We start from the raw sequence: 72,089 nt of genomic DNA, 5'->3' as shown, positions 1-72,089 counted from the left end.
ATGTTCACTTCAAGTGCATTCGGACCGAGGAAAGGAGCCAATGTGGAGAGGTGTGGCTCACTGGTTAGAGGCAGCAGATCCGTAAGCAGAGAATCGGCCAGGGACCAGGGTTCAATTCCCGACGCGGCAGGGTCGTGGACCAGGGTCAAAACGGACTCGATAATTCTCACCTCGGTACCTACTCTAACCAGGAACACACTCGGCAACTCTGGGCATTAGCTTGCCTCATCTCCACAACGGCCCCCCACATTCGCCGGGGATGCCTGGTTTCACCTTGGAGATACCCTGGAGGGACCATCTCACAGGGATAGCCAGGACGGGTTCCCCAGCGGTCTACAGCGCCAGGATGCCTCAGGGCAGCAGTGTGCTTTACAAGACACATACATTTACATTTACAATGCACATTCTCCCTAAATGGAAACATTATTTTCCAAATACTTTATATACTTGATATAATATGGTCCAGCACTCCTAACATATATTGCATTATTTTCTATATTCAATTATAATGAAGGAGGAACATATCGCATGGTGCATCAAGGTATAATCTTCAAAGAATGTCCCAACAGTCCGTAATTTTCATAATAAGTTGCCCTTTATTAATGAGTGAATTTCAAACATGATTTCTAATTTGTAGCCCAGCATCATTTCTCATTTGTAGCCAACATGTTTTGTTCTCTATGCACTTCAGAGCTACACTAAAATATATTTATACATTAGCTTTATATATAAAATGTAAAAAAAAACTAGAAAACCTTTAATACAATCAAGTGAAGTATGTATAAAACCCTCTCCCTGCTACCATTGCAATCTATTTACACTTCATCGAGCACACTGACCCTTTCTCAAAGTAACAATTCCCACTTATCACATAGTGCATTTTGTTAAAGTGTAGCTATTGTTCTCCATTCTCTTTAAACATTATATAATAGTAAAAAAAATTATAAAGTCTTATTGCGGGGCAATCCCTGCATAGTATACATGAAATCAGTAAATGTTGGGTGTGTAGCTGAATTTTCACAAAGGTAAAATCCTGTAGTAAGCCATATCCACATCATATTTCATCTAACAATACAGTTACCAAAAAATAGATTGCAATGATAGCAGTGGGGTGGTTATATGTATCCCCCACTTGATTGTTTTCAAAGTTTTCCAGTTTTTTGCTCTTTATATATAAAGCTAATATATAAATATATTTTATTGTAGCCCTGATTGTCATAGAGAAGGAAACACGTTGGCTACAAATGAAAAATCATGTTTGAAATTCACTCATTAATAATGGATAACTTATTATGAATCTTACTGACTGTTGGGACATTCTTTGAAGAATACACATTGGGTACACCATGTGATATGTTCACTCATTCATTAAAATTGAATATAGAAAAAAAAATCGAAATATGTTAAGAGTACTGGACCATATGTAAGGCATGTTTAATCTTCTGTGGGTGTGGTACGTATTGTCCAGATCCATAAAGGCGGGCTAAAGCTGAACGGGGTGACAAAAAGCAATTTCATGTGCTAAATTGGACTATGGGAATGCGCTTTATGTTGGCATGGCCGACTATTTATTCTCTCGTGTGCACGTAATTCAGAATGCAGCAGCCAGACTGGTTTGTAACAAGCACAGCTCGGCTTCTGACTGTTTGAAGGTGCTTCACTGGCTGCCTATGAGACAAAGGGCCAAGTTCAAACTATTGTGCTATGCGCGTAGAGCTTTATACAAACTTAGACCCAGAATCTTACAGGACAAATTGAATTCTATGTCCCCTCACAAGATCTGCGATCATGTAACTGTGCTCTGGCTAAAACTAGACGCATAGAAAAGGTCAGAGCAGGAGGTCGTTCCTTCTCTTATCTGGCAGCCACACACTGGAATAAACTCCCTTTAGAGCTTCGCCTCACAGACGATCATAGGAGGTTCAGGAAGACGCTGAAAACGTGGCTATTCTTAGGACTCAATTGCTGACGCCTAGGGGCTGGCTGTCTAAATCCCAATTGTTGATGTCTCATACAACCAAACACCTTTCAAACATGTTCTTGGTTTCTTAGCTCCGTGATGTCCCTTGGGATGAATGTGCGCTCTACAAGTACAATAAAATAAAATAAAAAATAAATAACTTTGGTGCTCTATCATGAAACTGCATGACAATTGGCAGGCTCTTAACTCAGTGCAGAAATCACTGGTTTAATACCCATCCGAGAAGTAGGGGGGCAAAGTTAAATGGGAAGGTCATCCAAAAAAATCATTGATTTGCTTATAAATTGGGTCCACCTTTACAAATGTGCACAGCTTTTGGCAGGCCTTTAGCATATTTAGCTTCCTTGTGAAATGTTGATTTTCATGAAACCCCTTCGAGGGCAGTTCACTTGAAGGGTGGTCAACATACCAGCAGTTCCCATTTTCACTTCCATAGGAATCTTTGCTCTCTGCTTCCCAGCTCCCTAACAGCAGTCACCTGAACGTCCTAGGCCTGGCAAAGCTCCTTACAGGTCATTGAACAGTCACTCCTGCACAGTAAGTGCAAGGAACCCACCTAAGGAGGCTTGCTTAACCTCTCCACCACCATCGGAGGGATTCTCCAACCTCACAAATGACAGGCACCTGCCTTTAATCACAAGTTCTTCCCTTCTAGATGTTGCTCTATCCCCACAGTAATCTTCCAAATGTAATCTTGGTGGAAATTGACCCGAGAAGCAGGTCTGCTTACTGCTAAGTTTGTATGCAGGTGAAACTCATATTTTACATGTGTCCCCAAAAATGTGAAGGATCCCCTCAGAATGCGAGTCAGTTGACAAGTTTTATCCAAGTCCCCCCACACATTTTAGAGAGAAAACAACCATTTCCCTTAGACTGAGGATAACAGAGCCTGAGATGGCAATTATATGTCCTTGTGCCATGCCTTTGCATCTGCTTACATTTCCTAACAGAGCAAGGCACCACATGCATTTCTACTGTGGCATAAGGATGTTCATAAAAGCAGTATCCTATTTATTTGTGAGAATAATCCCTGAAGCTGTTATCTTTGAATCACTCAACTGCTCACTATTACCTTTTCATTACTTAGAGAAGTCTAAATGTGAGGTAGTTTTGTTCTTTAATATTGAAAAATGCCAGGAAAAGACTAAGAGGCATAAACAGCAATATTTACTCAGTAAATTAAGTTTAAATTGGGAAGTTCCATGTGTTTGTTTAAAAATGTTGACACAGCCATGTGATTCATACAAAGTAATCAAAAATATATTGTTCACATCTCTCTGTCACTACAGTATACTGATATTTTTGTAAACAGAGTACTGATAAAATATGCACATGATCACAATGCTAAGCATAATGTTAGATTATTAATGTCGCATAAACAGTGGAAACTTTCTTCAGGAGTCCCATAGCAGACAAGGGTGGCTGTGCTCAGATTGGAACAGTCAGAGCCTTTCTCTGGTTAGGCTACACCGATGGCATAAAAACCTAAATGTCACCTGAAGACTGCAGCACTTATTGTGCCATCCATTCGTGTGGCAAGGAAACCTACCAGTGAATCCTGACTGAAGCAGTTTACAACCGGAGCCTCACCATTCAAAATAACACTTCTGACAGAGGGAAAACATTTCCCTTCAAATATTGAAAAGGTATCTCTGTGTAGGTCTAGTAGTCTACAAGGCTGCATTGTATTTAAAAGTGGGACATGTAGAGATGTAATGTTATCATGTTACTGCAGTGACAAAACCCTAAAAGGTATTTTTACTATGGAAGGCTCTGGCTGGCCTATAAGGAAGCTAAATATAGATTATAATATTAATTCTGCTATTATGAGTTTGAGAATAGCTAGAAAAATAATTCAACCACTCTTTCTAATAATTATTACAAACACATTCAATGATGAAGTTTGATAAACATTTCGGAAAAATAACTTATAGAAATCTGAGTTTTCTCTGCCGGAAGTTCCTGAAGGATAATTTACATCAGCTCTCCAGCTGCTGTCAATCAGGTACTTCACTTTAATGAGGTGTACATTTCCTCTCATGAACCACACAATATTCTACTTTTATTGATATGTCGACCTGTATGAGTGAGGTTGATGACTCTGAGCTCAGCAGTATGCCAACTTGTTGGCACAACAGTTCCAAATCCTGCTTGATAGGTCTATCTGATGCACATGTAAAACTTATGCTCCCATGAAAAGGATCAAACAGGCCCAGAGAGCAAGTCTTGTGTATTCCCTGCCTGGTTGCTGATGGGCTCTGCTTTTCTCCGACCAGGCTTCTGTCTCCTATCTTGTTGTGGGTCTAGGGCCTGCTTCAAACTGGAGTTCAGTGTTGGATGTGGGAGGACACTTGTGATTTCCAAAGTACAGTTCCACACACTCACCCAATTCTCAGAGTCTAAATTTAGTGTGGCTGAAGCATTCAGCAATCCTGGCATGGCATGTGACTTGGCATTTTGGGTGTTTTTATAATAGGCAAACTGGAACTACTGAAAAATTATGTAGGGTTACCCCTGGGAACTTTTACCGCATTGGTTAGGGAAGTCACCCCACTTAGCTGGTGCCAGACATAAATGTGGCACCCCAGGGCACCCTTATTAGAACACTCTCTGGTCCGGAGGGCTGGACTTGCTCCCAATTGTATCCAGGAGAAAGAAGGGGACTCTAAGAGTCAGTTGGCAGATCTCTGTGTGGCTACAGGGACACACATGATGTAAGAGACATTTTACCTGAAGTGCACAGCTGACCAGTAGCAACTGGACCCTGCTGTTGGCCTTTGCCTGACAACCTGAGAGTAGCTAGGTGTCCCTCCTAGGGTACTAGGGGACTTAGAAGTACACTTGTATGGTTGTTTGGGCACAAGAAGAAAGCTTGGAAACTTTTGAAACCTTTTGTTTCAGCTTCAGCATGACTTTCCAGAAAAAGTATCGGACTGGCAGTTCCACAGCATCGGATTGAATTTCAGCTTAGTCCAATTCAAAGATATATGCACTTCTGAGAAAAAGCCCAAGTTCCTTTCTTGAAAGCTTTAGAGATTCATCTGGAGCAACCTGCTTCAGGTATCCGGCCTTTGGTTCGACTTCTGTAGCTACAATTACAGAGGCTATGCGGATGTTTTTCTTCTCAGAAAGTGACAAAGTTCCATTCTGAAGTGAGTCTTAGATTTGTTTTCCAATTTTTTGACATGCAGTCTTTTACCAGGACTAATTCACTTGGTGAATCCGACCCGTATTCCATTGCAGTCAGGTTGAACTTGAAACCTGGTCCTGGTCTACCATGTTCATCGATTCACATTGGAAACGTCATTTTCTTGGCCCCTTGTCCACTGAGATATTTAAAAATACATATCCTGTGTTCCCTTTTTGTATTTCTAGTTATTGCTTTTTTTTTCTATTGTGCCAGTTACATTTTTCTCTATTTTTATAAATTGGAGATCAATTGTTATTATACTGTGTCTGACTTTTAAACAGTTTTAGTACTTCAAAATGCCTCACACCTAATCCTGTCTGCCGTGTGTCATAATATAGCAGGGGGTTTGATCAGGTATAAATTACTGAATTCTTTGACTGGACCTAACAGTTTAGTTTCTTTATATCTTATGGTAGACTGCCATCCAACCCAATTAATAATTCAATTTATTTTACCAGTCATTACCAGCTCCTTGAGACAGGAAGAACAATTCTGGAAGACTACTTTGATTTAGTTTGTCACAACCCCACTTAACAGCCATAAAAAAATGAAATCCCAGCATACTCCTGACATGCCAAGCTTATATGTCAAAGAGTAGTGCATTTGGGAGGAAGGGCAGGGAGTAATTACTGGTATAAGTGGGAGTGAGATTAATGAGGATTACTGGTAAGAAATTGAGTCATTACCTCTACTTCCCTTCTCTTCATAGTAGTCATTACTCACGATGAATAACCAAGGAATTGCTTGGACTTCGACTAACAAAAGAAAATCAAAAGGCTGCTTTATATTTTGGCTGGGGGAGTCCTCGGTGAAAACTGCAAAAAGCCTCCCTCGCTATGGAAGATCATTCCCATGGCGTAGGGGTATTTTTTTTATTAACATCAAAACTAAAACCCCACTTGGGGGTTTTGTTTTTGAAAATATATATTTTTTAACTTTGGCGATGGCTCTGTCATGTTCGATGAAGCCGTGTGGATAAGTTACAATATGTTGGCTGGAACCACCATCAAGGGTAAAATGTCTGCCAGCCCGGCGTAGATTTAAAAATTCGGTCATTGGGACCTCACCAGGGCGACGGAAGAATTTACCCAACCCTTAAATCATAAATTGGGCCATACATCACTTAATGCAACGGTCCATTGATTTATTAAAGCAAATTAAGTGATTTCATACAGTTAGATCTCAAAACCCACCTCACCAAAAATCTTTTTTTTGTGCCATATTTCTTAAGTCTATTCAAATGAACGTGTTCACAGAGGGCCATCGTTCTGCACAACAACACTCTGTTATAGACTCTTCTTGGACCTCAGCCCATGAAGCCTATCCAGAGCTTCCCTGGATACTTTCTGTGAAAAAAAGAACCTGATGGAGAGTAAGCCAACATAATTGCTGATATTATCCACCTACTAAAGGTAAAATGTGATTCTTTCTGTCCCTTTATTCTGAATTAAGTTACCAAAAAATTATCTGTTGAACAAAAATGTTAGCTCTCTATGGGACACATGCATTCCAACTGTGTTGCCAAGGATGTATGTCCCTGTTGATTTAAATACGTGACGGCTATCATATTGTCTGACCTAAGCAAGATATGATGACCTCTTATTTGTAGGAGAAAGAAGATTAAGGCATTGAAAAGCACCTCTTATTCCTTCCATTTGGAGGATTTCTGACTGGCTTACACGGATCACTCTGCTTGCTTAGGCAAGATGCCTAAACAAGTTCCTCATCAAATTGCACTAGCATTCATAGTTATGACTTTCAGGACCATTGCTGGAAGAAAAACCTATCTACAACATTTCTGTAGGTGATTCATCACTGGCTACGAGTAGAGATGAGCCCATGGTACAGTGAAAAGGCCTGTCGTCACATGCCTCTGTATTTTTAATAACCAAAACCATGCTCTGTTATCTCCCTTTCCACTAAGCTCCAGTAACAGAGATCTCAGTGTTATTTTTCTTTCCTGAGGAATAAATACTCTGTGAATGTCTGCTATGAACCAAGACACAAGAACAGTTTAGTCTTGAGAGGGTATCGGTTGCTATTTCTTGATTTTCAGAAGAAACGAGCGCCTCTGTTTCAGGGATTGAGTGGATGGCCTTTGTCAGTACTTGTCTCTTCTGCTGACACTTTGATAATTTAGTTGGCCTGATTCCAGACTCTGGGTGGCAATTATTGAATCCTATCAATAGCGTATTCACAATCTACAGGACTGCAGTATCTAAAGTAGATTTTTCTCATGTGGTCACAAAGTGGCAAATTTGACCTCCTATCCATGTTTTTGTTTCTTTTGTGAAATAATTGCCATCTTTGCTTTCCTGGTGCTTCTGGAATCCTTTATCAGGATAGGACCTACATGTTTATCTTTTGGGATTTTGAATCAGCCTGCTGTCTTCTCAAGGGCTATATGACTTCATTCCTAACAGGAGTGTAGTTGCTGACTGTTAGGCGAAAGGTGCTTCTTTTCCTTATGTATCTTATGCACCTTCTCTTCAAGCACCAAAAAGTCTGTTACTTAGAAAAGGCACCCACACAGATGTAGATTGTTTAGCAAAATCTGTATGCCACTCCTTTAGCAACAGATTTCTGTTGCTCTTGTAGCACCACTGGCTGATGGTGATGCCCTCACAGCATCAAAATATAAGTCAGAAACTTGCTCCTCCTTTATGTCTAGTAAAGATGAACATTCAGCTGCACTTTCTAAAGCTTGAAACAGTTCTTTATAGTCTTAAGCCAATGATTGTGCTGCACATACACCTTAAAACAGCTCTCTGCCAAACTTCATGCTCCCATATGCCCCCTGTAATGAGAAATCAATTTTCTTTTCCGATGGATCTTTTAAAATGGATTCTTCTGCATCAAGTACAGGTAAGTTGGGTGGGTATTTTTGAAATTTTAAGGCATCTAAACTTAGTGATGTTCCAGGCCGCTTTTGTTTCAGATAAGTTTGCTACAGAACAGCCATTCGTAGTGATGACAAGGCATTATGTGATTGGCTAATGACTGCCTTTACAATAGTTAGTCACCCATGTGTGTTTTTCAAGTACACTTTGGCTGTGTTCTGGTGTAGGTCCTTAGATATAAGTAAATATTAGGTTTTATATTTTTTCCCTACCTCTTACTACTTTATTAATGTGGTTCCAGCTAGGGAAAGCTGTGAGAAAGCGGGTGAAGTTCAAGATCGGCTGTATTGTTTATAAAGCCCTTAATGGTCAGGGACCTTAATATTTGTCCAACAAACTCATCAAGTACACTCCCCCACGAACCCTTAGATCAGGGTCCAAGCTACTTCTATGCACTCCCAGAATTAAAAAGGCTCGCAAGGGTGGCAAAGCCTTTTCTCATTTTGTCCCTACTTTCTGGAACAAACTGCCCCTCCAGCTTCGCGATTGTCAGAACCTCCCTCTGTTCAGGAAGCTTCTAAAAACCTTTTCTCTTCTGATTCCCCTGGTCTGCCTGTAGTACACCGTTCTAAGCGCAGAGATACCCCTCTGGGGGGGATTCAGCGCTATAAAAATAAATAAATATAAAGGTTTCTATATATTTTCTTAAGTACCTGGTACTTCCTATGAAGTACTGTGGTACTTAAAAAACATAAAACAATGAATAATTATGGTAAAAAATATAAAATACACTGTACTACATTATATTTCACAAATATTGTGTACTAAAGTGTATTTAAAATGTTTTACATATTTACTCTCCGTAAAAAATAAATTAACACAGTACTACCTAGAAAGTACGGTGCTACTTAGAAATATAAAAAAAAATGACTTTGTAAAGAAAAAAAACAAGCATTGGCATAGCCAATAGGTCTCGCTTTTGGGACCTTATAAGTGTTTAACTATGCAACAGTTGCATAACTAAATACTTATAAGGTCCCAAAAGCGAGACCTATTGGCTATGCCAATGCTTGTTTTTTGGTAGGCACGAAGAGCCACCCTCCCCCGTGTAATGCCAGCTGCTGCAACAGGGGGAGGGGCGGACTCTGAGGAGAGAGAGCAGAGGAGGAAAGAGCAACAGAGAACCAGTCTGCCAAGTAGGTGCGAACGTTAAAGTGAAAGTAATCATTTCGCGGGCGCTTTGATGTTCGCAGTGCGCGGCTCACTGAGAACATCAAAGCGCCCGCGAAATGTACAACAGGCTGCCAAATGGTTCGCGCGCCCGGCGCACATGCACTGTAGTTGGGGGCCTGAAAAGCACTCGTTTGCACTTCCAAATCCCCGTTTTCTATAGCTCTCGCCAGAGCAGCGCTAAAGCGCTGGCTCAGGCGAGACCTAAAAGGACAATGGGGAAAGTTGTAATAACGAAGAGCAGGCTCGCGACAAGGCAGAGGTAAAACCTGAGGACAAATTGACCCGGTTGGGTCCCGCTCTACAGGGATGGCAGACATGGCCTCGAAGGCTGCCTTTGTGCTCCCTCCAGCCGTGTGGCAAATTACCAAATGTGTCTTCCAGGTGTTCGTTGCTACGGAACGAGCATATGAAATTAATGGTCTAGGGTGGCGCCCACTACAGTCTGCATCTGCCCCCGGAAACTGCATATGCCTGTGGTCCGAGGGCCTTTAATATTTGCGAGTTGCCCAAGATCACAGTGGAGAGGATTTGGCCGAAGTGATGCATCCTGTGCCCGGGCACATCACTTAATTCCCCCGTGCCCAATTTTTTTTTTTTTATAAATGGATGTGTCCTCGTGTAACACAACTGGTGCCCGGCGAAGCTCTCTGATACCTTCGCGTCAGACACGGTATATGAATGAAAACTCTGAAGCAAGCTTGGTGATGCTAACTTGAGGGGAGAGGGCGTAGCCTCAGGGCCAGAGCTGCCAATGTTGGAGCTAGGGAGCCAAGCTGAAGCCTCACGTGGGCTCAGCACCTGGTGTTTCCAGGCAAAGCACTGAATCCTCCTGTGCCTACCAAAAAATGAATGTGTCGTCCTTATGTTACGTCACCGGCAATCGGCTAAAGCGCTCCAATACCTTTAGGGGAGTTTGCGCTATATATAAATCTGCAAATAGGAAGAAATCTCATGGGCGGAACAAATTATGTTCAGTCGAGTGGGGGAAGCCTCTTTGCAAATACTTCAACTTAGCGTCCATCACATTACACTCGTGCAGCCCAGAATAGTTCTAAAGCGTCTAATGATGCACCGTGCACCGCTTCGGTATGAAAAGCTGCACAGAACGTGGGTCAGGTAAATCACTAAACATCTCTGTCCAAAAAAAAAAAAAGTAGAGGTGCAGGCCATGGCTTGTTCCCCTAGGAAGGGTCTCCTCGTGGCATTAGATGCCGTGGCACAAGACGGGGTAAATGAACGCCAGGAGGTGGCATTACGTACGGCTAGAGGCATCAGGAGCTGTGGTGTACCACGGACAGAAACGCGGATCATGCGTGGGGTGCCAGCGAGTATGGCACGAGTCGGGACGGGCGGAGCCCCTGCACTTTTAGAAAAGCGGCCAATAAAGCGAGTGGAGACAACGGTGAACTAAAAGTTCACACGCTACACGCTTTGAAAAGTCACCCTGGGCACATGTAGAAACAAGAAAAAAATGAAGCGTTGCGGTAGCATCACGTTGGGCCGAAGGCGGCAGATTGGCAAGTCCGCGTTAAGTATGCTATGACCACAGGGTACTGATAACATGGTAACATGGGCTTTAATTGTGAGAAGGTCCGGGCATGACCTATCTTTGATCCCTGCTGTTGCTTAAGGATCTGCAAGGGATAAGCATGTTTGCTCTTTGAAAGCGGAGAAAGACCCGTGCGAGCATTTAACAGCAAGCACCCACCCCTTTTCACTACTCTCCCTAAAAAAAAAAAAACAAGCATTGGACGCACGAGACGCGATGGTGGGGGGGTGGGGAGAGAAGCGCGAGTTCTGATAAACTGGTGTGAAATAGCAGCAGGGAAGGGGGCGGAGAGGGGCTACGAGGGAGAGCGACGTAAAGCCATATGGCTGCTTTGCGCGCGTGCACGCCTCGTGCACTGTAGCTCTATGCCAGGGGAAGCACTTTCAAAAACCCACTTACAAAATGTCTCAAAGAGACAGCTTTCGCTGTCTCAGCGAGACCTAAAAACAGTATAGGACACTAAATTCAACAAATATAGTTTACTACAGTGTATTTGTATTTATCTTTTTTACATTTTTTTTTAGTTTTCCTGTAACTACTGCGGTATTTTGTAGGTAAGAGGGCTGTAATGCGTAAACTTTATAAAAAATATATAGAAAAATATTAATTATTTTCCCTACCTTTTACAACTTTAGTTAAGTGGAAATCGATAGGAAATAACAATGCAACCTACTACTTGCCTATATTTAAGGACTTAATCCAGAACACAGCCAAAGTATGGGGAAAACTACATGGCTGTGTTTTAATTTCAGAACACAGCCATTAGCCAATCGTATACTGCCTTGTAATTGGTATGTACTTTGAAATATCACGCCACATTATATAGCTAAGTATTTTGGCACTTATAATTTTATGCTACTTAACTAATTTAGACCTAATACCAAAAAGTATCCTTTCCTTGCCATAATATATATTCCTGTCAAATTTTATCTACATTCATTCAGCCACTTTGACACTATGGGGCACATAACAACGCCGGTAGGACTGCCAGCAACAGGTTGTTAGTGGCGGTTCAACTGACAGATAGCTCTTCGGCGACTACCGCATTACGATGCATGTGGTCAGACCCATGACTGTCGGGGGATGGACCGCCGCCTCTGACAGAATCTACTGATCCCGATGGGCAGCATTCGGAATCGTGATCCTGAATGGAGGCAGTGCCTGCTCAGGTACCGCCGTCAGGATCACAATGTCCCTTCCTGACTACCTGTTCATGGCGGTCCCACCGCCATGGAAAGGTAGCCGAATAGGCCCTGTGAGCCACTGCTAAGTGGCCTGGGGTGCACATGTGGTACCCCCCCCCCCAAAACATCTGAAGGAGCCGGTGTCCATATTCTAGACTTACTCTGGAACCCGTGGTGGGGAGGAAAGTTATTGTTAGCCAATTATGCATTAAAGTTCCAATGAACCATGACTCTGCAGAATCACAGATTCCCAAATCAGTTTAGTTAGTTTATTACAAAGCCAAGCACAGCTGGACATACAAACACCTCAAGATGAGGGTGTAGAAATACATTGGAACCAATACAAAGCCAAACCTAGGGGTGAAGTTAAGACAATGTAGCAGAATATCACAGCGTCTATATCCATCAGAGGTTCGTAAGTAAAAAGCATTAGTCTGTCCCTACACTACCACTAACGTGACATCCCTACTTAGCATTCCCAAAGGCAAGTTCTGGAAAGGTGTTAGCTCGCGAAGGCTTCCTCAGAAGACCATTCACACTAAATGGGTCAAATAGCATAAAGCTACAGAGCTTGTTCTGTGATGCTCTCTTCTCCCCAGACACGGCAGTAGTCCCCAGACTCTGTCCCTAACTCCAATACCAGAATCGAATGCAAACTCCCATCAGACTGTGCAGTATCACCACATCCACGTAAGACTCCTCCTCGTAGGAAACTTTTAATGCGGCAACAATGCTCCCAGGCCTTTGCTCAATGACCTTGATTCCCAGGCTCTCTCCGGTGAGAAAGAACATTATCCCACAATATCAGCATCGCAATTCAATGTATCTTCTCCTGCCTAAACCTAACCCCTAAAACAAAGACATTATTCTAACTAACAAAGATGCATTTCTCCACTTTCGATGGAAAACATGAGAAAGAACAAGTTCTGCATACACATGAGTTCTACTAGCAAACCCGACTCTAGAGCAACAGGGAAAAATACACGTTAGGCCTTCAGAATTCATCTAACATAAGAAACAGCACATACATTCATAAAACATGCGTATTCATGAATTTTGTTACTGAGCACATTTACATCAATGAGGTACATAAGCATACGAATTATAACCTTCATTAGTCACATGTACAATTCTTCACGTTAAGGTTTTCATCTAAGCATGCACAATTGCAATGTTGATTTCTCCACGTTAAACGAAAATATGCGTATCACTTCACCTTGCACGTTATTACAATACACGAGCTAATGTCACAAATGTTAACATGATGAAGATTATATGCGGGTGCGGACTACCCATGATTATAATGCACCCCTACAACCACCAGAGCAATTTACGCTCTATCACATTCATGCACCGTGGTTGGAAAATGCCTTTTTCTACTGCGGCTTGTGTGGTACCCTTTTCCAGGCTGAAGTACAAGCCGCAGAAGAAAAAGGCAGTTTCCCACCACCTTCGTGCGGTATTATCAAAAAAATGGCGGATAGGACCAATGCTTCTTGTTGGGCAGTCTCAATCCTGCTGCAATGGTGATCAGACACACATTCGACCACCATTGTAATGAGCCCATGAGTGTCTTTTAATTACACTCTACTACACCACCCACTACTTCTCTCTACACCACTACACTCTATGCCACTCAACCTACTTTATTTGACACTACACAACTCCACTCTACTCTGTGCTATTCCCCTCTACGCCACTCCACGGTACTCCACTCTGCGACACTTCACTCTATGCCACTCCACTGTACGCTAATCTACTCTACTCCAACCCATACCACTCCTTCCTACGCCACTCTATGCTACCATATTCCCCTCTAAGGCACTAAACTCTATGCCACTGAGAGTCCACTCTATGCCACTCCAATCTACACTATTGCAGTTTACGCGACTCCACACTATGGTAATCTGCTCTCCCCACCCACTGTATACCACTCCACGTGATGCCATACCACTCTATACCACTCCACTGCATACCAATACATTGTCCTCTACCCCACTGTATGCCACTCCAGTGTAACCTCTCCACTATACATCCCTCCACTGTACGCCACCCCCTGCTATGCTATTTCACTGTACAATACTCAACTCTACACCACTCCACTCTATGCCACTCAACTCTATTCCAGTGTTCGCCATTCCGCTGTACGCCACTGTACAGTTCGCCAATCCACTGTATGTCACTCCACTTTACCCCACTCCGCTCTACGCTATTCCATTCTACACCACTCCACTCCACTATATTCTACTCCACTGTATGCCAGTCTACTCTACCCCAATCCACTCCATGCTATGTCTCGCTATGCCTCTTGACTCTGCCACTGTATGCCACACTTCTCTAACTATTATACTCAATGTCACTCCTCTTTAAGCCACTCTTCTGTATGCCACTCCACTTTATACAACTCCACTCTACACCACTGCACTCTACTCTGTTCCATTCTACTCTGCTTGACTATATGCCACTCAACGCCACTCCACTCTATGATTTTTCACTCTGCGCCACTTTACTCTATGCCCCTCCACTCGCACTGCTACGATGCACAGCTTATACTCTTTCATATAACATCACTTAAAACATATGAAATTGTAGCATTCATAACAACACATATGACATCATTTATGACAACACTGTGCAGGGTAGAGTGGTGACTTCTAGTTAATGCAGTGTGGCTAGCGATTTGACAACACTGTGAATGGAGGTGCACGAGTTTCAATAATTTCGAGTTGGTACATATATTATTAATGTAAGCTATAACTATAACTTTAGAATTTCTAATGTTGTTGTAGCTTAAGCTTTGTATAGAAAGATAAAAGATTTCTAACTCTAACTGTGTTAACCTTTTGGATTTACTACACCAACATTATAAATTGCTAATCCTATGCTTAAAGACTTTGATAGAAAAGCAGACATTTGAGGTGAGCAAATTTAGAGTGTCGCTGGTGTTGAGAGTGCTCTATATTGGAGCTGCTTTCCACCTAAACTTGAGAACTACCCAGAACTCTCTGCTTCTTCTTTTGCATAATTTATGCATCACTCTATGCATGAAAGGGTTTTGTTTTGATATATACATACACAGTTATAGTTAGAAAACTTTATCTTTCTATACAAACAAATCTTAAACTACACCAACATTACATTTATGAAAGCAGCACCAACTCCAAATTATTATAACTCGTGCACCTCCGTTCATATATATATGTCTGAAATTCAGTGGGCTCGTTCGCGCAAAGAATAAGACTCGCACACCAGGGTCCGTGTTAGCAAAAGTAGATGTTATTGGCAACACGTTTCGACCTCAACGGTCTTTTACACAGGGCTTGTGAAAAAGACCGTTCCGGTCGAAACGCGTCGTCAATTACATCTACTTTTGCTAACACGGACCCTGGTGTGCGAGTCTTATTCTTTGCGTGAACGAGCCCACTGAATTTCAAACATTTAAAAGCCAGGCTCCGACACCCGGAACTCGCACCGACCCCGAGAGGAGAGGAGCTGGTACGTGTCGGAAGTTTTCTTTATATATATATATAAATCCCCAAAACTTCAACATCTCCTTCTGAGTTGAAAGGAAAGCACACAGGTCTCTGGTTCCAAAGTGGTTTTTATTACAGACCCCCTACCCCTCTAACAAACGCGTTTCGCCTCACGGCTTCGTCAGTGTTAGTTGTTGTGCATAAAGTTCGACCATTTTATTCCGTGAAGCCTCACGGGGTCCTGGTAAACAGTAAAAATGGACTCGGTTACTCATTGCCACAGTGGCGGCCATCTTAAAACATGTTTTCCTTAGGACATCGTTCATTAAAACGATCGAATAATAATAAAGTGTAAGTGCAATCAGTGTAAGTAAAAACAAATTTGTAAGGGTAAAGAAGATATACATAATAAATAGTCAATCATTCGTATATGACATCACTTTTAGCTATTCTCTGTAGTATTCATTCCTATCCTATGGATAATTTTATTTACATCCAATGCTGCATTCATAGCTAGTTTCAATCGTAGTATCAAGATCTCATGCCTGATAATCGATTCCAATGTCTATATTCTATGTGCGTCACATGCATTGTCGACTATACCTTTGTTATATATCCCGCTCTGTATGGGCTTTCTCATGTGTTGATAAAATGAGATATGAAAATTTCATTTCTTTAACATATGTGAAACAGATGACGCGGTCATTTGGACAAACAGGGAGGAAAACAAACATTTGGTGTTACCACTTATGCTACTCTTATCATAAGTCCCTCTCCCCCATCTTTTTTCTTAAATGCAATCCCACTATAAATGAACCCATAGCTCTTCATCGTTATTTAACCCTATAGGGGCCTTAGTTTGGAGGTCGATGATGTATTTGGATTCCAACATCCTCAGAGTTTTTACTCGATCTCCTCCTCTCTCTTTTCTGTCCACTTGATCCAGACAAAAGAATGTTAAAAGGTCCCTATCACTTTTATGATGTATTTCAAAGTGGCACGCCACGGGATATGTTTTATCCCAATTCGTTATCGCGCGCATGTGCTCTAGGACACGTTTTTGTTGTTGGATGGATTGTACTTCCGATGTATCGCTTGGAGCATGGACACTCTAAACAATACACCGTGAAGTCAGAGTTACAGTTAAGAAATTTTGTTATTTCTCTTATGAGGCGTGGGTCATCAGGTCTCCCTCTGTAGTTGAGTCTCTTTTTACTGTATTTGCAGGCCTTACAGCGGAGGCAAGGATAAAAACCCTTTACATTTTTCATAACTGGGGTTTTAGCCGGGTTTTCAAAGTGACTGTGGACAAGATGATCACCCAGTGACTGACGTCTATAGGTTATTGAAGGGTGTTCTGGAAGATGTTTTCTTAAGGTGGTGTCTGTTTTCAAAATGTGCCAGTTTTTATTGAACACATGCACTAGCTCTCCTGATCTTACATTGAAATTAGTAATCATTTGTGTGGGGCCTTCTACTTTCTGTTTGACATTATCCACCAATAGACCTTTCCTATCTATTTTTTGCACCCTTTCTGCAGCGTCACTTAAAATCATGTTAGAGTATCCTCTCTCCTGAAATCTTGTTATAGCTTCATTTCTTGCTTTTTTGAAGTCCACTCCGTCTGAGCAATTGCGCTTTAGCCGGAGAAGTTCTCCAAAAGGTATATTTCATACAAGGCTTCTGGGATGGTGACTAGCTGCATGTAAAACAGCATTCCCTGCTGTTGGCTTTCTATAGAGCCGTGTCTGTAGGACGTTTTCTGTTAGATAGACCTCCAAATCCAGATAGTTCACGAGGTCTCACTTATGGAACTGGTGAATCTCAAGTTGAACTCATTGTCGTTTAGCGCGGCGACGTACTCCTCAGCCGAGGTTCGGTCGCCACGCCAAACGACAAAGAGATTGTCAATATATCTTGCCCACATCATGATTTTATCCATCCAACATTCATTGGCCTCGCCCCAGGCCACGTGCTTCTCCCACCAGCCCACGAAAAGATTTGATTAGCTGGGGGCGAAGCACGTGCCCATGGCTGTTCCACATATCTGTCTGTACAATTTGCCTGAGAACAGGAAGATATTATTTTCAAGGCAGAACTCAATCATTCTAATAGAATATCTCAAAAAGAGTGGGGGTCTAAGGGATATGATTTAAGGACTCAAACAGTTTATAATCCCCAATTCAACTAGTATATGCAAAAAAGAAAAACTGTGAGTCAAAAAAGTTTTGTGACCATAACGCAACCACTCAGTAAATACTAATCTAAATCTAACTGCTGTCAACAAAGTCCCAAATGTCCCAATGGGTATGTGTATGCATGAGAAAGGTTCCCATCACCCACGACAAGTGGCTCGCTTCATCATTTGGGAACCTGGGAACTTCACCAGAGAACCATCCTCTACCAGATGGACGTAGATACTGGTTCAATGTGTGTCCCAAATGTATCTGTTGGTATATTGTCTGAATCGAGGGAGACCACAGTAATGATGATAAGGGGTGATGTATGCAGTGCACGTGATAAGAAAGTGATGGTTAAAATTGGTTACCAATGCACAAATGTGTTTTTATTGAAGTGCTACCTTGATACCAAGATAAAATTAAACAGTGCTATGACAGTTTAAACAAATAACTGTGTTGGAAAAGACTGGTCTACATGTTTCAGCTCTCGGATAAATTATATCTCAGCTTTCGTCAGGACCAGAAAGCTACTGTAAAATTATAGTGTATTTAATACAAAAAATCTCATAAATCATACAACCTGGACCTTGTTCCTGGTACAGGGAAAATACCTGTAGAAATAACAGTAGTAAAGAATTCAAACAGACAAACAGAGTGGTAAAGCGTTATAATTTGGTCAAAAAACCGCAAAGATATTGAATCTATCAGTTTTGCGAAGGTACCAATTAGTGTACTAAAACAACTATACAGCCATCACATCAAGTGAAAAAATATTATGTTGTAACTCACCCGAATAATTCTGGGTATGTGCCTCACCCCACCTGGCAACTGCTCAGGTTAGGAGGCACCGCTCTAGGGAATAATATAAGTGAAAAACATTATGTCACCTGACCATGGTTGTTAGAATGCTGAACACTTAATACATATAGCGCAAATTTAAAAACAAGGCGGACTGATCACACGGGAGTCTGGCCATCGACAAAGCATACCTCTATGCATTTTTGCAATCGTGTCACTCTATGTAGAGAAAATGTAACCTGACTTTGTTGACAGCAGTTAGATTTAGATTAGTATTTACTGAGTGGTTGCGTTATGGTCACAAAACGTTTTTGACTCACAGTTTTTCTTTTTTACAGAACTCAATCATTCTCATAAGCATTTGATTGTGTTGGTGAAATTTCAGAGGTTTTCTATTCAGAAACCAGTTTACGGCTGATATGCCATCCTTGTGGCGTATACATGTATATAACTTTGTGACATCTAGTGTTATTAAAAGCATGTCTGATTCCCATATGATGTCATCAATCAACCTTAAAAAATCCTGAGTATCCCTCACGTATGAAGATAGATCCCTATCGAGTGGTGCCAAATAGGTATCAATGAATCTGGAGATATTCTCCAAGAGACTGCCAATTGACGAGACTATTGGTCTAACAGGAGGATTTATAGAGTCTTTATGAATCTTGGGAAGATGGTAGAAGGTGGGGATGACTGGCACCTCACATTGCAAGAATTCAAATTCATCTTTATTAAGCATTCCTTGATCCCTCCACGCTTCCAAAAGATTTTGATACTCTAAGGTGCATTTTACATATTTTGTCCTTTGTATAGTCTCATAGCATTATCCGTTCATGAGTTGTCTCATTGCTTCTTGTTTGTAATGTTCCTTATTGAACAACACCACGTTTCCTCCTTTATCTGAAGGTTTTATTTTGATATTGGAGTCACATTTGAGGGATTTAATGGCTTCCCACTCCTTTCTCGTAATATTGGAGTTTTTTGTCTCTTGTTCTTTTGATGTTTGTGCCAGTTTTTGTAGGTCCATAAGGACAGCTTCATTAAAAACGTCCATCGCATCATGGGGAGTTTGTGGCAATAACCTGGATTTCCTCTTGAGGTTGCTCAGATCCCTTTGTTGTGGAACCCCTGCCGCCTCTAGACCTTCAATAGATTTAGGAATTTCATCTGGCTGTGCCAACGATTGTATGGTCATTAAGGTTTCAAAGTCGTTATCCGATAGTTTGTCATTATTGTCATTGGCCTGATATATATATATATATATATATATATATATATATATATATATATATCAAGCTCAATCCCCGCCTTAACTCCCTTGCACTCTCGATCGGGTGCTTTAGTGGTGCGGTGACGGAAACCGCACGGATCAGCAATCCATAGCTCACGGCACAAATAAATGGACCAAGCACTCACAGGAACGGATAACCCAAGGTTTATTAATGGGTTCTTCACACGACCAGACGCGTTTCAGCTATCGCCTTTATCAATGGTAGCCGGCGCCGGTCTGAGACACGCTTAAATCAATATCCACTGTTAAACATAAACAAAGGACACCAACCATACTTTGGTCATTGGTGTCGGCCATTACTGAACATGTTGTTTGTTACAACCAAACCAAATAGATAAATGAAAACGTAAATTAGTTTCAACATACTTATAGCCCTGGATGGGCTTAATTGTGCAAACCACTATTTGTTTAAATAAACACAAGTTTCTACATGCATAACTATCTTGATTTCCGCCCTGAATGGGCTTGAATTCATTATGCTTTTCAGTACATTAATTAACAGTGATAATCAATAGTCACATGTATCTATATTGAAAGATTGATTCTACCCTAATAAGATACTAGTGACATTGATACAATGAAGACATATTTACATAAAGAACAAGCAGCATAGGTAAGTATAAACATATTTAACATTACAGATGCACTGCCATTTCCTCACCACTGTTGAGACCTCCCGGTTTTTTAGTCTGATTGTCAATAATATGTCTTGACTCTAACCTACGTAATGACAGCTTCCTGTTCCCCCCTCTAACATTCAGAGGTACTTGATCAATACAGAAAAAACTTAACTGGTCCCTGTTGCTGTTGTGGCACTCCTCAAAGTGTCTAGCCACAGGATAAGTGGGATCCCTGTTCTGTATTGCCCTAAGGTGTTCCAGAATTCTTATCTTAGTGGGATGGATCGTGCTGCCGATGTACCGTAGGCCGCACGGACATACCAAGCAGTACACCGTGTGGCTGGTGTTACAGTTCATCAGGCTCTTGATTTTAATGGGTTCTTTAACTCCTGGTATTGAGTATTCTAGCATCTTTTTGCTGTTTTTGCATGCCCTACATTTAAGGCATGGAAAGAAACCCACCACTCCCCCAAAAGGTGGAATTCTACTCTCATTCCCACAGTGACTCTGGACTAGAGTGTTTCTTAGGGATCTTGCTCTCCTGAATGTGATTAAGGGTACTCTAGGAAGATCCCTCCCTATTGTAGGATCTGACCTCAAGACATGCCAATTTGTTGCAAAGATTTTTCTTATAGCGAAGGCATCTTCTGAGTAGTCAGTGATCATCCTAAGATTATTAGTTGCAACAGCCTTAGGTGTTTTGCGATCACTACTCGCTATTAGATCTTTCCTAGATTTTTTGTCTGCTTTAGATTTGGCTTCCACCAATATGTCTTTGCAATAGCCTCGGGCCTTTAGTCTATTCATGCTTTCTGCTGCAGCCTTTTCAAAATCGCATTCGCGTGTGCAGTTCCTTTTTATCCTGAGCAGTTCGCCATACGGGATACTGCTGATAGTTTTCCCTGAATGGCAACTGCTAGCTTGTAGAATAGAATTTCCTGCAGTTGGTTTCCTGTGCAGAGATGTGCACAGTCTTCCATCTGCAGTAAAGACTTTGAGGTCTAAGAAATTGACAGTTTCCTTACTGACTTCGCCTGTAAATCTGAGATTCAAGTTATTGGTGTTCAGGATTTGGATATACTCTCTGGCTGACTGTTCTGTGCCATTATAGATGATAAAAAGGTCATCTATATACCTACTCCAGCTTATTACATTGCTGGTCCAGGCCACATTGCTTTCTGCCCAGGCTACCTGCTTCTCCCACCAGCCCACGAACAAGTTCGCGTAACTGGGGGCGAAGCAGGTGCCCATCGCAGTACCATGGATTTGTTTAAATAGCTGTTCCTGGAAGAGAAAAATATTATTTCCCAGACAAAACTCCACAAATTCCAGTATCATTTTGTTGTGTTCAGCCATATTGATCGATCTTGTACCCAAAAACCATTTGACTGCTTCCATTCCCTGTAAGTGGTCAATGCTGGTGTATAAACTTGATATGTCAAGTGTGATCATTACATAATTCACATCCCAGATTAAGTTCTCCAATTTAATCAGAAAGTCTTTAGTGTCTCTGATGTAAGAAGACAATTTCTTTACAAAGTCAAAAAGAAAATAGTCCACAAACCTTGACATGTTTTCTGTGAGGCTTCCCAATGATGACACGATTGGGCGGCCTGGTGGACAGGTTGCATGTTTGTGCAGCTTTGGCAGATGGTAGAAAGTCGGTATGCGGGGGTATTTGCATTCTAGAAATGCATACTCCTGTTTCTTAAGCATGCCTCTGTGAAGCCACTTGTTCAGTAGTGACCGATGAGCGTGAACGCTCTCTTCAAAAATTCGTTTTGTCACCCTTACATAATTAGTTTCATCATTAAGTTGTGATAAGGCTTCCTTAATGTAGTAATCCATCGTCATTAGAACTACATTGCCACCCTTGTCCGATGGTTTGCAAATAATGGTCTTGTCCTCTTTCAGGTTCTTTATTGCTTGCCTTTGTAGTTCCGTTATATTGCTTTTATTTCTTCTTTTAGTGTTTGAATTACGAAGTTTTAGTAATTCCCTAGTCACACTGTCCATGAACACATCTATGGAGTCCGCTGGCATTAATGGACAGAATTTCGAGTTTGGTTTAAAGGGGCTGCCTGGATTAATTTGTATCACTCCTGTTTGATTGATGTTCAACATTGATGGTTGGACACATGTCGTAAGGTTACCTTCATCCGCCAAATCATTCAATACAGCCAAGGTCTCAATATCGTCAGCTGTGAGATTGTCCATGTTGGTTGTGTCTTCCGCTGCTCGTGTTGGGGCTAGGCGTTCTTTGCTCTTGAAGTATTTTAGCAACTTCATTTTCCTCCCAAATTTAAATAAGTCAATTTTGGTTTGTGTATATTCCGAGGTTTTGGTAGGACAGAAACTCAGACCCAGTTGTAAAACCTCTACTTCTGCCTTAGTAAGTCTTCTTGGCGTCAGATTTACAACTGTTAGTTTTTCCTCATCTAGCGTTTGTTCCATTGCTTTCTGCTCCGTGTCACTCTTGGGGAGGCGATTCTGGCGCTTGTGCCATCCACCTCTCCTCGTCCGGCGTTTGCCTTTTTCGTTCTTTGTTGCTGTTTCTCTGGTGGCTTGTCTCTCCCTCCTTTGCCCCATGTTTCCCTGATCACTTGGAACTCCTCTAAAAAAGGGGCCGCTGTGGGAACTGTAGCTTGTACGGATGCAGAGACTCTACTTTCGTCTTCGCTTTGCTCAACATCAGTGACCTCAGATTCAGAAGTTTCCCTCTGTTCCGCTACAGTTTTATTTCTGTTGCTTAGAAGTTGCTTCCTTGATTGGTCATATTTCTTCGCAAATGTTAGGATGCGCCCTTGTCGGTAGTCCCTCTCGTCCCTCTCGAACTTGTCCTGTTTTCGCTGTTTGATTTTTGCTTCATATTTGCTGAGGCGTTTTTTCATGGACTCCCTTAATTCATCCTGTTTGTTCTTGTCGCTGTTCTCAGCGATCTGCTTTTCTAATTCATCAATATCGCGTAGTGCTTGCTCTCTATCGCACCATGCAAACTTAATTAGGATGACCAGCATTCCTCTTGTTGACGCTGCTGTATGTTCCGCCCATTCCTTCAGCAATAACAGGTTCGGATTTTCGTATGCAGGGACCGTGTATATTCTTAATCCTCGAGGTACTCTCTCTACTTCTATATAGTTTTGAAGAGAGGTGGCCTCCCACCACTTACGGATTTCGCGTTCGTAGAGCTTCTCTAGACTGAGGAATTGGTCTCTCAATCGATTGGTTCCAGTGGCCGGTAAATGGCTACTTCCGCTTTGTTCTCCCTCATTATGTGCTTCTTTCCTTTTAAATATTTCCGTGGCTGCCTCACGCCGTGCCTCCTCATCAAACATCATTTCCGAGCGTATTGCTCCTTACGCGTGTGTTTTTACCGTTCCTTCGATCTGCTGAGTTAATTATCACAAAAACCAGCCAAGCATAGGTTGGTTTATCGTTAGTCTGAATGTCTTTTAAATCGCGCATATATTGAAATGAATAGTGCTGTAAGACACTCACGCCGTGACCGCTGCCAGATTGTAAGTCTCCCTTTCTCGCGTACGCCCAGCCAGGCGCTTCACGCTGTTCGACTTATCTTCTCCGCGCTGATTCCCCAGACGCGTAAAGCCGATTCCCGGCGTCAGGCTGCAATGTTAGCAACGCAGCTCTGCTCCGACTCTCCGATCCGAGGATACAATGTTGCAATTCCAAACTCAGCGGTGCAGGGGAAATTGACATCAAGCTCAATCCCCGCCTTAACTCCCTTGCACTCTCGATCGGGTGCTTTAGTGGTGCGGTGACGGAAACCGCACGGATCAGCAATCCATAGCTCACGGCACAAATAAATGGACCAAGCACTCACAGGAACGGATAACCCAAGGTTTATTAATGGGTTCTTCACACGACCAGACGCGTTTCAGCTATCGCCTTTATCAATGGTAGCCGGCGCCGGTCTGAGACACGCTTAAATCAATATCCACTGTTAAACATAAACAAAGGACACCAACCATACTTTGGTCATTGGTGTCGGCCATTACTGAACATGTTGTTTGTTACAACCAAACCAAATAGATAAATGAAAACGTAAATTAGTTTCAACATACTTATAGCCCTGGATGGGCTTAATTGTGCAAACCACTATTTGTTTAAATAAACACAAGTTTCTACATGCATAACTATCTTGATTTCCGCCCCTATATATATATATATATGTATATATATATATATATATATATATATATGTGTTATTTTTTTTTATTTATTATTTTTCATATTTATATACCACCAAAAGATGAACGCAGCACTCCAGCAGTTGTTTAGGCAATAATATTTATTGGTGGCCAACCATTGCCACACAAAACACCATGTTGGTTGGTGTTTTGTGCAGCAATAGTTGGCCACCAATAAATAATATTGCTTAACCCCTTCCCTGCTCATGACGGAACCACTCCGTCATGAGCCACGGGTGCCGTGTGCTCATGACGGAGTGGTTCCGTCATGCTGCGGCCGTTGGCGGCCGCTCCTCCCACGCGGCGCTAATTCCCCGCCTGTGCGGGCGATTAGCGCAGTGGGCGGAGACGTGACGGAACCATTCCGTCATGAGCACAGCTCACCCGTGGCTCGTGACGGAGTGGTTCCGTCACGAGCACAGCGCCACCGCACCTGCCCCCAAACCCCCCCAGCGCCGCGGCGGAATTCCTGCCGCGGCGAAGGGGTTAAACAACTCCTGGAGTGCAGTGTTTATCTTTTTGTGGACAATAAATTACAGGGCATGGTTTTGCCCTGCTCGCCGGCACCAAACATGAGCGCACTGTAGTTGGAACTAAATTGGTGAATCATATATATAAATATATATATATATATTATATATATATATATATATATATATATATATATTACCTACTGGCGGTCGCCAGTAGGTAGTTATAGTTAGGACCACGTTTCCATAGGAAAACCTCAACATTCTATTTTGAATAACTTTGGCGCCGGTCGACGAATCCTCGCGAATTTCTCAAAATAGGTGGGGCGCTACGCTCCGCTCCTACCCTGAAAGTCTCGGGGGGATTCGTCAAGCGGGGGCTGAGATAAAAGGGGGGTCCCAAAACGCGTTTTTCCCATGCATTTTTCCATAGGACCTTTAGAACGAGCTACAGCCCGAACGGCTGAACAGAATTACTAGAAATTTGGCAGAGAGGTAGTCCCTAGGTCAAGGAAGTGCCTTTTGTAGGTTTGGTGTAAATCTGTTCAGTAGATTCTGAGAAAATAGCCTTTAAATCAATATATATATCTGAGCCCGCTTACGGTACGCTTACCGTACGCTTACGGTAAGCGTACGGTGGCGTGCGCGAGCGCGATTCTGATTGGCTCTTAGATCTTAGTAAACATTCGAATCGGCAGAAACCAGGAAGCGGCGTCCGCCATTTTGTCTACCGCACTGAGTGTTATGTATCAAACATGATGGCCAAAAACATGTTACGGGGATGTTTTGACAACTCCCTCTCACATAGTCATGTTGAGGGAGTCCCCAAACATCCCCCAAGAGCAAAAACGGCATTATTTTTTTTTCGGCAATTTCGCGGGGTACGCTTACCGTACGCTTACCGTAAGCGTACGGTAAAAAAATAAAAATAAAAAAAACACTATCCACACTTTCTCCACCCCTTGTGCAAATGGTGGCCGAAGGCTACCATTTGTGCATGGCTTATCAGAGCACAGAAAATTTTCCTAAAAAATTTCAACAGATTACCTATCACAAGGAAGCGCATAATATGTCCTCCATGTGCGCACGGTGCGCGAAGCGCATCGTGCGTACATGGCCCATCTAGCGTAACGTGGGCACGGCACTAACTGCGTAAAGTGGGTGCGCGGTGCGCGAAGCGCACCGCGTGCTCACTGTGCGCGCACGGTGCGCGAAGCGCACCGTGCGCGCACGGAACGAACTGCGTTAAGTGGGCGCGCACGCCACGAATGGCGTAAAGTCACTTAGCATTTAAAAAACCGTACAAATTCACTGAAAAAACCATAGGTTTCACACACGTTATAGTTAGGAATTAGCATTTAAAAAACCTTGCAAATTCACTGAAAAAACCATAGGTTTCACACATGTTATAGTTAGCGGAAATTTTACTGATAAAAAACCAATGAAATTGCCCCGTTATAGTTAGTGCTGGCAACTATAACTCACGCGACCGCAATCTTCTGCTGATGACATATGTGTCTTTATGAAAAAAAAATATTTGTAATATATGTATAGCTAAAAATGTATGGAAGAAGACATGGGCAAATAAGTGTCTAAATACAGTATTAGCATCAGCAGAGGATTGCGGTCGCGTGAGTTATAGTTGCCAGCACTAACTATAACGGGGCAATTTCATTGGTTTTTTATCAGTAAAATTTCCGCTAACTATAACATGTGTGAAACCTATGGTTTTTTCAGTGAATATATATATATATATATATATTCACTGAAAAAACCATAGGTTTCACACATGTTATAGTTAGCTGGACATTTCACTCGTTAAAAACCAATGAAATTCCCCCGTTATAGTTAGTGCAGGCAACTATAACTCACGCGACCGCAATCCTCTGCTGATGATGTCAGATATTACATCACTGATGACATATGTGTCTTTATGAAAAATAAATATTTGTAATATATGTATAGCTAAAGATACAGTATTAGCATCAACAGAGGATTGCGGTCGCGTGAGTTATAGTTGCCTGCACTAACTATAACGGGGGAATTTCATTGGTTTTTAACGAGTGAAATGTCCAGCTAACTATAACATGTGTGAAACCTATGGTTTTTTCAGTGAATTTGCAAGGTTTTTTAAATGCTAATTCCTAACTATAACGTGTGTGAAACCTATGGTTTTTTCAGTGAATTTGTACGGTTTTTTAAATGCAATTTTTTTTTGGAGATTTTTGGTAAACCTATGTATAAAATAATATATGTACTATATCCTGCATTATGGAATGGTTCATTTTTTTTTTAATGCATTTTTTGCCGTGCGCGCACGGTACGCGTAATAGTTACGCGAAGTTCGCGGAATTTCTCCTCGCGGAATTTCTCCGTTTACGCCGTGCGCGTACGCTACGCGCATTCGGCGATTTTTTGAAAAAAAATTAAAATTAATTTTTGCCCTTGGGGGTCCTTCTGGGACCCCCTGACAAAGGCTAGGGGGTCAGGAACTGTCCAGCCTGCCCCCTTTTCACGTTATCCACCTTTGTTTTTCACCCCCTCAGACTGCGAGAGACAAAATGGCGGCCGACACTTCCTGGTTTCGACCGTTTCGAATGTTTACTGAGATCTAACAACCAATCAGAATCGCGCTCGTGCACGGCGGCGTGCGCGTACGGTAAGCTTACGGTACGCGCTCGGAGCGCGCCCATAGATATATATATATTGATTTAAATGCTATTTTCTCAGGAAATACTGAACAGATTTACACGAGACCTTCAAAAGGCACATCCCTGACCTGAGGGCTACCTCTCTGCCAAATTTCACGTAATTCTGTTCAGCCGTTCGGGCTGTAGCTGCGACTAAAGTCCCTATGGAAAAATCCATGTGGAAAACGCGTTTTGGGACCCCCCTTTTTTCTCGGCCCCCGCTTGACGAATCACCCCGAGACTTTCAGGGTAGGAGCGGAGCGGAGCGCCCCATTAGTTTTGAAAATTTCGCGAGGATTCGTCAATCGGCGCCAAAGTTATGCAAAATAGAATTTTGAGATTTCCTATGGAAACTCGGTCCTAACTATAACTATCTACTGGCGACCGCCAGTAGATAATATATATATATATATATATGTATATATAAAATAAAACATAAATGTTTGCTTTCAATTGCAAGCGAGAGCAAACAATAAGTCTGCTCCCAGCTGGCGAGAGCAGGAAAACTTCTCGTGCTCGCTGGGAGCGGACTTTTCATCTGTTTTCAAGCCCGCTGTCAAACACCCCCGTGGAACGGGGTTGGGTGCCTATGGAGTTTTGGCCTCAGGGCCTGCAGCCAACACCCGCTGGGCAATTCAGGCGTGCATTTCATGGGGTTGGGTGTGTATGAGGGTTGGATTAACACAAGGCAGGGGTCCCCAACCTTTTCTGTAGTGAGAGCTACCTCTAGTCTGTAAAAAACCATTGTGAGCTACTGAAGGCTAAATTCCGTCCAGTAGTTCAGGCTGGTGTCGTCTTCAAAATCCCTATGGGAAACACGCATTTTTTCACCCCTTTTTTCCTCGTCCCCTGCTTGACTGATCACTCCAAAACTTTCCATGCAGAACTAGACAAACCGTGCCACTTTTTTGGAAAATTTCTGGAAGATTTCTCAAATTGCGCCAAAGTTATAAACAACTCAAAAAACGCTTTTCCGATGGAAACTAGATCCTAACTATAACTACCTACTGGCAAAATATATATTTTTGTACCATTGAGTTGGGTAACAGTAAACATTGTTATTCAGTGCCAAGATACCCTTCTGGATGAATGTGCGCTTCACAAATACACGTTATGTTTTAAATATATATATACTCATGTATACACCAACGTCACTCAGCTCATACTCTCCTTCACCAAAGACACAGACACCACTAGAGCGAACTTCCAGAATGCCATGACTGACGTCGCCAACTGATTGAGAATCAACGGCCTTAAACTCAACACCGACAAGACCAAAGTTCTCCACTCCAGAAGAACCCCCTCACTGTGGGACAACTCCCTGTAGCCCTCTGCCCTCTGCCCAATACCCACACCCGCAACCTCTGCATCATCCTCGACAACGTGGTTGCCGCCACCTGCTTCATCACCCTCAGAATCCTCAGGAAGGTCTTTAGATGGATCCCAAAATACGCCACGAAAACCGTCACACAAGCCCTCATCACAAGTCGACATGACTACGGGAATGCCTTCTACGCCTGAACCACCACCCTCCTCCTCAAGCGCTTCCAAACCATTCAGAATGCAGCAGCAAGAATCATCCTCGAACTGCAAAGGTGAGGTCACATCACGCCCCCACCTCTGCAACCTGCACTGGTTCCCCATCAAGAAGAGATGCCACTTCAAACTGCTCATGCACACCTACAAAGCCCTCCACAACACGATACCCGAATACTTGAACAACCGCCTGACATTCCACCACTCACCAGACACCTGCGGTCTGGCTCCCTGGCCCATGGCAGCGTCCCCCAGATCCATCGTACATTAGCAGGTGTGTCTTCTCCCACCTCCTTGCCAAGGCCTGGAACGACCACCGCATCCACTTCCGAACCTCCTCTTCCCTCGCCGAATTCCGAAGAATCCTCAAGACCTGGATGTTTGAATAGCTCCCACGACGCAGCGCCTGGATATCCCTGTGGTTGTCACGGTTGGTCCTTGCTCCTCAGGATCAGGGTGATGCTCATATGGGTCCACCTCCTGATTTCCCCACACTCTGATTTTTACAAGTGTTTACAGAGCATAGAGGGAATCAAGCGAGGGATAGGGTAGGGAAGGGGCTGCAACGGAAGGGATAGCTGAAACGAGAGAAACACACAGGTTAACCACATATCATTCCCTGACTGCTCTCATTTCATTCTCGTTAAGACCTTTTCGTACCATCAGCCTTGTCTATTCCTGGGTGTGCTGAATGTCGGATGCGTCTAGCACCAATGAGAAGTACCTTCCAACCCCTGATAAAGTATATGAGATCTTGGCCAGCATCAAGCATCAGAAAGCAAAACAAACGGGAAAAACCCCACCGGGGTGTCACACAATGCTACAAGTTTTGAAGCTGGTCAAAAGAGGGCATGTCCCAGGAACCCCGTAGACTCCTTTGACAATGTTCAAACCCCACAGGCCCTGTACATAGTCCTGAACTACGGCCTGGTGAGTCAAATGACGAAAGGATCCACAGACTGTCCCAGTGTTAGAATAAAGAAAGAAACAAGCCTCACTTCCGCACCGGAAGCCTAGAGGCGGTGAACAAATGAATCGGGAAACGAGGAGCAACTTCTCTCAACCTCCGAACCGGATGTCAAGAGGCTTACCCCACAGGTTTTCGGCACACCCAGGGCTCTCAGAGTCCTTCCGGGAAATTCCATGCACAGGAACGGGGTCCCCCGTGTGAAGCCTGTGAGTGTCTGGCAAGATGCTACGAGGGCTCCTTCTTCTGCGGTGGGTTCACGGCAAGTCCGCTACTTCCGGAAAAGGTCCCAGATTCTTATCCCGCTCCTCCGAGCGGTAAAGCAAGACGAGTGGCTCCTAAAGGAGCCCGGGTTCGGCGAATGTTCTCGCTGGTTGCGCTCTCCACGAGAACGCGGAATTCTCCTTGCCAAGCGTCCGTTTGGCTAGCTGGTCAGTATCACGTACGCCGCTCCCGGCGTCGTATGCGAGTTTATACTCGTGGCTCCTCCCCTTCTGCAAAGGCAGCCGGGAAAGGTAGTTCCGACGAGTTGTCGGGGGTAGGCGCGGCTCGTTACGTCACGGCCTGACAGTATGCCCCCCTCCCATGCGCCTCCTAGCACCTGGTTTGGTTGGATTCCGGGCGTAAAAGGATCGCACCGCCCGGGGGGCATGGACCCCTGAGCACGGTTCCCAAGAATCGTTCTCCGCAGTGTAACCCTTCCATGATACCAAGTACCACAGGCATCCGTGGCGGTACTTGGAATCTAGGATGCGCTGTACCTCATATTCCTTTTGTCCATCGACTAGCACTGGTGGTGGTGCTTTCCGGGGTGTGCCTTTTACAGGTTTCAGCAAGCTGCAGTGGAATACCGGGTGAACCCTCAATGACCCTGGCAATTTCAGTATATAGGCCACTGGGTTTATTCTGCGCAGGACGGTATAGGGACCAATATACCGCGGATGAAAAATGCTACGATACCGGAACCGTAGGTTCTTTGTAGAGAGCCAGACTCTATCACCTTCTTGGTATGTTGGACCCTCCCGTCGGTGTCTGTCTGCCCACTTCTTGTAGGATGCCTTGGCTTTTTGTAGATGGACTTGGATGCGTCGATGAATTTTTAAGAGGGCTTTCATGTGTGCCGATATTGTTGGATGGTTCTGCACTTCACTAGGGATGGCCACGGGCAAGGTGTTTGCATGGAAACCCGTATTGGCCCGAAAAGGAGTTTCTCCTATCGAACTATGCCACGCATTGTTGTATGACAGTTCGGCCAACCACAACAATGATACCCACGATTTTTCTGCTTCGTTGGCATAGCAGCGTAGATACTTCTTGATGGTCTGGTTCAGCCTCTCCGTTTGTCCATCTGTTTGTGGATGGAAGCTGGTGGACAGAGCGTCTTCCACTCGAAGAGCCTGGCACCACACGTGCCAGAACCGTGCTATGAATTGGGGGCCTCTGTCGGAGATGATGACCCTGGGAATTCCGTGCAACTTAACTACATTGGTCAAAAGTAGTTGTGTCATTTGGCTGGCCGTAGGCAGGTTTTTACAGGGAAGAAAATGGCCCATCTTCGTCAGACTGTCTATGACTACTAATATGGCGTTACATCCCTGATCCCGTGGGAGACCCAAGATAAAATCCACGCTGATTGACTGCCACGGTTGCGAGGGAGTGGGTAGAGGCATTAACAGCCCTTTGCTCTTGTTCTGTTCGCTTTTGGCTCTGGCACATGTTTCGCATTGTTCTATCCAGAGTTTCACATCCTTAGCTAAACTGCCCCACCAGAACTGCCTTTGCATCTGGTGCGTGTTTTTTTTTATATCCCGGGTGGCCTGCTAAGGCTGCATTGTGACACCAGTTGAACGCCTTCAATCGGAGGGCGTGGGTAGGTAGGTATAGTTTGTTCTCATGCAGTGGGATTCCATGTTTGAGAGACCTACGAACATCCTGAGCGGCCCACTTTTTCCATTGTGGTTTAGATCGGTTGTTGGTAACTTGTTCCATGAACTGGTTTGCAGATAGGGTACACACCACTCGCTCAGGGGGTATGATTGATCGATGTTCTTCCTGGGTGGCTTCTTCCGTTTCCCCCTGCCTAGACAAGGAATCTGCTTTTTTGTTGTCTGCCCCTGGTCTGAAGGTGATCACAAAGTCATATCCCGCAAAAAACAGCATCCACCTCATTTGAAGTTGCGACAGGTGTCTGGCCGTTTTCATGTACTGCAAGTTACGGTGGTCCGAATACACGGTTATTGGATGTTGTGCTCCCCAAAGGTAATGCCTCCACTCTTGGAAGGTGGTCTTTATGGCTAGGAGTTCTTTCTCGGCCACCGTATAATTTGCTTCGGCTGCATTTAGCTTTCTGGATAGGAACGCCACCGGGTGCAGTTGTCCCGTATGTTTGTCCCTCTGTGATAGCACCGCCCCTGTGGCCACATCCGAGGCATCCGCCTCCACTATGAACGGGATCTCCGTTTGTGGATGTCGCAAGATGGGTGCGGTACAGAAGGCCCTTTTCAATTGCTCAAATGCCTCCGTGGCCTCGGAGGTCCAAAGAAAAGGGGTTGCCTTTCTCAACAATCTAGTGATGGGTGAGGCTACCTGCGAAAAATGAGGGATGAACCTCCTATAGTAATTTGAGAACCCCAAAAAGCATTGGACCTCCCTCACGCTTTTGGGAATGGGCCAATTCTGCACTGCTTCCACCTTTCTTTCTGCCATTCTAAACCCCCGGGGATTTAATATGACTCCCAGGAACTCTACCTCTGTAACGTTAAACTCACACTTACTGAGTTTACAATAGAGACCATTGTCCTGTAGTGCGTGTAATATGTGTAGGATGTGTCTGGTATGTTGTTCAGTTGTGACTGAATAGACCAAAATGTCATCTATATAGACGATTACGAATCGGTCCACGTACTCTTTTAAAACATCATTAAGGAAATACTGGAAAGCCGCCGGGGCATTACACAGCCCGAACGGCATAACCAAGTATTCAAATAAACCAAAACGAGTTTTAAAAGCCGTCTTCCACTCATCTCCGTCCCGGATCCTTACCAGGTGGTACGCCCCTCTTAAATCTAATCGGGTATATATCCTGGCCTCCCTGACCTGATCCAACAACACGGGGATGAGTGGGAGAGGGTATCGATTTCTAATGGTGTTTTTATTCAGTTGCCTGTAATCGATACACGTGCGGAGTTCGCCATTGGCTTTTGCCGTAAAAAAAAGGGGGGATGCCGCGGGAGAACGAGAAGGGCGGATAAAGCCAATGGAACAGAAGTGGTCCAGGTAGGCCCTTAGGTGTCTGGTTTCTGGTTCCGATAAGGCATAAACCCTACATGAAGGGATGATGGCGCCTTCTATGAGATCGATTCGACAATCATAGTCGCGGTGCGGAGGAAGGGTCTCCGCCTTGGTTTCACAGAACACGTCTTGGTATTGTTGGTACTCCGCGGGCAATACTACGTCTTTTTCGGCTGCTGTGGCTACCTGGTAGCCCTGAACAAGGGACAAGGCCTGCGAGGTATGCTTTTTCATGCACGAGTTCAAACAGTCTGGAGAGTTGAACTCAATGGTTTTTTGTCTCCAATCCATGGTGGGGTTGTGCTGCCATAGCCATGGCATGCCCAGAATGACTTCATATTGAGGTGCCTCGATAATGTTTAGTGCGAGGTTCTCCACATGGTCTTGTGGCGGCCCTTCGAGCACTAATTCTACGATTTCTGTGTGCTCAGTAACGGGACCGGATTTCAATGGCTTGCCGTCTACGGCTAATACTGTCTCTGGTTTGTCGCTGGGCACTCGACCGAGTCCCAGTCGCTGTACCAGCCCACAATCTATAAAGTTTCCGGTGGCTCCAGAGACAATCATTGTCCGGACCAGATGTTGTAGCCGTCCGGTTCGGAGGACCATGGTTAACACTATGTGAGCGGTTGCCCCCGGCACCCCTGAAATCCCCAACGACGGCACTATCCACTTGCATTCCGCTACCTCCTCCCCCTTGAGTTCCCCGGCTCCAACTTCGTCAGACTCCGCTCGTACGGTGGCTACTTGTTTCCCGGAGTATGAAGCGTTCCTTTTCTTGGGCTTCACGGGACACTCCCGAACGTAGTGACCCTTTTTCCCGCAGTACATGCAGAGCCCCTGCACTCGCCTGGATTCGCGTTCGGATTTGGACAGCGGAGGCCTTAGTGCTCCTACGTCCATTGGCTCGGGTACGACCTCGTTCGATGTCGGAGAGGGTCGGTTTGTTCTCTCTATACCCCCCGTCCCTCTCTCTCGTCCTCTACGGTCTCCGCCCCTGTCGGACATCCGATGATCTAACCGCAGGGTAAGGTTTATGAGATCCGTACAAGAGGTGGGCTGAGGGTCTATCTGGGCCAGGACGTCTTTGATTTCATCCCTCAACCCTTGGTAATACAGAGCCATCCGTTTTTCCTCTGGCCATGCCGTTTCTCCTACCAGCCGGTTGAAGGTGGTCATGTAAGTGATCAAATCCTTCTTACCCTGCCGCAGTTCTAACAGCATCCCGATCCGCACTGAGTGTAGTGGCTCTCCTATCGAACACCCTCTCGAATTCTCTCCGGAAGGCTGTCCAATCGGAGAGTAGCGGATCGTCGTTTCTGACCAACGGAACCGCCCAATTGGCGGCGTCCCCGGTGAGATACGATATGGTGAACGATACCCTGGATATGTTTGTGGAAAAAGAGGCAGGCCTACAGGAGAAATGGAGCGCGATTTGTGTCAGGAAAGTTTGTATTTTATGAGGGTCGCCTGCATACCGTTCCGGACTAGCCAACGGTATCGGTGGAGGAACATGTACCTGAATCTGTGAGCTGCCTGACGACACATCAAAAGGGTTTCTGGCTTGTCTATCAAGTCTATCCTTCAGGACCGCGTTCTCTGCTCGAGAAGCGGCTACTTCCTGTTGGACCAAATTCAAAGCTTGGATAACTTCTTCTAACGTGGCCATCACTGAGCAGAACCCTTACCGGGAGGAGACTGTTTTCGTGGGTACGTGATTCTGTCACGGTTGGTCCTTGCTCCTCAGGATCAGGGTGATGCTCATATGGGTCCACCTCCTGATTTCCCCACACTCTGATTTTTACAAGTGTTTACAGAGCATAGAGGGAATCAAGCGAGGGATTGGGTAGGGAAGGGGCTGCAACGGAAGGGATATCTGAAACGAGAGAAACACACAGGTTAACCACATATCATTCCCTGACTGCTCTCATTTCATTCTCGCTAAGACCTTTTCGTACCATCAGCCTTGTCTATTCCTGGGTGTGCTGAATGTCGGATGCGTTTAGCACCAATGAGAAGTACCTTCCAACCCCTGATAAAGTATATGAGATCTTGGCCAGCATCAAGCATCAGAAAGCAAAACAAACGGGAAAAACCCCACCGGGGTGTCACACAATGCTACAAGTTTTGAAGCTGGTCAAAAGAGGGCATGTCCCAGGAACCCCGTAGACTCCTTTGACAATGTTCAAACCCCACAGGCCCTGTACATAGTCCTGAACTACGGCCTGGTGAGTCAAATGACGAAAGGATCCACAGACTGTCCCAGTGTTAGAATAAAGAAAGAAACAAGCCTCACTTCCGCACCGGAAGCCTAGAGGCGGTGAACAAATGAATCGGGAAACGAGGAGCAACTTCTCTCAACCTCCGAACCGGATGTCAAGAGGCTTACCCCACAGGTTTTCGGCACACCCAGGGCTCTCAGAGTCCTTCCGGGAAATTCCATGCACAGGAACGGGGTCCCCCGTGTGAAGCCTGTGAGTGTCTGGCAAGATGCTACGAGGGCTCCTTCTTCTGCGGTGGGTTCACGGCAAGTCCGCTACTTCCGGAAAAGGTCCCAGATTCTTATCCCGCTCCTCCGAGCGGTAAAGCAAGACGAGTGGCTCCTAAAGGAGCCCGGGTTCGGCGAATGTTCTCGCTGGTTGCGCTCTCCACGAGAACGCGGAATTCTCCTTGCCAAGCGTCCGTTTGGCTAGCTGGTCAGTATCACGTACGCCGCTCCCGGCGTCGTATGCGAGTTTATACTCGTGGCTCCTCCCCTTCTGCAAAGGCAGCCGGGAAAGGTAGTTCCGACGAGTTGTCGGGGGTAGGCGCAGCTCGTTACGTCACGGCCTGACAGTGGTAATTAGTGCCCTTTACAAATACTGATACATTGGGTCGCCAGTAGGTAGTTATAGTTAGGACCTCGTTTCTAGTCAAAAAGTGTTTTTTCTTTTGCCGATATCTTTGGCGCCGGTTGACGAATCTTTGAAAAATTTTAAAATCTATTGGGGCGCTCTAGTCAGCTCCGGTCTTGAAAGTTTTGGGGTGATTCGTCAAGCGTGGGCCGAGAATAAAGGGGGGTCCAAAAATGCGTTTTCCTCTTGTTAATTTCCATAGGAACTTTAGACAAACCTACCGCCCGAACTGCTGAACGGAATTACACCAAATTTGGCAGAAAGGTAGGTCCTGGTTCAGAAAAAGCCCTTTTTTTAAATGGTGTAAATCCGTTCAGTAGTTCCAGAGAAATTAGAAAAATAAAAGTTTCGATATCTGAGCACCGAGGATTCGCCGCGACTCCTCCCGAGCACGAGCTGACTACTGATTGGCTGCCAATACTCCAAACCAGGATGTGTTGGCAACCATCTTGTGACTCGGTAACCAAAAAACTGTGGGAAAAAAAGGTGAAAAACAAGAAAAGGGGGCCGGGTGCAAACACCCTGACCCCCTAGGCTTTCTAAGGGGGTCAAACAAGGACCCCCAGGGGCAAAAAAAGCATTTTTTTTAAAACGACAGAAGTCACGCTGGGTGCGCGAATCAGAACAACAACATTTTATAAAACGCCCCGGTTGGGCCAGGTCCCGGGGGCATGTCAAATTGTGTTGCGGGGGCCCCCCGGGGCTTTATTTATGATGTGTGGCATCCCCCAAGCCCTGGGGACCACCACCTCCCCGGGGCATTGTGAAATAAGAGTGCGGGGGCCTCACGGGACCCCCAAGCCCTGGGGACTGCCACTCCCCCGGGGCTGTAATAAATAATTGTGTGGGGGCTCGAGCCCTCCCACACTACCCCGGGGACCGCCACCTCCCCGGGGCATTGTGAAATAAGGGTGGGGGACCTCGCGGGCCCCCCAAGCCCCAGGGACCGCCACCTCCCCAGGGCTGTAATAAATATTTGTGTGGGGGGCTCGAGACCCCCTACACTGCCCCAGGGACCACCACCTCCCCGGGGCCCTCTGTATGTAAATACGGGGTCTGTTACGGACCCCGGGGACCACCACCTTCCCAGGTCTTTGCAAACGTTGGGAGGGGACCGCGCAGCCCCCCTCCTGGAGCCCTTGATGGCCCTGGGGACCGCCACCCCCCAGGGCTGGCTCCTACAATGTCCCGGGATGTTGCTGTTTGCTATGGCGGGAGCACGGCTCCAACCCTGTCATAGCAAACTCTGGTTCGGTTTTCGGAAGCGAGAGCAGGAAACCTGCTCTTGCTTCCAAAAAACCGAAGCAGAATTGCTTTTGCACAAGGGGAGCTGCATGTTAGCAGCTCTCCTTGTGCAAAAGCAATGCCGGCTCCCGCAGGAAGCAGGGAGCCGGCTGAGACTAGCATTGGGGCTCCCCCCATGGTCCCCAACTGAGAGGCCAGGCCCCAGGGGATGGGGTCCCCGGGGGCAGAAGTGGCCTGCGAGGGGGGCCACCTGGCCCCCCTCCCCTTTAATTAAGATTAAAAAAAAGGAAAGGCCAGCCCTGGGGGATGGTCCGTCCCCCTTCCCCTATTTAATTTTTATTTTAAAAAGAGGCCATGCCATGGGGGATGGGGTCCCCAGGGCAAATACGAAATAATGGAAATGGATAGTTTTTTTTTTTTTTATCAAGTTTGAAGTCGCGACCCCCCTCGTGTAATCATGATGGATTCGCGAATTCACCTTAAATAATTGATTAAGTAATATATAATATAGAAGGTAGGGTTGTGTTTGTGAAGATTTTTTAAAGAGGTATTGTGCTTGAAGTTGATGATAAGATTACAATTTATAGAGTTGTTAAAAATATATAAAATTAAAAATTAATATTTAAAGTTGAAAAGTGTGTTATAGTACATTGAGTTTGTGCTTTTGTTTTGTAAATTCGCGCTGTGTGCGTGAACCCTAAAAACTTTAAAAAAAAATTATGATCAGTATTATGTTACAGGGTGGCTCTAAAAAGAACCCTTATTTTCATTGTGACTTTGTTGTAGCTCCATGTAAGTGCCGATGCAGAGCTTTAGGTTGTTGAGAAAGACGCCGTTTCCCTGATCTGTGAAATGTACTCCATCACTCCTGTAGATGCCATCCATATCATAACGTAGATTGTTGTTATATATGGAGCCCATGCTATCGTCTCTGAGGTAAGCAGAAACAGCTTTATTGACATTTTTTCTGGCTTTCTCAATCTGTGGACAAAAATGATTTGACCACTTCCATTTCTATCTTTGGCAAATGTTAGAGTATACAAAGACAGTTTGAGGTAAAAGCAACATCAATTGTGCAAAGGTGTCCTTCATTAGTATTTACGGACCTATGCCAGTCAATGTGCCTAGGTCATTGCCACCACAGTGCACAATCATGAGGTCAGGGGATTGGAGATGCAAAAAGGTTTTAACCAAAGGCATCATTTGGTGCCACTTTAATCCTGTCTGTGCAATCCATTTAATATCCACATTTTGTAAAGCGAGGTCTTTGGCAAAACCTCTGCGTTTAGCATACCTTTTGCACTAGAAAACATAGCTGTGCCCAACAATCCACACTGTAAGCATCTTCAAGGGATATCTGGAAGTAATGAACATATGTCTGTAGCTGAGATAGTCAGTTGGTAGAATGAGAGGTATGTAAAATGGTGGACAAGATGCTGTTTTTTTTTAAAAGTAGAGATTTGATTGGCTGTTTAAGAACATTGTAGATTCAAAAATAGGGTGCATTTTACTTTTAAAAAAAGCATGTTTCCTATTGGCTAGTAAAAAATGTTTGAAAGGTACAATAGAAAGGATAAGATCATATTTTGAAAAGTCCACCACACCTGCCGTTTGCATTTGCAACATTGTGTGGTGAACTTGAAAATATGGTGAACTTGTGACCTGTAAGTTAAGTTGAGTGTTCCATGAACTGTTACTATGGAAACTGGCATTAAGCAGAATGGGGGAAGACTTGAAATTTAACTGTGGATTTAAAATGTGAAATTGTAATTTATATATAAGTAATATGTTATTACAATGATATTTCCCAAGTCAGTACTATCTTTAGAAGTGGTGTGTTATTAAAATATACTGTTAAATTTATTTGTTATATCTTTTTGAACCCCCAGTATGAATTTGCGACTCCATCGCGGTGGTGCGCGATGGAGTCGCGACTTAAAAAAAAAATTTAGAAACTGTTTGGGCACTTTTATAAGTCAGTTGCTAAGGGTTAATATGTGTAACCAAAAGAAATGTGTTTTACAAATTGAAAATATTTAGGAAGCAATGTGATTTGTTACTTATATGTATTTGTGTGGAGAAAGAGAGGGAAACTTTGCCATTACTGGTTTTACCTTGCTGAGTCTGGTGCATTATATTAATTGTGTGCAAAAGAAAATCCTGTAAGAGTGTGTGATCTTTTAAATTCAACAAATCTATTTGCAATGTGAGTTATAAATTTGTGAGGTTTATTTTTAAACTTTTAAAATTATTCTAAAACTTTGTTGTTTGAAATATATTATTAAATGCAGAGATGTGTATTGTGGTTTGTTTTATTGTACTTAAATCTGTATCGTAATATGTGTATTTTGCAAGATGGATACTGATGTTCTTATAAGGCGTTATTAATTAGGCTTCTTTTTTCTAGTCTGTACAAAGGTATAGTTGAATGATGCCGCATAATTTTAGATAGTTTGGTGAAGATGCAGTACAAATGTGTAGTTTGAAAGATGTTCATATAAGGTGTTATTAATTAGGGTTCTTTTGTTTTACTAGTCTGTACAAAGGTATAGTTAAATGATGCCGCATAATTTTAAATAGAATGGTGAAGATGCATCACAAAAGTGTGCTTTGAAGGATGCTCATACAAGGTATTATTAATTAGGCTTCTTTTTTCTAGACTGTACTAAGATATAGTTGAATGATGCCGCATAATTGTAGATAGAAAGGTGAAGATGCTGAATAAATGTGTGGTTTAAAAGATGCTCATATAAGGGGTTGTTAATTAGCCTTCTTTTTTTGTCTGTAGAAAGGTATAGTTGAATGATGCTGCATATTTTTAGATAGAATGGTGAAGATGTAGCTCAAAAGTAATCCACCAGATATTACCCTTGCAGGCATGTTGCACTTATCTATTCAACTAGGTAATTCGTAATGACTCATCTATGCCTTCAGATTGCATTTATACACTTATCTGTGCACTAGGGGCCCGATTCACAGAACTAACTTAAGACAAAATCCTAAACTTACTACCATTTTGGTATTCACAGAAGGCACTTACTCATTTTGGTATTCACAGAAGGCACTTACTCATTTCGGTATTCACAGAAGTTAGGAGTCCTAACTTTAGGACTCCTAAATGCCTTCTGTGAATACCGAAAGTCTTAAAATTAGGATTTTTTTCAGTTTAGTAGTAGTATAGTTAGGACTCCTAACTTTAGGACTCCTAAATGCCTTCTGTGAATACCAAAAGTCTTAAAATTAGGATTTTTCTCAATTTAATAGTAGTAAAGTTAGGACTCCTAACTTTAGGACTCCTAAATGCCTTCTGTGAATACCGAAAGCCTTAAAATTAGGATTTTTCTCAGTTTAGTAGTAGTATAGTTAGGACTCCTAACTTTAGGACTCCTAAATGCCTTCTGTGAATACCGAAAGTCTTAAAATTAGGATTTTTCTCAATTTAGTAGTAGTAAAGTTAGGAGTCCTAACTTTAGGACTCCTAAATGCCTTCTGTGAATACCGAAAGCTTTAAAATTAGGATTTTTCTCAGTTTAGTAGTAGTAAAGTTAGGAGTCCTAACTTTAGGACTCCTAAACTGCGAAAAATCCTAATTTTAAGACTTTCGGTATTCACAGAAGGCATTTAGGAGTCCTAAAGTTAGGACTCCTAACTTCTGTGAATACCGAAGTGAGTAAGTGCCTTCTGTGAATACCAAAATGAGTAAGTGCCTTCTGTGAATACGAAAATGGTAGTAAGTTTAGGATTTTGTCTTAAGTTAGTTCTGTAAATCGGACCCTCAATGTCTATGTGAGCACTTATGCAAGTAGCCAATCTCTTTTCGTCTTCTATTGCAATTATCCAGTGACTACCTTTGCACTCATACAATCACCCAAGCATTACCCATGGAGTTGTGCAATCACTCAAGCAGATCTATTATATGCCCCAGTTATTAGGTTTCACTATATTCCAGCAATATTGTATACATGTTTGTTTTAGATATTATGATGATTTGAAGACGTACAGATATACGTATGCGTGCGTTTAACCATATGGAGAGACTTAAAGATGAGTCATATTTTAGTCTGCTGCTTTATATTTGGCTAGGCCCAATACACAAGTACTCGTTATGCACTCTTACAATAATGCTGGCTCTACATATGCAGTACTGTAATCACTCAGCCATTACTGTTGTACTGATGCAATCATTTAGGCACTATCTATGCACTTATGCAATCGCTAAGGTATAAATCATGTAGGTATATAATTACTCAGGCACTACTGTTGCACTGCTTGAATCACGGAGGCACTACCTTTCTACTCTTGTAATCACTCATCCAGTAGATATGCTGTTATAAAATCATCCAGGCACTACTTTTGGAGTCTTTTATTAAATCAGGCTCTACCGCAGTAGTTCTGCAATCACTCAAGGAGTACACTTGCACTTATAAAATCACCCAGTCACTTGCTATGTAATCATGTAAATCTCCAGACATTATCCCTGCAGTCAAGTAGTTGCCAAGGTGTTTTCCATGTACTTGTTTAATTCCTTTGTACTCTTTCAATCACATACGCACTTTTCTTGTACTTATGTAATCAGTCAATCAGTACTCATGTAGTTTTAAAATCACCCAGTCACTACCTTTGCACTCCTGTAATTGGTCCGGCAGCATCTTAATCGTTCACTAGGCATCCAGCCATTCAGAAGTACCTGCTGGATGCCTAGTGAACGATTAAAATCATCCACTCACTTGCTATGTACTTCACTAATCCTCCCGAAATTAGCCTTGCAAGCATGTCATTATCCAGGGTATAGTTATGTACTTTCCCTACAGTTATGCAATCATGCAGGCTGTACCTATGCAGTCATGTAATAACCTACACACTACCCTTGCAGTCGTAGAATCACCCATGCCCTACTTCTCTTGCTTTCATCTATTCACCTAGGCAATACTCAATGACTCATCGATCCCTTCAGGTGCTATTTATACACTTATCCATGCAGTCAATGTGTCTGTTTGCACTCATGCAATTAGCTAGTCACTATCCGTCTTCTCCTGCAATTATCCAGTGACTACCCTTGCTCTCATGCAATCACCCAAGTACTACCTACGGAGTTTTGGAATCATTCAGGCAGATCTAGTACACGTGTCAGTTTCTAGATTTTACTATATTTCAGAAATATTGTATATATATATTTCTTTAAGATATCATGATTATTTGGAAAGGTAGACACAAATGTATGTGTGCTTTTAACAATATGGGGACACTTATGGTTGAATCATGTAATAGTGTGCTGCTTTATATTTGGTAGTCCCAACTGTTATGCACTTATAAAAACACCCAGGTACTCGCCATGCAGTCTTACAATGATGCAGGCACTACATATGCAGTGCTGTAATCACTCAGCCTTTGCTGTTGCACTGATGCAATAATTAAGGCACTATCTATGCAGTTATGCAATCACTAAGGTATAACTCATGTAGTTTTAAAATCACCCTGGCACTACTGTTGTACTCCTTCAATCACGGAGGAATTATCTTTCTACTCTTGTAATCACTCAGGCAGTAGTTATGCTGTTATGAAATCATCCAGGCACTACTTGGAGTATTTTATTTACTCAGGCTCTACCTCAGTAGTCTTGAAATTATCCAAGAAGTACCCATGCATTTATAAAATCACCCAGTCACTTGCTTTGTAGTCATGGAAATCCCTAGACATTATCCCTGTAGTTATGCAATCACCGAGGTGTTACCCATGTACTCCTTTAATCCCTTTGTACTCTTTCAATCAAATACGCATTTTTCTTGTACTTATGTAATGAGTCAATCAGTACTCATGTAGTTTTAAAATCACCCAGTCACTACCTTTGCACTCCTGTAATCGGTCCGGCAGCATCTTACTAGTTCACTAAGCATCCAGTCGTTACTCATGAACTTATAAAATCATCCACTCACTTGCTATGTACTTCAGTAATCCTCCAGAAATTAGCCTGGCAGGCATGTAATCATCCAAGGTCTAGTTATGTAATTTCCCTACAGTCATGCAATCATGCAGGCTGTACCTATGCAGTCATAGTAACCTGCACATTACCCTCGCAGTCGTAGAACCACCCATGCCCTTCTCTTGCATTCATCTATTCACCTAGGCAGTACTCAATGACTCATCGTTCCTTTCAGGTGCTATTTATACACTTATCCATGCAGTCAATGTGTATGTTTGCACTCATACAATTAGCTAGTCACTACCATCTTCTCCTGCAATTATCCAGTGAGTACCCTTGCTCCCATACAATCACCCAAGCACTACCTACAGAGTTTTGGAATCACTCAGGCAGATCTAGTACAGGTCTCAGTTTCTAGGTTTTACTATATTTCAGAAATATTGTATATATATTTCTTTTACGTATCATGATGATTCGGAAAGGTAGACACATATGTATGTGTGCTTTTAACAATATGGGAAGAATCACTGAGGAGCACTTGTGAACCTAGTCACAGGTATGAGCAGGCACCAACTTTTGTATAAATATACATTATCTGCATTAGGCACAAAATTCATCATCTGTATTCTAAGCTGCATATTTCAACCAAAAAAACATTGTTTCTAGCTCAAATGGTCAAACGTTAACAAAAATGCAGTGACAAGTGTTACAGCGTGGTGGAAGGCCCTTTGCAAGCGTAGAATGGTCATCTATTACTTGTTGCTAAATGTGGGTGTTAAATTGGTACTAATTGTGTGCAAGCCACTGATGCTTTTCTCTGCATCTCTGTTGCCTCTTTCTGCATTTCTATTACTTCTTTGTACACATCTGTTTATTTTTCTGCACTTCTCTTCTCTCATTCTGCCAACCTCTTTTACTTTCTGTACCTCACTTGCCTGTTTTTGCACCTCTGTTGCCTCTTTCTGCAGTTCTTTTGTCTGATTCTGCACTTTACTTGCCTCTTTCTGTAACTCTGTTGCCTCGTTCTGCACCTCTCTTGCGTCTTTCTGTACCTCACTTGCTTCTTTCCGCACCCCCATAACTGTTTCAGCACTCTTGTTTCCTGTTTGTGGAACTCTCTTGCCTCTTTCTACACCTCTCTTTCCTGTTTCTGCACCAGTTTGCCTCTTTCTGTACTGCTGTTGCTTGTTTGTTCACCTGTCTTGTCTGTGTCTGCACACTTCGTGCGTCTTTTACAACCTGTTTCTTTCTACAGTTCTGTTACTCTTTCTGCACCCCATCTGCCTCTTTCTGTAACCCTCTTGCCTCATTCTGCACATCTCCTACCCCTTTCTGCACTCCTGTTGTCTCTTCTTACAGTTCTATTGGTTCTTTTTGCACCTCTTTTGCTTCATTCTGCACTTCACTTGCCTTTTTATGTAGCCCTCTTTCCTCTTTGTAAACCTATGTTGGTTCTTTCTGCACTGCTTTGTCTTCTTCCTGCACCTTTGTTTTAAATTTCTCCATCCCTTTTCCTTTTTTTGTTGCACCTTATTCCCTCTTTCTGCACCTCTCTTGCTTCACTGTGCCCACCTCTTCCCTCTTTCTGTACCTCTTTTGCCTGTTTCTGTAACTTTCTTGCCTCTTTCTGCAGTTCTCTTGCCTCTTTCTGTATCTCATTTGCCTCTTTTTGCACCTCTGTTGCTTCTTCTACACTACTGTTGCCTCTTTCTCCATCTCTTTTGCAAATTTCTGCACCCCTCTCATGCAATTATAAAAACAGCGAAGTTGTTGTTATGTAGTCTTACAATGATGCAGGCACTAGCTATTTAGTGCTGTAATAATTCAGACATTACTGCTGCATTTGTTTTTTCTGTATGCCTCTTCACTTATTTTGCAGCTCATGTGTAATTGTGACCATATTCCGAAAACCATATAAGCATTTGTTTGTAGCTTTTAAATAGAAGGTGTTTTTTTAGTAATAGATAAGTATATTTCTATATAATTATTTTGAATAATATTAAATTATTTTTTTTTAAAACAGATATTCTTCATTATTATTAAGAAAGATTTACCATGACGAAAACAAAAAGGAAAAGAGGAAACAAGAAAAGAAACAGTACTGTTTAAAGAAAAGACAAAAGCAGGAATTAGATGAACTACAACATGTGGCAAAAAAGAAAAAGTCTTGGGGTAAGAGAACAAAAGAATTTATTAGGAGACTTTCAAGGACAGGAAAGGATTTAGAAAATGCAGAAAATAGAAAGAATAGTTCTAGAACGAAGAAGAATGAAATGAAAAAAGGACAAATTAATGGCAAATCACGTTCTGATAAAACAATCTATGTTGAAAGAAGGATGAAACAATATCATGATAGAAGGAAACGTATATATTAAAGTAGAGTACTACAAAATGTATTGAAAGATAGCAAGTAATATAAAAGAAGATCTGCATTTTATAAAAAGAAAAAACTAATTGAGGGGCTGATTCACAGAACTAACTTAGGACAAAATCCTAAACTTACAACTTTTGGTATTCACAGAAGGCATTTAGTAGTAGTAGTAAAGTTAGGATTTTGTCTTAAGTTTGACTTAAGACAAACTTAAGACAGGCTTAAGACAAACTTAAGACAAAATCCTAACTTAAGTCTGTCTTAAGTCTGTCTTAAGTTTGTCTTAAGTCAAACTTAAGACAAAATCCTAACTTTACTACTACTAAATGCCTTCTGTGAATGCCAAAAGTAGTACGTTTAGAATTTTGTCTTAAGTTAGTTCTGTGAATCGGGCCCTGAAAGTATAGTCGAAAAGGCTTTTGAATTGAAAAGAAGATTGTTCATTTTAGTTTTTAAGAGAAGGCGAACATTATATAAACCAATGCATTCTATGAAGGACAAAAGGAAAAGGAAAAGACTAATTAAACAGAACTAACTTTTGTAAAAATGTTAAGGGTGAATGGAAGCACGCTTCTAGTTCAGAACCTTTTTTTAATGAAAAGAGCTGTTTTCAAAACAATACATTAGTTCATGCAGTTGAGACCAGTGGTCGTGCTTATGAAGTGAAGAACGGTTGTGCAATTGAAAAAGAAAAGATGGTTCTTAGAAATGTGGAAGAAATGATAGCTGAAGAAGTTCAAGGGAGACGTTCTCAAGCCCCAATGTATACATGGGATTGTAGTAGTATTTGTAATATACTACAAGAGTATATTGATATTTTACAAAATTTCTTACGAGAGAATACTAAAAAAAGTATTAAAAGATTAAGATATTGCAAGGACTAGATGTAAAGTGAGAAAAAATACTGGTTTGCAAGATCATTCTCTGGCTTGTCTTTCTAGAAAACTGTGTCAAAGTGTTTTTCATCATTTGAGAATGTTAGCAGTACATCACTCTGCAATGCGGAAGTTAGTAAGAAGATTGTACTATGTAAAAAGTCCTGCATTATTTTTAAGTGAAATAAGCACTGCTGTTTTGTATGGGACAGTATTGGATGTAAAAAAAAGTTTGTGATGATATTGAATTTCGTTTCTTCAGTACTGAAGAAGAGTGTACACAAAATGATAGTTTGATAAGTGTAGGTGTTGAAGAGGAAGTGGAAGATAGTACTACTGAGAAGTTTGTTGAAGAAATTACAAAGTTTAAGGTAATTTGTTCTGAAAAACCAAACTATGTTTGTATTTGTTGCCGACGTACTCGCTATAGAAATCAAACTAGGACTGTTGATCTGTATTTACAAAGTGAAAAGGAAAACAATGATAAATGGGAGGAATTTAGTTCTTATTTTTTGTTGAAGGTGTTTTTAAGTTGGGTATTGATCAACGGATTTGTAAATATTGTTACAGCAAATTAGAAGAGAACAAAATGCCAGCTAGAGCTGTACATAATAACCTAGAGTTGGTAGCTATTACTGCAGAACTGTTCGATTTAAATACGTATGAGTCCATTCTGATTCAATGTGTGCACCCATTTCAGGCTATTGTTCGTATGGAGCCTAAAACAGGTAAGCTGCCTCCATCAGATTTACAAAGAGGCTTAAAAGGAAGAGTTGTGTATTTACCTTTAGATTTAAAGAAAAATATTGAAACTATTGGTATAGACAGAGAGGAAACTTATTCTAGTTAATGGTGTTCCAAAAATGAGTTGGTAAATATGGCAAGAGTTAGTAGATGTCAGCAAAGTTAAAAAGGCTACATTATATCTCATAAAAAACAATATTTATTACAAAAATGTATATCTGGAAGAAGAAGAAATAGTTTTAGGACATGATAGCAAAATTTCAAGTGGCCAAATTGAAAAAGTGGACATCTCCAGGAGTGAAGAAATGTATTAACATTATAGTGTACATCCTTTACATTTAAAGGAAGTGATCGGAAATACTATTGAATTATTCCAAGTGAAGAAAGCGAAGGGAACTCCTATGAGTGTTTTGGAAAAGAAGTTTAGAAGCCCATTGTTTTCCACAGCTCTTCCCTACTGGAAAAGGTGGACGATATGATGAACAACCCATGCAGATTCCAGTTTCAGAATATCGTACAACAAGATTGTACTCAAAAGATCCAATATTTCGACAATGTATATGTAATATATATATTTCATCTTTTGTTTGAAAGTGATTTGTCTGGACTTTCATATGCAGTGAACCACATATTACATGTTTCTGCATAGGAATTCATGGACTAAGAACAACAGAGAGACAATCATTTAGAATCTCAATTGATTAATTTGATGGCCTGGCAATGTGGTACTAATGAGTATCATCATCATGGAGAACTTAAATGTATGTTAAGAAACTTAGGAACCCCTACATGGTTTGTTACGCTAAGCTGTGCTGAATATGCATGGAACAATTTACTTGAATTTCTTCGAGAAGCAAATTCAAATATTAAAAACATTGAATTCAAGACACCTGGAGAACTGTGTTCCTTGGATCCTGTAAATGTGTGCAGATATTTTAATCATAGGTTTCAATCTATGATGTCTTTTATCTGCAATAAAAACAACCCACCTCTTGGAGAAGTTATTGATTTCCTTTGGAGAAAGGAGTACCAAGCTAGAGGTGCTCCTCATATACATATGCTTTTATGGATCAAGGAGGCACCTACATTTGGAACTGATTCTGATGAGACTGTCTTATTTTTCATTGAAGACTATGTTACATGTGGTATTCCAAATCAGGAGAAGAAAATACCTTAAGGCAACAAGTTTTACGGTTTCAAACTCATCGGTAAGGGAAATATTGTCGACGGAAATACAAGTCAAAGGAAAAAGAAAAATTTTATACAAAATGTCGTTTTGGATTCCCACGTCCAGTAATTTCTAAAGGAAGAGTCAACAGTTTCATGTCAGCAGTGAGGCATACTATAACTCGAAAATCTCCAATAAATACTTACAATACAAAAAGAAGTGTACATTCAAAGTATATTAATGATTACAATCCAGTAATTTTGACGATGTGGAAGGCTAATGTGGATATCCAGTATGTTGCAGATAATTTGATTGCTGTTGCTCGCTATGTTACATCATACATAACAAAATCTGAAGAGACTGAGTTGAAAGAAATGATGGGAAGAAATTTCACAAGAGAAGACTCTTGGTAACAAATTTTACAGCTTTAGTTTGAAGATGCTTTCCCATCGAGAGATTGGATCCTACGAATGTTTGGATCGGTTGACATCTGCAAGTTTATATTAGGGGTGGGCGGAATTTGCGAAATTCACTTTCGCAAATTATCGCGAAAATGTTAAAAATCTCCGCAAACACGCGGAAATATCGCGAAGATGCAGAAGTTTTTCTCCCGCCCGTTCGCGGTATTTTCTGCGTGGTCGCGGCTCGCCAACTTACCCATGCGGTTGCTCACGGGCGCGGCCATCTTGTTTTCACTTGTCTCGCGGTGCATGATCGCGAGAAGAAAGACGTGATCGCGCGACGAATGACGTTACTGCGGGCGCGAACTGTCACAAGACAGCGCAAATGGCTACCAACAATCCAACATCTCGTGGAGAACGCGACCGGATCGGGAAAACTTGTCAGCGAACGCGGGGATTCAGGTAAGGCGATCGCGCGCACACGAGAATGTATTATTTTCCAGCGCGAGCAAGCAAAAAATTCCTGGTAAAATGCGGTTTGCGGAAATTTTGACATTTTCGCGCTCTCCGCGGAACGCGAAAATGTCAAATTATCGCAATTTCCGCTAGCGGAACGGAATTTTAGCCCAGGCCTAGTTTATATTCAAAGTCAAGAGGAATCTTGAAAACATATGTCTCTATGAGGTACTGCAATATTACAACTTTAAGAGAAATATTACAGAAAATATAAATGAAGAAAAATATGCAGTCATTGGATGTGATGGATGTTTGGTGAAACATACTAATGCTATTTAGCACTTCTGCAACTCTTCAAGCCTTGGTGTACTGAAATGGACTTACTTGGAGATTTTCAGTGCTATGAAGATTCTTTCAATGCATGTAAAGATAGCATTGAATGCACAGTTTTTCTGAATTATCTACAAATGTTGAAAAAGAGATTGAACAAGAAACTACTATTGCAGCTCAAATTGCTAGAGACAGTTCTCAAGATAGTCAGAGTTCTGCTCCACTGAGTCAAGATCCACTAGGAGAACCAATTCTTGAAAATCAAGCAGCAGTCGCCATGAGTGAAGTATAAACTGCAATGCTTCAAGCTCAACAGGATATTATGGAGTTGGGAAACTTGGAAGAACAACTAAATATTGAACGGAAAGAAATATATCAGCAAGTTACACAACAGATAGACCATAGTTTGCTACATGAAAAAAATAGAATGCAACTGCACATCATTTAAACCTATTCAAATGTATATCAGTGGTCAAGCTGGTACAGGAAAACGTTTCTTAATTAATGTTTTGACCAGTTATCTACAGAAAACCACTGAATCACATTTATCTTCTGTTGTAACCGATCCAACTGGGTTAGCAGCACACAACATATTAAAGGGATTACGTTACATTGTTTACTGATGCTACCAGTTGAACATGAAAATGGAATATCACAAGCTATCTGGAGAAGCTTGTTATGAAGTTTCAAGAGTACTAAAGAAAATGAAACTTCTGATAATTGATGAGGTGAGCATGGTCTCAAACTTAATGCTTGCCTTTGTGCATTTAAGAATGCAGCAGATTTTAAAAACAGATTATGATGTCTTATTTGGAGGAAAACATGTGATTGTATTCAGCGACCTACTGCAACTTACTCCTGTAAAAGGGCAACCAGTTTTTAAAACACTTGTGCATTAAGACACCAGGAAAAATTTGGGAAGTATTGGAAATGTTAGCATTTGGTCTCATTTTGAATATAAAGAATTTATTAACAATATGCGACAAGCAAGTGATGAACATTATGGAAGCATTATTCAAGATATAAGAATTTGTGTATTGACAAAACATGGTAAAGAGGCTTTGCAAAGGCGGCTACTTACAAACTTGTTTCCAAATGAAAATGTTGCTCCGGAAATAATATACAAAACAATTGGAGAAAATAAATCTATAATTTGCCTAATGCCAACACAGCAAGAATGTTCTACATTCAATCGGGAACTTTTGAAGCTGGAAAAACAACAAATAGTGAAAATGGAAGCCAGTGATAAAATAGAACACAAAGGAATTACTAATTTTTTGTCAGAAAAAACAGAATCAAAATTTAATTCTTTGGAAAAATCTAAATCTAAGACTGCTGGTTTAGAAAATAATTTATATGTATATGAAAACTGTCGGGTAATTTTACGGCGTAATTTGGATGTTGAAAAAGGTTTAGTAAATGGAGCAATGGGGAAAGTTTTTGATTTTGTTAATTATCCAAATAGAGATGGAATAGAATTTTTAAATATTACATTTGATCAGATTGAAGAGGTAAAACAGATTGGACGTTTTGCTGTTCGTTTTTTGCTTGTTAAAGAAATGTATGTTCGTAGAAAACAGTTTCCTCTTTCTTTAGCATATGCGGTGACCATTCATAAATCTCAAGGTTTAAGTGTACACAGTGCTTTGGTAAGCATTGGAAGTACAGTGTTTAAAGAGGGCATGGCATATGTTCCGTTGTCTCGAGTAAGAACATTATCTGGATTGTATTTGATTGATTTTGATGAGAGAAAGATTAGTGCAGATGCAAATTGTGTAAGAGTATAATCAGTTAAGAAGACAGTATGCTCCCAAATTAAGTGAATATCCCGTATATGAAAAGCGTGTAGTATGTCCAAAACAAACATATGAGAAACTCTGTAGTGAGGTTGGAAAGAAGATAAAAAACAAGAGAATGTTGAGACTCCAATGAAAATGGACACTGTTGATGATATTGTAGGATATCAGTTAGAAAATAGTTAAGGTATCAACTGCTATGCTAATGTAATTGTGAACGTCGTATTTTTTCAAAAAATTATGGAGAATCGAGAAAAAAGATTTTGTTCTTTGTTGCATGACATTTTTGAAAAATTGGCAACTGAAAAACTAAAACCCAAACTGCTTCTGACATTCGTCATCTTCTGGATAAATGTTCTGGTTCTTCACAATTAACACTTAGGTGCCGATTCCGATCCTGTAAAACCCGGGTACGAATGGTCGTATGGAGCGTATTCTCCGTACGACTCGTACCCGGGAAATGCACCTTACAAACCAGCAAGTACGATTCGTACAGAAATACCATTTCCGTACGAATCGTAAAAAACTACGTGCGACGAAAAAATACCCACAATTCCGATCCAGGACATCGCGTACGTGACGTCCGGACGGAGTCAGGCAGCGTTCTACAGACCAGCAAGTACGATTCGTGCCTACCTCACTCCGCACGGATCATTTTTTACGGCAGCCAAAAACTCCCGGGAAATTGATGACGACGCGAAGAAGGAGCAGCGGTATGTGACATACAGCCATGGACCCCATCCTACGTGTCATCCCGGCCCTCCTAGCCTACGACCTGGTGCACTGAAACCGCCGCGCACACCGCAGAAGGTCAGCACAACACCCAGGGGCAAAGGGGGGGCGAGGGGCAGGAAACATAACCGCTACCTAATTTTTAAAATACCATATACTGCCCATACATTACCTCCAGGGTCTGGTCACTTCGGGGGGCGTGTCCACCAATGGCCGCGTACGCGTACCCGTCACCACTACAATGGTGGTACGGGCCGTAACCACGCCCTCCGAGCGTGGGTACGGCCCGTACCACCATTGGAGTGGTGGTGTAGGGGTACGCGCCGTACCCACACCCTCAGAGCGTGGGTACGGCCCATACCACGCATACCCCTACATCACCACTCCAATGGTGGTACGGACCGTAACCACGCCCTCCAAGCGTGGGTACGGCCCGTACCACCATTGGAGTGGTGATGTAGGTGTACGCGCCGTACCCACGCCCTCAGAGCGTGGGTACGGCCCGTCCCACGCGTACCCCTACATCACCACTCCAATGGTGGTATGGCCCGTAACCATGCCCTCCGAGCGTGGGTATGGCCCGTACCACCATTGGAGTGGTGATGTAGGTGTACGTGCCGTACCCACGCCCTCAGAGCGTGTGTACGGCCCGTACCACGCGTACCCCTACATCACCACTACAATGGTGGTACGGGCCGTACACACGCTCTGAGGGCGTGGGTATGGCGCAGACACCTACATCACCACTCCAATGGTGGTACGCACCGTACCCACGCCCTCAGAGCGTGTGTACGGCCCGTACCACGCGTACCCCTACATCACCACCACAATGGTGGTACAGGCCATACCCACGCCCTCAGAGCGTGTGTACGGCCCGTACCACGCGTACCCCTACATCACCACTACAATGGTGGCACGGGCCGTACACACGCTCTGAGGGCATGGGTACGGCGCGTACACCTACATCACCACTCCAATGGTGGTACGGGCCGTACCCACGTTCTGAGGGCGTGGGTACGGTGCGTACACCTACACCACCACTTCAATGGTGGTACGGGCCGTACCCACGCTCGGAGGGTGTGGTTACGGGCCATACCACCATTGCAGTGGTGATGTAAGGGTGTGCGTGGGACGGGCCGTACCCCCGCTCTGAGGGCGTGGGTACAGCCCGTACCACCATTGTAGTGGTGATGTAGGGGTACGCGTGGTACGGGCCGTACACACGCTCTGAGGGCGTGGGTACGGCCCGTACCACCATTGTGGGGGTGATGTTTGGGTACACGTGGTATGGGCCGTACACACGCTCTGAGGGCGTGGGTACAACGCGCACACCTACATCACCACTACAATGGTGGTATGGGCCGTACCCACGCCCTCAGAGTGGGGGTATGGACCGCATCACCCCTACCTCTAGGGCACCAGTACATTAGTGATACAAGGCGTACACACGCCACGAATGTTGGCGTAGGGCCTGGTGCAGCATATAACCAGTATATTGGGGTGTGTTCATGGCCAGGACAGCAGTGTATAGCACCAAGGGTGCCGGTGGGTGGGTGGGTGTCTGCCAAGGAGTCCCAGCAGTGGACAGAGACATGTGAGGGGTGGGTGCCTAACACTCCCAGCAGTGGACAGAGACATGTGAGGGGTGGGTGCCCATCACTCCCAGCAGTGGACAGAGACATGTGAGGGGTGGGTGCCTAACACTCCCAGCAGTGGACAGAGACATGTGAGGGGTGGGTGCCTATCACTCCCAGCAGTGGACAGAGACATGTGAGGGTTGGGTGCCTAACACTCCCAGCAGTGGACAGAGACATGTGAGGGGTGGGTGCAGAGGAATACCAGCAGTGGACAGAGACATGTGAGGGGTGGGTGCATAGGAACACCAGCAGTGGACAGAGACATGTGAGGGGTGGGTGCAGAGGAATACCAGCAGTGGACAGAGACATGTGAGGGGTGGGTGCAGAGGAATACCAGCAGTGGACAGAGACATGTGAGGGGTGGGTGCCTATCACTCCCAACAGTGGACAGAGACATGTGAGGGGTGTGTGCCTAACACTCCCAGCAGTGGACAGAGACATGTGAGGGGTGGGTGCAGAGGAATACCAGCAGTGGACATAGACATGTGAGGGGTGGGTGCAGAGGAATACCAACAGTGGACAGAGACATGTGAGGGGTGGGTGCCTATCACTCCCAGCAGTGGACAGAGACATGTGAGGGGTGGGTGCCTAACACTCCCAGCAGTGGACAGAGACATGTGAGGGGTGGGTGCAGAGGAATACCAGCAGTGGACAGAGACATGTGAGTTGTGGGTGCAGAGGAATACCAGCAGTGGACAGAGACATGTGAGTTGTGGGTGCAGAGGAATACCAGCAGTGGACAGAGACATGTGAGGGGTGGGTGCCTAACACTCCCAGCGGTGGACAGGGACATGTGAGGGGTGGGTGCAGAGGAATACCAGCAGTGGACAGAGACATGTGAGGGGTGGGTGCAGAGGAATACCAGCAGTGGACAGAAATATGTGAGGGGTGGGTGCAGAGGAATACCAGCAGTGGACAGAGACATGTGAGGGGTGGGTGCCTAACACTCCCAGCAGTGGACTGAGACATGTGAGGGGTGGGTGCCTATCACTCCCAGCAGTGGACAGAGACATGTGAGGGGTGGGTGCAGAGGAATACCAGCAGTGGATAGAGTCATGGGGGTGTGTACATCATGATCAGATGAGCACAACTCCATGGGTGTATGTACGCATCCTTAATGTTCGACTATGTTGATAGTGCCATAACAACACATCACTGACAGCAGTGTCCCACTCCCATGAGGATGGATGTCCTTCCCCCACTGCATGACACAACACATGTGGGTGTGAGGAAAAATGACACATGCATACCCACCCCTGGCGGATGCAGCACAATACACACACAGAGATCATGCCACAAGACTGTATACTCATGTCAATGGCCACTACACTAAGAGAGCCAAAGGGAACACACACTGTCACGCACATCCCAGGACTGATAGGAATGTGCAGGTGCTGGGACAGGCACCAAGATGTTGCCTCTCATGGAAGGTATAGGGTGGACTTCCCACAGATACAATGCCCACAATTGTCAGTCAGGTGCTCAAATACCCTGCAGAACAAGTACCAAATGTGTGCTAGGCTGGGATAACACACATGCATAGTGCGGAAAATGCTGAATGTCGCCATTAAGGCATGACAACATACTCAATACACAAGTACAGTGACTAGCAAGGATGGCACAGACGATGCAGCCGGAGACATTGCTAAGCAGGCATGGCCATAGTTGAAGGGATCCGTCACCAACAAAGGAAATGTAGACACAGGTCAGCACAACAAAAGTGCAACTCCCTACAGGGTAGATGTCAGGTGCCACAGAGGAAGGAACACTCCTTGGGACAATGTCTCCAAACACAAATAGCACACACGACCAAAGATACTTTGCTGAGACATTGTGATGGCACGCAGCTACCATGGTCCACCCCATTAGCATCAGACTACAACTTTTACCTGAAACATAACACATTACCACCACCCCAACTCCGGGACCATCAGCACCCACATCAATACCTGAAATGCAAATGTGTTCAAACTGAAAAGAAAATGCTTATTCAGCATGAAATTAAAATGTATTTAAGGACACTATTTACAAAGGCACATGGCCAGTCCAGATCAGAAGTCCTTGGGGGGGACACATGACCACGCGTCTTCCCTAGCTTGCCTGCACATTAGAACCCTCAGATTCGTCGACTTGGGGGGGGGGGGCATCATGTGGGGAAGGACCAGGCACCGCAGGGTCAGGAGGTGTAAAGGTAGGTGTAGTGGGTGCAGGGACAGACGCCTCCACCACAGGGGGTGGGGCAGCGCCAAAGGTGGAGGTCAGCTCGGCGCTGCACACTGCTGCCAGGTCTCCCCTTCACCCGAAGAAAACACAGCCTCAAAGGAGGGGGGGGGTCAGAGTGATGGGGTGCAGCGCTACTGGGGGAGGAGGGGGACAGGGGGGGACTCAACTCCCCTACCCGTGGAGTGCCGTTCCCATTTGCGGGATGGAGAGCCAGAGGGGCTGAGGCCCAGCACAGCCAAGTAGGCCTCTTTTTCAGGATGTGTGGTAGGGGAGCCGAGGGGAGTGCCTTTGGAGGGACTGGTTAGTGCGCCATGCGGCCTTGGATTGTGGCTGCGTGTATGCCTGTGTGCCCCAGACCCAGTGGGTGTATGGGAGTGGGAAGTGTGGATGGTGCAGGGGTGGGGGGGGGACGAAGCGCTGCAGGAGACTCACTGCTGCCGTCAGTGAAGAGTCCATGGACCTCAGCAACATCCGTTGGTCAGACATCGCTGATGACATGCCCTCCATGTACGACACCATCTGTGTCATCATTTGGGTGTGGCCATGGAGGACTTTCAGCATCGATTTCTGGCCAACCTGCAACTGCCACAGAATGTCCACAGACTCTGCAGTGAGGGCAGCAGGGGGGACAGGGGCAGGGGGTGCGGTGCCTGGCACGAAGGAGACACGGTGTTGCCTAGCACGGACAGAAGGGACCGGAGCAACTGGGAGGGCGGTGATGGGAATGGAAAGGGCGGTGACAGATGTAGTGCTGCTGCCAGGTGTCGTAGCAGCCTCCGCCCCCTCGAGGAGTTCAGCCTCGGACCCGTCAGCGTCGTATTCAGTGTTGTCACTAGACAGGTCCTCTGCCTCGCCCTCCGTGCCACTTGCTCCCGCAGACTCGGCAGCAGTGGTGGCAGCGGTGCTGGATCCCTCCTCCACATCCGTGCAGGTGTCTCCCTCGGTGTCCTCCGATGATGCTGTGGGCAAGGTGAAGAGACAGAAAATAATCAGTCACCTTTATACAACAGACACATGAGTTCAAACAAAAATGTCGCAGTGCATATCAGGAAATGCATCATGAGTAACATCTAGAATAGTCCGCTCATATGTAACCCTGCACTCCCCAGTTGGTTGACCCACCATGCCACTTGGAAACAATGGAGATTATGACACAACAGCAAATAACTTGATATCGAATTATACTGAGAAGCTAGTGTCTGGGGACAGTTGAGCACAGCAAGACTATGAAGGCATGCCACCTCTTGTTCACTGTGAACGAAACAGTATTGGTGCACCCAAGGCCAAATAACACACCTCAATGCTGAAGGTGTCCCCACACTCTGAGACCTGTGAGTACTTTGGAAACCATAACCAAAAACATTGCGATCCCTTGGGACTCATAACACTTTACACAATGTACATGTTTAGAATGTGTGAATGTGCCACTTTGTGAACAGAAGACACATCTGCCTGTATGACAGAAGTCACACAATGATGTGCACACAAAAATACATTTACACAGTCAGTTCAGTTCAGTTCATAAGGCTTTATTCGGAGCTTAAAAACAAAAGTCCATAAAAGCACAAAACATACATAAAAACTTCATCATTTTAACAATTAGATATATAAATACATTAAAAACAATTTAAAATGACAGATTAGGCCTTGCTTTGATAGCCCGCAAAAGGAAAGTGGCAGTAAAGAAACATACATCAGGTGGCATGTTAAATAGCAGATTCATAGTGTCTTTTACAGTCCTGACTCCATGTTTCTTAAAAACAGGTTTTAAAAAAGCTGATCGGAGGTTTCCATAAAATGAACAGAACAATAAGAAGTGTACAGTACTTTGTGCGGTAATATGGTCACATGGGCAAGGGCCTGTTGGGTGTTTCTTAATGCTTGGAAATGCGACCAGATGATGAACAATACCAAAACGGAGCCTTGTCAAAACAAATCGATGGGAGGGTCTAGAAACAAAACTCAGATATGGTTGAAACCCTATCGTTTCACTAAAACTTCCATAAAAACGACAGGTTATTAAGTTGTCACTGGTCCTCCCACGCTTCTCATTTCTGTGATTCATATAAGTAGATTTCAGCTCGTTTTTGGTAAAACAAGAGGCTGCATGATGATCCTCTAATATATTGAGATCAAAAATTTTAGAAAAACTTTCAGAAACATATTTTACCCATGGAATCAATAGATGCTTATCGGTGGAGAGACAATCTTCAATGATGGCTCTATTTAGAGATGTCTCTTCCTTTATCCATATTGCACGCCAAAGCATAAGCGCTCTAAGGGCTACATGGTCTGAGAGATGTTGGATCCCAAACTCCCTATGCACTAGATCAGTGGAGGCCGAAGTAGGTAGACTTAAAAGTCTTTTGAGAAAGGTGTTTTCTTCCACTTGAAGACTGCTACTCGATGCATGCCCCCAGATACCGGCACCATAGAGAGTAACAGAAAGACACCTCATTTGATAAATTTTTAACATGTCCATGAGCCGTTTATCCCCTAATTTAGAAGCGAACTGAAATACCCCATGGGCACTTTTCGCCATTCTACCCCTTACATAATTAATCTCATTAGACCAACTACCAGAATTAGAAAAGGTAATACCTAGGTAGTTGAAAGTGTCCACTGTTAAAACCTTTTGTCCTTCAATGAAAAAGGAAAGTGGCTTTTTACAACTTTTGCCACACTCCATGACAAAGGTTTTAGATTTGTTAATCTTTAACTTCCTGTCCTTAATGAACAGAGAAAATCTGTCCATTAAACGTTGCAGACCGATGGGAGTCCTAGATAAAATGACGGCATCGTCTGCATAAAGTAGGACAGGAATATGAAAATCAGGGGTTTTAGGGGTGTCGGCCGCAACGGTCTTTAAGACCGAATCAACCTCGTTAATAAAAAGTGTAAAAAGCAGGGGAGCCAGTACACAACCCTGCCTGATACCACGTCTTGTGGGGAACTTAGGGGTACATTCCCCAGCCGAGCCGTAACGTACGCTCGATCTAAGATTGGCATAAAGCCGGGCCAGAAAGTGAACAATGCCCTCAGGTGCACCCATTTCCAGGAGTTTCTCCCATAAGATCTTACGGTTCACCATATCGAAGGCGCTGCTCAGATCTGCGAAGCAGAGATAAAGAGATCCTTTCTTTGCCCTCGTATATTTCCCTATTAGAAGTTCAAGATTGAGACACTGTTCTATTGTTCCCCGTCCCTTCCTAAAACCATATTGAGAATTGGCCAGGATATTATTAGAATCAACCCATTCTTCAAGTCTAACCAAAAGCACCCTACTCATGATTTTCACGGAGGAATCAAGAAGGGAGATTGGGCGGTAGTTCTTAGCATCACTTCTGTCCCCCTTCTTATGTATTGGAACTATGATAGATTCCTCCCATGAGGGTGGGACACCGAGGCAGACTGCTGCATTAAACACAGTCGTTAATAACGGGCCCCAGATCTCTGGCTCTTTTTTATAGACATCAATGGGTACCCCGTCTGGCCCCTGGGCCTTGCCTCCCTTACTGGCAGAGATACTGTTCACAACCTCAATGATGGAAATATCTAAGGGAATGGCAGACCAATCATTTCGGACTACATCCGAGTTTATGTTAGACTCAAAAATCATTGAAAAATGGGAGACCCAGCTTTCCACGCTGACGTTAGCGGTCAGCTCTGGCATTTCTTCGTTTTTAAGGAATGGACTGTTAACAGTAGCCCAAAATAGGGAAGAGTCTGAGGTTTCGGCAGCTTGTTCTAACTTATCCCATGCCTCTAATCTTAATTCGGCCTTCCTGTTATTAATTGAAGACCGATAGCTGGCTCTTAGTTCCCTTACCAAATTTATGTCTCTAGGTTTAGCGGCTAGCGCCTCCTTGAGACCCTTAAGTGCATTGGTACTAGCATGATCGAACCATCCTCTAGACCTGCATGATTTTCCCTTTAGATACACTGTAAATTTGGCATCTATGACAGTGTTAATATTTGTAAACTTAGGGATGATTACATCCGATACTTCGTTGTTCTCTAAAATAGCAATAATATCGTTTAAACAGCTATTAATAATGGAGTTGGACAAGATATCTGCTTTACCCCCTTTCCACCTAATTCTAATGCCATTGGGACGATGGGGTTCAATATTAAAAATGATATTGGGTTTAGGACCCCTTATCGCCTTCCATAGTACAGCTTCCATAGTTAAACAATTATGATCACTGATAAGGTTTTCCACTATCAGAGGGGCTGTACACCACTGGTTAAGGCTGGATGAAATGCAAATAAAATCAATCACAGTATTTGCATTCCGGCCCGTAAAAGTGGGGATAATTTCACCAGAGTCCCCTGTCAAATTCTCCAATGGTTCCATATCGTAGGTCACCAGGATTTTATTAAGTGATTCTCCATATAGATTGTGGGGAAAATGACAGACACCTTCCCCACAGCAATTAACAAAACCACATGCCCTTTGAACCAGAGGTGGACAGACAACAGTGTTAAAATCCCCTAACCAAATAAAATGAAACATAACATTGTTACCCGTTACTATGTCCGCCAAAGCGGATTCTAAAGCAGAAGCCACCTCATGTCTGGTGTTATCAAACACATTATTATAAAAATTGATTAAAAGGATATTTCTACCCAGCTCCTCAGAAAGCCATAAAACCTGGGAGTGGACCCCGATGGTTACGTGTTTCTTTACAATAAGTGGCACCTCTACAGAGATCAGAGTCAGAAGCCCACCCTTTGCTCTGCCTGAAGTGGATGCCACAGCCGGTAAATGGTAAGAAACAAAACCAGAATAATTAATGGGTACCAAACTCCAGGTTTCCTGAAAACAAATGATACTAAAATTATTAATAAAATCAGACCATCCTAGACAAGTATCCTTTTGTGAGAGACCAGCAACATTCCAACATGCAAAAGTGCACCGGCCTCTATTGTCTAATGCGGTAGGCATGATTTGGTCAGTCCTATCCGCAACGCCATTGGCTGGCCTTACAATACTGCTGTCCACTAGGACATCATTTATTTTAACATTAGAGTCTATTATACAAATGGTGTCAGCTAGTTCGTGAGCCCCCTTGATCGGACTACAATTTCCACTTCCCAAGGAAACAATAGCAGGTTCTGAAACCACCAAAGGTAGCCCCAGTCAGTCATTACAGTCAAGGCCACTCAGGGGCTGAAATCTATTAAACAAAGAGATACTAGGGCCATCGCACATGTTCAGGCCACTAGACCTCGCTTGAAAGCACTCAACGTCAGGTTGAATTTGGAAATCCCTGTAAAAAAACCCCAAAGGGCGCAGGGATATTCCTCCATCCCGGGCCGGAAGAGAAGCAGCTTTAATCAGCACTGTAGATGTAAGTTGGGGGTTTCGAAAGTTGATGACTACACAATCCCCTCCACAAGTCTTGGGTGATTTCCCCACCCAGTTCGTTCTCCTAGTGCTTAGAATATCCCCCGAAAGTGCAACTGGGAAACCGCACTGCCTATGGAGCCAATCCACGGTTCTGTTCTTTAAAGATGAATGTGATTCAACAAACCCGTGGTTGCTTCCAGAGGTATTAAAAGGGGGGACATTTGTTAAAACTGCTACAAATGGTGCACAGGACGGTGGTAAATCCGGCTGGGGTCTGCTAAAACTGTTATGACTTAAGTTGGGGTCCATGTTTATCCTCGATACTAGATTAAGAGTGGATTTGGCCTGAGCCGGCAGCTGCGAAAGGGAATTAGGTAAGACCGGTACAGCAGGGGTTGCTACCCGAACATTCTCAGAATTGACAATATTACGATCAGTCCTCGTTGTGTCAGATATGTGGTGGTTGGAGGACACCGCAGCAGATACTTTCTCTTTATCAACTACAGATACTGTCTTAATGGAGCTTACTGAGCTTATGAGGGTATCCACTAAACCACCCAGTCTAGCTACTTCACTAGTGATTGTGGCGAGTTTGGTCAGTAGGGGTTTAACTAGGAGGTCAAGCTTGGCCTCTAGAGCATTCAGCAAAAAATCTAGTTGCCCCTTATCCAAACTGATCGTGGGCCCTTCCTGTGGCTTAGTTAGATCATGCTGGATATTAGACGTTGAGGGGTCAATTCTTTTCACAGGGCGATTCCCCCCTCGTTTAGGCTGGTTGGTTTTACTGTTAGTTCTACAGGAACGTAATGATCTTTGTGTCCTAGGGGCCTGCGCATTTGGGGTTGGATCTAGAGACAGATCCACACCTGGCGCTAATTCAACTGTGGGCGTGATAATATCTGCGGTCTCACTTATAGAATCGTTGAGATCACCCAAAATGGGGCTGTTTGATAAATTCGTGTGGACACTAACATTTAGGGGGGAGGATGGCTGAGAAGCTGACTCAGTAGGAGGACAATGGCTTAAACTAAGTGGCCCCGATCGACCTAGGGACTTTCTCCTTTCCTGGTTAATTTTGTCCACCATTTTTACTAAATAATTATCCATAGTGGACGACGTAGACGCTGGTTTAGCTTTGGGCATTTTAAATATAGGCTGTTACACAATCAATATAAATATACACAAACTGGCACACTAATTGACTGCATACATATGTTGACCAGCAAATAATCAAAGTTGGTAGCCCACTCCTACCCGCTCCTGTCCCGGACTGTCACAGACTGTCCGCCCTTTGTCCGGGCTTCGTCCGGCGCGTCCCGCTCGCGTCCCGCTAAGCGGGAGACAAAACGTTTAAGTAGGCGTGGAGAGGCGGGTGGGCGGGCAGCAGCGCACCTGTGGCCGCGCACGGACTCGTGGTCAATGGAGTCCCGTGCTGCAGCCTCGCTTTTCCTCCTGCGTGCCCCGGTGCCTTGCACGGCTTCTCCTGCTGGGATGAATGTTCCTCCTTGCTCTCAACAGCAAAATGCCCCTCAGGTAGTATAACGATGCGGGACCCGCGCCAGCGGGTTCCGCGAGCTCCTTTCAAAGCAGGTGGGCGGGCAGCAGCGCACCTGTGGCCGCGCACGGACTCGTGGTCAATGGAGTCCCGTGCTGCAGCCTCGCTTTTCCTCCTGCGTGCCCCGGTGCCTTGCACGGCTTCTCCTGCTGGGATGAATGTTCCTCCTTGCTCTCAACAGCAAAATGCCCCTCAGGTAGTATAACGATGCGGGACCCATTTACACAGTCATTGTATGAGCTGGCAGCCAAATTCTAATCAGCCACTGTAAAGAAGAAATGGGGTATCAGTAAGTACATATACATGGCACCACGGTGGTCTGGATGACTTGACACTCGTAAGTTGGTATCAGCAACAACCAAGGACTTACACACATGCAAACACACCGTGATAACATGGATATGTATAATCAGAAAACAAGTGGTAATCAAACTGTGCCTTCCAGTAAAATGTGCCAGCGTGTCCACGGAAAGTGTAAAAGTACTTTATTTTGCACTTCCCTGGGAGACATCTGTCATGCAGGCACATTATTGTCCTTCACAACCAACTAGCAAAATGAAGCATATGAAAAATTGAGACATGTTGACAAGTGTAGTGAGTGCCAAGGTACAATACTTATTGACTAAAAACTTGAATCATGCCACCTGTCACATGGACATCCGTACCATGATGACACAGTTGGCAACACATCTGACCCACTGCCTGTCATGTGGAGTGGCACACATGTCCAAACACAGGACAATGCATTAGCTAATGGGCCTGCAATGTGTTGGGATAAGGAGCACCTGCACTGAGGAGACACCCTCATGGCAAGCAAGAATGTCCACACAGATGTCAGCACACTCAGACCAAACTATGTAGCATCTCGACCACACACTGGTGGCAAAAATGGATGAGCATGAGCCATGCATTTGCATATTTGACACATGCTGCAAAGCACAGACATTAAACCCAGCACAACATGACTGGGTCACTGCATGTTGAGTGTCTGTCCAGACAATTATCACACACAGGTCAGACCCGGCAAGGAGACATAAGGTTTGGACATGTAGGCCTTGCCCGCACAAACCCCCCATACCTGAGACAATGTTATTGAGACAGATCCTGAAGTTACACCTCTTAATCTGGGTTTACTCAAATGTGCATCAAGAATTCCTAAATGTACTCCACATCACCTCGTGAGGCTGCCAACACATATTTGTGACCAACAACCATCAACAGATAGTTGTACATAGACACACAGGCACTGCCCAGTGTGAGGATGCACAAGCAAAATGGGGTCAGCCTGTACAATGGGCACATGTAGCACACTTTAGATAAATACAAATGAGGGCAGGGAACAATGCCACAGAGGCCTAACTATGCTGAACGCACAGAGAATGGGCACAGTGTTCGATGACACACATGATTCCGAGGCAAGGGTGTCTTAGGGGACTGTAGTGGGAACACTGCTCCATGGTCCTGGAATGATCTGACTGTAACATGAGCTACCGTCCCGGCACTATGCATATCTCCCACTCATGCACATCATGTCTGAGGCCATAACATCGGTCATGCATGCTGCAAGTCTGTTCATTTGAAAACTCACACTCCTATGTTGAGACTCAGCATCATTGCCAACTAATATGGACCCCCAAATGACTGAACAGGACAGGGCACAGGCAAGGTAACAACACATGTCTCAGACCCCCCCCCACATGATGCAGAAAGCAATGTGCACTTGGATTAACTGCCAGCCTAGATGACCATGTGCAATAGTGATTACACACAGACCAGGGAACACATGTCAAGGAGGGGAAGGGAGGAAGAACAGCACCATTTGACTTTGGGGAACAGGATATGCACTGCACAAATTAACCCTCCCTGTGTATCCAGACGACTGAGCACTTCCAAAAGCTGGTGACACACAACAAACACACATGTACCTACCCCCTTCCTGCTGCTGCAACTCCTGTAACCGGCTAACCAAGTCAGGGAAGATCACCGCCAGGACACGCTTCATCTGTTGGGTCAGTCGTCGGCCCCTGCCGTGCTTGCGTGGAGGTGAGTCCTTCAGCTGCCACCGGGCGATCCTCCGGGTCCAGCACCGGATGTCCTGCCAGCGCTTCCTCACCTGGGCGAGGCGCCGACTGCGACCCTCCACCGATCTCACGGCTCTGACGGCCCGCTTCCATATCTCCCCCTTGGCCTAGGCAGTTACCTGTGAGGATTACAGAGTGAGACAACATCACTACACCTGCTCCATGTCACAGAGACACACATTTGAACATCTTTGATATGTTGAACAGGGCATTGTATGCTGGCAACAAATAGCACCTTTGTCATAGGGGCATTAGCCTATGTGGAAGCCCCAATGCACTACATGGCATTGAAAGTACACAGGTGGCATGAGGGGTGCAACACACTCCCTGATCATGGCACATGCTGTGCATCACATGCAACACAAGGCTGATGGACAGCACCTCCAAGCAGTCACATGCCCCAGGCCACTGACGCACCCTCAGCAGAGTACACAGACACACACAGGCACAGATCAATCACCTGCCATTGGCAACAGCAGATACAAACATCACTCTGCACATGTGCCACTTGCCTGTGGGGTGTCACAGGTGTGGTGCTAGCTCACCAAGTCAGACACTCTGCACGGCTTACTTCTCACATCAGATGGGTGGAGCTGTTGCCTCCTCCATGCAGCTGTGGTGCAACACTCCACATAGACACTCACCCACATGACAAGGAACATTCACACACATCAATGTCCAGGGGGCGTACACATCATTTGGACACTCTCACCACAGCTCCACTCAACTCACACACATCTGTGGGTACAGTCACCTGTCACACCGGGGGGGGCAGGGAATCACCTCTGGACTATAGGACAAAAGTTGCCCTAAGGATTGGGCAGGCTGAATGTGCCATGCACTATGCAGTGAATGTCACAGTAAGCACAATGCAAGTGAGGAGTGCACACAGGAACTACATCATGCTCTGCATGGGAGACATAAGCCATTCCGCCCCCGGGACCCACTCTAAACAACATTGCATGTCTGTCACACCTGGACACAATGCCAGAAGTGACAGTCACAAAAAAGGTGCACAGTCAAAGCTAGTGGAGTCAGCACTCACCTGCTCCCCTGGTCTCCCATACAGGCTGGGGTACTGTGGGAGGATTACATCAAGCAATGCCTCATTCTCCTCATGGCTGAAAGGCTGGGCCTTCTCCACAGTCCCTGACATGGTGCCAGAGGAATCACAAGCAGCAGCAGTGGTGTCGAGTGTAAGGTAGTGCAGGCAAGTGCCCTCTCATGGGTTCTGGCTGACTTATATCTGCCTTACTGGGCTGTTTCATTTACAGGAGTACAGAGTGATTGGTCAGTCTCATTTGCATCGTACGTTTCCTCCAATCCCTTTAAACATACCCCAGTGAGGGCCTGTGCATGGTTCAAAATTTGAGCATAATGTGAAGTCAACAACCACTTTGCAACATTGTATTTAGTTGCCAACTGCCTTTTCCAGGCCACATGATTGAAAATTTGAACTTGAAATTCGGTATCCATGACAACCAGCATGCATTTAGGCCCTAATACTTGTCCCTCATGTGTCCCTATGCAATTTAGCTATCCACACACAGGTACGGTGCGTTTCACACGTACCCCTACTGCACCAGTTGCACAGTGCGTTTGACACGTACATGTACGACCAGTGTGTACACGTATGTGTACGACCAGTGTGTACACGTACGTGGACTACAGTCATACCCGTACGTGTACGACCGTAGTCTACGTACGTGTACACAGTGGTAGTACATGTAGGTGTACACACTGGTCGTACACGTATGTGTACGAGCAGTGTGTACACGTACGTGTACACACTGGCACTGGCACGGGTACGTGTACACGATGGCATCCTTGTCAGTTGGAGTCATCAGAGTCCAGACCACAGAGTTGTTCATCATTGGTCAGACTGTGACCAGCAAGTCCATGTGGCAGAGAATGTCATTGGATGAGGTGCTGCTGTTGCGCCAGAGGGCCAGGTGCCAGGCCAGGTGACCTGGGAGATGTGGATGGTCCGCTGCCTCTCACGGTCTTTTCCGTGGACGACCCACCTTCCTTGCGGGTCCCTCAGATGCAGGCCTTGACGATGCTTGGGAATCCTCCTCCTCCTCCTCCCTCCCTGTGGCTGGTGCTGGTCTTCGCCTGGTGGCACAGGGAGGGTTGCCCATGTTGTCGGCGATCCGACGAAGTGAACGGCTTATGTCCGTTTGCACCGCCAGGAGCTCAGCCAGTCTTGCCTCCATCCGTCCTTGGTGTTGTTGTTGACTGTCGTGTTGCTCGGCCTGCTGGTTCTTAATCTCGTTGAGGGTCCCCACTACCTGGCTGATGTCCCTGGTGTCACGCCGGTATGTCTCCAAGATGTGGCGTATGTGTGACATACCGGTTCCCTCAGCTGGCTGGTCAGGTTCGCGCCTCCGCCTGCCTCCACTCCCACCACCCCTGCCCACACGAGCCTGGCCTGCCGTTGTGGGCACATCGGGTCTACCGGACCCCTGAGGGATGGCATTGGCAGGGTTGTCTGCCTCCTCCTGGGTGGCCGGAGAACCTTGTCCCTCCAGGTCAGACTGGCTCAGTTGTTCTGTGCGGGCAGGGCTCCTGGATGTCTCCTGGGATGTGGCAAGAATGGGGGTGGTGGTTGGCACAAATGTACCTGACGCAGGTGCTGCAGGGGCTGGGGCACCAGAGGGTCCAGGTTGGTTGGGGTCATCCACAGAGTGCTGAGAGTCGTCGCTGCCGGTGGGATCATCTTCCTGCCGAACCTGGGCCTGTGATTGTTCCCCCCCAGTGTTGGGGGGAGATCCATGACGTTGCCCTGTGTGTGAGACAGAGACAATGTTAATGCTGTTTCATGCGACATCCATGTTTCATACATGCTCTGGTTGCCACAGTTCCTCCAGGTAGTTGTATGTGCCTAGCATTCACATCAATGTTCACTTGTGGATGGGTATGTTGCAGGGGACTGATTGAAAGGTTATCCTGGGTCTTTGACATGTCGCATTTGGCCTTGGATGCTTTTTTGGCTGTGGCTTGATCTTGGTGTGTCACATGTCCATTGTGAGAGTGTGTGACTCCCTTGGCTGCCCCGGAGGTGTGTGCTTGTGTGAGGGGTGAGTGATCATCACTCAGCCCAACGCTGTTCAACATCCACATGGCCCCCCTCACACAAGTGGCCCGCCACCACAACCTCTAAGACATCTCCTATGCCGACGACACCCAGTTCATCCTCTCCCTCACCAAGGACCCTCACACCGCCAAGACAAACATCCACGGGGGTCTGATGGCCATCGACGACTGGATGGGGAGTGGTCATCTGAAAATGAACTCGGACAAGACAGAGGTCCTCATCCTGGGACCCACACCCTCACCCTGGGACGACTCCTGGTGGCCAATCGCTCTGGGGACATCACCGACAACCACCAAACACGCACGCAACCTAGGATTGATCCTCGCATACTCCCTCTCCATGTCCAAGCAACTCAACGGCATCTCCTCCTCCGGCTACGACACCCTACGCATGCTCCGCCGGATCTACTGGTGGATCCCGACTTAAACAAGTAGAACAGTGACACAGGCCCTCGTCAGCAGCTGACTGGACTACGCCACTGCACTCTACGCAGGACTCCCATCCACACACCAACGGCGGCTACTACGCTTCTGAAACGCCTCGGCACAAGTGATCGTCAACGCCCCCCGCCACAGCCACATCACCCCCCTCCTGAGAGACCTGCACTGGGTCCACATCGACAAGAGGATCACCTGTAGGCTCCTCAGGCACGCACACAAGGCACTCCACACCGCCGGAAAAGCCTACCTGCACATCAGACTCAGCTTCTACACCCCCAACCTGCCAGCTCTGCTCCGGCATCCTCGCCCTCGCAGCTGTCCCCCACATCCAACGTATGCCCGCCTGCAGCAGATCCTTCTCCTACCTCGCCGCCAAGAGCTGGAACACCCTCCCAACCCACCTATTACTGACCCAAGACCTACTTGCCTTCAGATGACTCCTCAAGACCTGGCTCTTCGAGCAGTATTGGAACCCTCCCCCCCCCCCTCAGCGCCTTGAGACCCTCACAGGTAAGTAGCGCGCCTTACAAGTACCCTGATCGATTGTTGATTGATTAACGGTGCCTGCTGGTGGGTGTAGTGTGATTTGGCAGTTGGTCTCCCAGGTGATGTATCTGTCCCCCCATGGGGCATGCTGCCCTGTCAATGAGTGTGAGTTCCTGTCCTAGATATCTGAGCTGGTTGTGTTTGTGTTCGAGTTTGCAGTTGTCACAGGAGGGCCTTGTGCTGCCTATAGCAGGGCCAAGTGTCAGCTACCTTGTCAGTACTTTGCCAGTCCCTGTGCATTGTGCTTGGTGCATGGGTATGTACCTGGGTCATATGGGCTGAGGGCAATGGTGTCTGTTTTTGAGTTGTACAATTTGTTTAGTGATCCCCACCCTCCCAGCATCCCGGACATCCTGTCTTGGGTTTGTGGTTTGTGTAGGCTGGGACATGGCATGGCCTTGCTTTGTAAATGGGGCATACTCATGTTAGTGGCCTGAGCGTTGTTTAGAGTGTGGTTGTGTCAGGTGAGGGCTTGGGGGTAGGTGAATGCATTTGTTGTAGTTGGGGTGTGGATGCCATTCCCCCCATGTTATGTGAGTTGTTTGTGTACTCACAAGGCTCTCGAACTCCTTCGACTCCGTCTACTCCCACCGGCGGAAGCAGGGCCATCACCTTCTCCTCCCAGGGATGGTAATGTACCGGTCTGCGGGGCAGCCCACCTCCTGTGATGTTACTCTGGGCGTATTCCTCGTTCTTTTTGCGCTTGACTGCCCTGAGCAGATCGTACCACCTGACTTGACATTCATTCCTGGTCCTTCTGATGGGTGCAACAGCATTCACCCGATCGACGATCCTCTGCCACAGGCTAGTTTTTTGGGATATGCTGGTCTGTCTGACCAATGTTCCAAACAGCTGTGGCTCGACTCTGATAATTTTGTTGACAAGGATGTCCAGCTCCTCCCTTGTGAACTTTGGATTTTTGTCTGTGGGCATGGTGTGGGGTGTGGGTGTGGATGGTTGTGGGTGTGAATTTGTAGGTGTGTGTGTATGTGTAGAGGAGGTCTGTGTGAAGGAGGTTGTGTCAAGGTGTGTGAGTTAAGGTGTATGGGTGCAGTTGTTTGTGTGTGATGTCTGTCAGCAGTGGGTCTGTTGCAAAGGCTCATGGTTTGTGTGTTGTGGGCCCTTTTTATTGGTCCATTTGTGGGTGTGGCTGTGTTTGAACTTTTGGTGGGTGTGTTATAAGGGGTGATTGTGAATTTGGGCCTCTGTTTGACTGTTTGGATGTGCCAGGTCAGTCTTATAGTTGTTTTTTGTCCTGTAGACGTGTTTTGTGGTGTTATGCGAGTCGAATTGACGGTCCTTGTGCTGTTTTACAGTGTCCTGGTTCAGTATGAGTCTTTTTTGCGTAGGTAAGGTGCGTCCATGGCTATGTTGTTGTACAGTGATCACATGTGCAATGGTGTTGTATGACTCGTACATACGCGATGCTGGTGTACGGTGCTGGGGTACGGTGCGTCCAAGTACGGGGCTGGGGTGGGGGGTACGGGGCGTACATATGCTGGTGCTGTGGTGGGGGTATGGCGCTTACATACGCGTGTGCTGGGGTACGGCGCATACATGCGTGGGTGCTGGGGTACGGTGTTGGGGAACGGAGCGTCCAAGTACGGGGCTGGGGTGGGGGGCACGGCGCTTACATACGTGTGTGCTGGGGTTGGGGGTTACGGCGCGGACATACGCGGGTGCTGGGGTACGGCGTGTACATTCGCGGGTGCTGGGGTGGGGGGTACGGCACGTACATGCGCGGGTGCTGGGGTGGGGGTGTGGCGCGTACATGCGCGGTGCTGGGGTGGGGGGTACGGCGCGCACATGTGCGGGTGCTGGGGTGTGGGGTACGGCGCGTACATACGCGGGTGCTGTGGTGGGGGTACGGCGCTTACATACGCGGGTGCTGGGGTACGGCGCATACAGGCGCAGGTGCTGAGGTGGGGGGTCTGGCGTGTACATACACGGGTGCTGGGGTACGGCGCATACATGCACGGGTGGGGTGGGGGGTCCGTACGACTCGTACCCCTGGCCCAAGGGTAGTGGTCGTACAAAGTTCGCTCCGTACGGGACGTTTTCCATACGCTTGTGTATTCGGGACGCCGGTACGGATCGGACTTGTGCGCTCGGACTTCAGTTTTACGACTCGTACGTAAATCTGTCCGGGGACGTCTCGTAGACTTTTCCCGAGGCAATTCGTATGTAATTTTACGGTACGAATCGTACTTCGCCGTTTGTACGGGACTTGTACGACTCGTATGTAAAAAAATACGGATACGAGTCGTACGGGAAATTTTTTTACCCGATCGGAATCGGCACCCTAATGTACAGCAAGATGCTCAATAATGTTTTATGTTTATGCTTGCAGTATTGGAAGGTGAAGGAATACAAATTGAAAATCTGTTTGGACTATGTTACAGATGGGATCATAAATGTGAAGTCTGTTCATTTTCTTCTACCACAGAAATAGACACTGAACGATTCATATATTTGACAATACCAGATTGCAAAACAGTGTCTTTTAACAAATTAGTAAAATCAGCTAATCAAAATATGCAATGTACTCACTGCAAATGTGACATGTTATCAACATTATTTATAGAAAGATTTGGACAAAATGTCATTTTAATGCTACAACGTTGTAGAGCAGAGGAAAGAAAATTGGAAACCAAAATTAAACATTTTGTGGCAAGTCAACTGTCAGTTTCATGAAGAACTTTTAAATTAGTGGCTATTATTTTC

This window comes from Triturus cristatus, chromosome 6 (genome assembly GCF_964204655.1).
Source record: "Triturus cristatus chromosome 6, aTriCri1.1, whole genome shotgun sequence".
Taxonomy (NCBI): domain Eukaryota; kingdom Metazoa; phylum Chordata; class Amphibia; order Caudata; family Salamandridae; genus Triturus; species Triturus cristatus.
This window is presented reverse-complemented; position numbering follows the sequence as displayed.